Source organism: Lagenorhynchus albirostris, chromosome 2 (genome assembly GCF_949774975.1).
Source record: "Lagenorhynchus albirostris chromosome 2, mLagAlb1.1, whole genome shotgun sequence".
NCBI classification, from domain to species: Eukaryota; Metazoa; Chordata; class Mammalia; order Artiodactyla; family Delphinidae; genus Lagenorhynchus; species Lagenorhynchus albirostris.
The window spans coordinates 85,169,455-85,230,402 of record NC_083096.1 but is presented as its reverse complement, the minus strand read 5'-3'; the positions used below and the strand labels follow the sequence as shown (position 1 = coordinate 85,230,402).

Below are 60,948 nucleotides of genomic sequence, written 5' to 3'. Positions count from 1 at the left end.
GAAAAAAATCCAAATATGCCTAGCTAACTGTACAATCTTTGAAGTGATCAACTTACATCCAAAAGTCTGAAACTTGATTACCCTCTCTCAGTAGCAAAACTTAAATAATTGTAAGTCATAACATTATCCAACTCATTACAAAGTCCAGTTGATAGTGAACACACTCTTCATCAGACAGGCTCTATAGAGATACGTATTCTGCCTGAGGCACAGTGGATCGATCCTCTGTTGTCTTCCGTTCACCCAAAACTTATTTTACTTTCCTGGCTAACTTACAGTGGACCTGTCATCCTTGATTGTATTACTCTCATTGTGTCAATCTGTATTTTTTGCCTCCACAATCTTTTTAAGATAATGAATTCCATACAATTTCTGTGTAAAATAATTTTATTTTTCTAACTTTAATTCTTTCAACCTTAAAGGATATCCTAAGGGTTGAGAAGAGGGGTTTTTAGATTTCTGGGTTAGCCCCTTAACACCAGTGGTAGATTTAGCTGACCTTTAGCCTTGTCTTTCTTGACAGGCATTGGGTAGAATCATATGCAAGACTGTTTGCATTGAGCTGGTACTGAAGTTTGATTATGCACTTCCTTGATTTCTTTGCCTTTTCTTATTATGACCAGTTTGTTGGCCTTTTAAGCTATTGAATCAAAGTTTTTAGAAAAGCACATTTCTGGGAAAGCCCTTACTGAAGCCTGTTAACTCACTTCTTATAATGATAAAGGCAGGTATTTTGATTGTTTCCATTGAATGAATTATTTTGTACTTAGTTGACATACGTGTCCCTGCCACTTTTCTGTTATAGTGTTTCAGGCTTGCCATTTCACTGCCCAGTGGAGCTAAGTGGCACCTGCAAACAGGACTTTCACTATGTGAGCTCTGTCACTATGGGGTATGTGGATCATAGCCACATCTAAATACATAAAGAAAGGTTACTGAGAGTATTAACTATGTAAAAACACCTAATATAGGGCCTAGGACAAAGAAGGCATTCAATAAATACATATATTTACACACACACACACACACATACACACACATTATAGCTCTTTCTGAATGTCCCTTCTGAATGTCCTAAAGGATACATGTAATAGATTCTTTAATTTTATCTTTGATTTAGCATGACTGCTATCTTCCTGATGTCCATGCTTTTTGGCCTTGCATGTGGGCAAGCAATGGCTCTTTGTATTCCAACTGAGTATATGATGCATGTTGAAAGGAAAGAGTGTGCTTACTGCCTAACCATCAACACTACCATCTGTGCTGGATATTGTATGACACGGGTATGTAGTTCATTTCACTTCTTTTAGCTGAAAATTAGATAAACTTAGACTCAGTCCATTTCTATCCAGAGAGAAAATGAGATAAAACACAACCTCATTTCCAAAATCTAACAGTTATTGGCTCTGTAGAGGTAGAGTACACAGGTTACAGTATCTACTCAGCACAGTGGATACAGATAATTTTATAACAGTTTTACTTCCAAAATTTATTTAAAACTTATCTTGTTCTCATGATATAAGGTAAAAGAGGGGGTGTCACTTTTGTCTCTATGGGATTTAGTGTGGATATGTTGAGTTAGTACCGGGGAATGGAACTAAGGAATCCTCCTCCAGTCCTGTTTGTGACAAAGGAATATAAGTGAATTGATTTTTATCTGTTTCCATTATCTATATACTTTCTAAAGTCCTATCACAGTATGCTCCTTTTTTAATTCTTTCCTCAGGACTTCAATGGCAAGCTGTTTCTTCCCAAATATGCTCTGTCCCAGGATGTTTGTACATATAGAGACTTCATGTACAAGACTGTAGAAATACCAGGATGCCCACGCCATGTTACTCCTTATTTCTCCTACCCTGTAGCTATAAGCTGTAAGTGTGGCAAGTGTAATACTGACTATAGTGATTGTATACATGAAGCCATCAAAACAAACTACTGTACCAAACCTCAGAAGTCCTATGTGGTGGGATTTTCTATCTAACTTCAATTGTGATGTAATTTGCAATTTGGTTAAATGTGTTTACCTGGAATAAAACTAATAAAATATCGATATATTTCACAACACCATGTGTACATTTGAGTACTATTTCATCCATACCCATACCCATTCATGCATTAGCGAGCTTAAGGGCTTTAGAAGAGAAGGTGAGTGAAAGAGCATTTCCAGCTCATATGAAGGATGGTTTCCACATGAAAGGGCAGAGTGCAGGTAAAATGGTAACATGAAATACTAATGAAAGACAGCGTTAATCAGGCTGTCTTAACAGAGGGCCACGAGGTTTGTCTTGACATAGAAAATGAATATGGGAAAGCTACAGAGTAATGTGATCAACAGCTGAAGGAACAAACGGTGTCAGCGTACTGGAGACACCTACTTCCAAAGGCTGAAACGGGGCTGGAGCAGAGAGAGAGAGTAAGGAATATATGAAATTTGCAATATACTACTTTATCCTGTCATTCAAATACACAAGATAAAACTTCACCAAAACTCAGTAAACAGTATATTTTAATCTATTTAATTTAATTACTCTGGTGGGCCTACTGACTTATGAAAGTTATACTCCAAAAGCCTAGAAAAGAGGCCACGATCATTTTACATGTAGAAGTCTAAATCCTTTGTAGTCTTTAAGGTAATTTGAGACACTTTCCAGCAACTTATGCTGTTTTGGCTTTCGATGTCATGAAAAACTAGTATGATTATGAAAGATTTTAGGAATAGTGGTAGAGTGCTAAGGGATCTAACAGAGAGGAATCATCCTAAATTCTAACCTAAACCTTCAATAGTTAAACACTGTTTTCCAGTAAATGTGCTTAGAGAGTGGTTTATTTTTCTCTTCCTTCCTTAGGTACTCTTTCATTTGAGTTTGGTTTCAATAGCTGCGTGAAGTGAGACAGACCTAGTGTCCTGCAGACTTGACCTCATAAAAGATGACTTATCCTATATTTTTCCATTTCTCTCTATCCAAATTGCTGCCATTGGGTGAAAATCAATTGTCAGCAGGGCCAGTTGTCTTTGTTATATCCTAGTCATTGGTTGCATTCATCTGGGCATGTTGTAAATGCCTGCAGGCTGACAGTGTCCAAAGGGGGGATGCTAAGGTGGTGTAGATGGATTAGTACCAAACCCATGCTCTGCCAATGGGGACAGAATAGTTGTACATTTATATGCAAAGTCATGAATCCACATTATTCTTACCTTAACATGTGAAGTCAATGTTATCATGATCTCCAAATATTAATCTGGGGTTTTGGGTTCTCATATCACTTGACAATATGGACACTTAAAGCTGTAGAATTAAAACATTCCCTCTGAAAACTGTATATCAAATATAGATTTTTGATTAATCAAACCTAACTGGCACTAATCACACATGACTTGCACAGAATCTGAAAAATGTTTTCCAAGGACTTGAGCTGTGGAAAGCCTATGGGGTTCAGTGAGGCCCCTTATAAACAGTCCAGCTCAGAAGACATTCATTAAATGGGCTTCCTCAACATTCAGGGAGGAGGCTAGGCCTGGACATGGGTGTGGTGGCCTGTATCAGCATGGAGCCCTAGAGTGAGTGCATTAGAGACTACTTGTTGCTTTCCACTGAAGGCAGTCCATTTGGATTAGATGCATATATAAATTATCTTAAACTACTTTTGAAAATGGAGTTGTCCAAGGCAAAGAATCCTTAGAAAAGAGCTTAGGAATTGGCATGACCAAAAATTTACCTCAGCTAGATCCAGAAACTTGGGTATATGGAAATGCTATTTTGGAATGTATTAGTATTCTCTGGGTTTAGAAGTGGGAGAATGAATAGAGAACTTAGAGATGGGGAAGTGAAGAATTATTGCTTGTGTGAGAAGAGAAAGATGGAAATTTTGGAACATCTTCTGAACTGGTCTTTAATTCAACCTGAAGTTTAATAAGTCAGTTTTTGGCAGAGGAATTTGAGATTCAGTTCTTTAAAAAGAGTCCCTCTTGTTTCTCATTTGACTTTGAAATATAAAGAGTTCTTTCATAACTAAATGGATGCTGCTAGTAATAGAAATTCTCTTTTAGAGGGAATGTACCTCAACATAATAAAGGCCATATATGCAAGCCCACAGCTAACATCATACCGATGAAAACATTTTCTCTAAGAAGAGGAACAAGACAAGAATATCCACTCTTACCAATATATTGGAAGTCTTAGCCAGAGCAAGTAGACAAGAAAAAGATAAAAGACATCCAAATTGGAAATGAAAATATAAAATGGTCACTACTGCATGATACTATATATAGAAAACCCTAAAGACTCCATCAAAAAACTGTGAGAACTAATTGCAGGATACAAAATCATGTACAGTAATCAGTTGCATTTATATATACTAGTAAAAAACTAACAGAGACATTAACAAAACTATCCTATTTACAATTACATCAAAAATAGATAGGAGGTAAAAGACCTGTACACTGAAAACTATAAGACACTAATGAAAGAACATGAAGAAGACACAAATAAGTGGGAAGATAGTCTGTGCTCATGGATTGGAAGAATTAATATTGTTAAAATAAATGTCCATACTACCCAAAGTGATCTACAGATTCAAAGCAATCTTTATCAAAATTCCAATGCCATTTTTTACAGAACTAGAACAAACAATTCTAAAATTTGTACAGAACCACAAAAGACCTCAGATAGCCAAAGCAATCCTGAGAAAGAAGAACAAGTCTGGAGCATCCTCCGTCCTGATTTCAAACTATATTACAAAGCTATAGTAATCAAAATAGTATGGTATTGGCATTAAAAGAAGGCACTAAATCAATTGAACAGGATAGAGAGCTCAGAATAAAACCATGCATATATGGTCAATTACTATAAAACAAAAGAGCCAAGACTATACAATGGGGAAAGGACAGTCTCTTCAATAAATGGTGTTGAGAAAACTGGACGTCTACATGCAAAAGAATGAAACTGGACTGCTTTCTCACACCATATACAAAAATCACCTCAAAATGCATTAAAGACTTAAACATAAGACCTGAAACCATAAGTCTCCTAGAAGAAAATGTAGGCAGTATGCTCTTTGACACTGGTATTAGCAATATTTTTTTTCAATCTGTTTCCTCAGACAATGGAAACAAAAGCAAAAATAAATAAATGTCAAACTAAAAAGCTTCTGCACAGCAAAGGAAACTATCAACAAAATAAAAAGGCAACCTACTAAATGGTAGAAGGTATTTGAAAACAATATATCCCATAAGGGGTTACTATCCCAAATATACAAAGACTCATGTAACTTGACATCGAAAAAAAAAAATGAACAGCCTGATTTAAAAAATGGGCAGAGGACCTGAATAGACATTTTTTCCAAAGAATACATGCAGACAGCCAACAGGTACACAAAAAGATGTACAATATCACTAATCATCAGGGAAATGCAAATAAAAACCACAATGAGATATCATCTCACACCTGTTAGAATAGCTATTATCAAAAAGACAACAAATAACAAGGAGAAAAAGGAACCTTGTACACTGTTGGTGGGGTTACAAATTGATGGAGACATTATGGAAAACTGTATGGAGTTTCCTTAAAAAAAGTGGAAAATAGAGCTACCATATGACCCAGCAATTCCACATCTGGATATTTATCTGAAGAAAATGAAAATATTAACTGGAAAAGATATGTGCACCCTTACGTTCATTGCAGCACTATTTACAATAGCCAAGATTTGGAAACAACCTAGGTGTCCATTGATGGATGAATGGTTAATGATGTGGTAGATATATATAATGGACTACTGCTCAGCAGACAAAAAGGAAATCTTGCCATTTTTGGCAACATGGATGGACGCCGAGTGTATTATAAGTGGAAAAATCAGATGGAGAAAGACTGCCAATCATTGCCGTTTGATTTCACTTATATGTGGAAAGAAAACCCCCAAAAAGCCCATAGAAAAAGATAACAGGTAGGTGCTTGCCGGAGGTGAAGGGTGGGGAGGTAGGTGAAATGGATGAAGGGAGTCAAAAGGAAAAAACTTCCAGATATAAAATAAATAAGTCATGGCGAGGTACAGCATGGCGACTGTAGTTAGTAATACCGTGTTGCATAGTTGAAAGTTGCTAAGAGAGTAAATCTTAAAAGTTCTCATCAGAAGAAAAAAATTCTGTAACTATGTGTGATGACAGATGTTACCTGGACTTATTGTGGTGATTATTTTGAAATATTTACAAGTATTGAATCATTATTTTGTACACCTGAAAGTAATATAATGTATGTCAATTATACCTCAATTTTTTAAAAGTTTTTTATAAAAGAAATTACCTCTCCCCCCTTTATTGAGCAGCAAGTCTGAGTTTAAGTGCCATAAAAATTCTTATATCACGGTATCTTCCACTCTAGTTCTAATGTTCAGTGTTGGGTTCTTCCTTACCCTCTCATTTCTTTTGACCAATTCTTACTTATCTTTTAACACAACTCTGTCTCACTTTCTCTACTTCTATTACCCTCCTTTCACCTACCATTTTTGCCTGGCTAACATCCATGTCCCTTCTTTTGGTAGCTGCACCTTGATTTTCCTTTGGGGGCTCTCCCCCCATCCTTTTCCAAGTCAAATGGTTTGAGTGGAGCTGATGGAGGTAGGCATGCTACTTAAGCTCAACCAAGCCTGACGGATTAAGGGGTGGACATATGACCTAATCTCTTCCAGTAGGAGTCAGTCTCAGGGCTTTAACTGTAACTGTTGGACAAAGAGGAGTGCTTGGCCTGTTGGGGTTTCTAAGCTGCTAGAATGTGAACCTAGAGCCACTGCTAGCCATCCTTGGCATCTCCTAGAAACAGCCAGCCTGAGAATAAAGCCAACCCAGAGAAGAACAAGAGAGTGAGGAAAGGGAGACCTTCTGATATCAGTAGGTCTAATCTGAAGCCAGCTTCAACCCTTAAAGAAGTCATAACTTTCCTGTTCTGCTTAAGCTAGAGTTGGGTGTCTGATACTGTTTCAACTGAAAATTACTGATTGATTCAGCATCTTTTCCACTAGTTTCAAAAGATGCTTCTCATCCCATCCTCCATTTCCTCCAGGACCTTGCTGTTTCCTCTTCTATCTTCTCTTACTTCTGCTTTATGGACTCCTTCGCTTCAGTATAAAGCATCCTTGAATGGTTTCTCGTCCAAAAAAAAAAAGCAAACAGCTCTCTCTCGACCCTGTGCAACCTTATATTTATTTACCCCTCTCCTTGAATTCTTATTCCAGGTTCTTTGTGAAATAGCCCTGTCTTAGTCTGTTTGGGCTGCTATAGAAAAATACCACAGATTGGGTAACTTATAAATGACAAAAATCTATTTCTCACAGCTCTTCCGGCTGGGAAGTTCAAGGTCATGGTGCCAGCATGGTCATGTTCTGGTGAGAGCTCTTCCTGCTTCAGAGCTGGCTCCTTCTTACTGTGTCCTCACTTGGTGGAAGGGGCAAGGGATCTCTGTAGGGTTTCTTTTTATAAGAACACTAATCCCATTCATGAGGGCTCCACCCTCATGACCTAGGCACTTCCCAAAGGCCCCACCTCCTAATACTATCACAATGGGCATTAGGATTTCAACATATGAATTTTAGGGAGAAACAATCAGACCAGAGCAAGACCCTTACACTAAATATTTACTGCCTCACTTCTCATTCTCTTCCTAACCCATTACAATTTGACTTCCACTCCTATCTTCCCTTGAAACTGTTTTCAATAAGGTCAACAAAGACTTGTTAATAGTCCAATATTCAGGACAATTTTTTAGTCCTGGTCTTCCCTGACCTTTCTGCTTCCCTAGAGGGCCCAGTGGAGGTCACATATCTGGAGTCTCAACGTAATACATTCATGGCATTTATAACCAGTCCTAATGAGGCTGAAGTCAACATTTTCTCCTGTCATGCCTTTATACCCTTTTTCTCTAAGATGACTCAAAATCTATGCTATGGTGTTTAGCAGGCAACAGTAATATAGTTCTGGACTATACTTCCTTCTGGGAATGTAATTTTGCTTGGTGAAGTCAACATTTTCTCCTGTCATGCCTTTATACCCTTTTTCTCTAAGATGACTCAAAATCTATGCTATGGTGTTTAGCAGGCAACAGTAATATAGTTCTGGACTATACTTCCTTCTGGGAATGTAATTTTGCTTGGTGCTGTAGGGGTGAAGGTTATAAACTTTGTGAAGGAAGGGCTAGTGTTGTGATAATCTTATGTGTCCTGTTGACCTTGTGGACACTGTTCAATGTAGAGCATATGAGAAACTTCAATTTGTATTCATTCAACCTTGGTTGTCCTAAGGAATTACACTCATTGCATTAAAAGACAGTTTAGATGGCAGCTATTGAAGGAATGCAGGTAGCTAAGAGACACTCCAGTCTGAGATTAAGAAATGCATGGGGAGTAAAGAATTGTTTGGGGCTTTTATCTTCCTAGAGTAGGAGATTATAATTTTTTAAACTTTATCACTGAGATCTTAAATATGAGAGGTGGCTCATATTGTTCAAATCTGGGCATTACTACTTTTATGTTGCAGATTCCTCAACTACAGTTCTAGTCTAGACTTCTTTCCCGAGCTTCAGAGTCATGTATCCAGTGCCTGTTTATATATCCTCTTGGAGGTCCTGTAGTCATCTCCAACTAGCATCATCAGTACAATCTGCTTTTCCTCCTGTACACCACTATCTTCCAGCTGCCAAGAAACCTAGGCATGGCTCTAGGCTCCTCATTCCCTCAATTTCTCTTGCATCTGTCTACTACTTCTTGGTAGAATTTGCATTTCATTAGTTAGAAATCCTCATGACTCTGGCCTTTGCCCTCCAATCACTGTTTATACTAAAGCTAAGTAATCTTTAAAAGAATGAAATTTGATTTTGTAAAAATTAATTTGATTAAAATCAATTAATCAAATTAATTTGATTTTGTTTAAAAATTTCCCAACGACCTCTGTACAAACCTAAGACTTCTTAGCACAGTTTAACAGGGCCCTTTATCAACTCAGTTCTTGACCTTCCCTCTTTGAATCTTTCCATGCTTTCTCTGTTTCAGGGCCTTCTTCATACTGTTCCTCAGTAATCCCTTTTTCTTTTCTACCTCTATTTCTTTTTACTTGACTCATTTGTATGGGTTCTTCAGGACTCAGTTTGGTGACCTCAAAATTCAGGAAACCTCTTTCCTCTGACCATCCTTCCCAAGGCTGAATGGATCCACTCCAGGTTAATGATTATCATAGCACTTACCTCATGGTAATTATACTTGCCTTTTTTCCACTCTAACCTCCTTGGGGACAGAGACTTGTCTTGTTCATCTTAGCATATCAGCATTCTTATAAAGAGTTTTTTTCAAGTGTACAAAATAGTATTTCCAAAACAAAGTAAGAAAACAATTCTAATATTAGAATGGGTTGCATCTTACAAGGCAGAGCAGGCCCAGGGAAAACTATAGGAACTGTAGCTATGGCTCTTGATATGTAGTCTTTAAATTAAAATAGAATTGGGAAATATATAAAAAAACTATTCATTAATTCAGCAAATGAATGTGTTCAAATAGGTATTTGGTATCATGCAGAAGTATCTTTAGTTATACACAATTACACATTTGATTTATAATTAACAAAAACTCATAAACATAATAATTGTAACAATAGGTAATAATATTCATCAGTGCCAGGCATGCTAGGCACTTTGTTGGTTATTTCTTTTAATTTAATTTAAATTTCTTTTATTTAATATAAGTAAAACCATCATAAATTATACAGGACAAAAACAAAAACAACACCAAAATTTTGGAGCGTTTCTGGTATATTAGCTAAAAACTTTGTGAAATCATCATAGATTTTGCTTTGCAACATTCAGGACATATTACTTCTATTCTTCATGTATTCCATATCTCCAGGAGATAGCCATCTGAATAGTGGATTCCTGAAATGTATTTAGTGGTTGTTTTTAAAATGAGAAAACCAACAAAATGATTAATAACAACATTTTGCATTGTAGTCTTTTTACCTTTCAAAAGACACCTACATACAGTATCTTACGTTTTATAGAAAAAAAAAAAAGTCATGTTGAAAGAAAATAGAAACCATTTGTCTGTCTTAAAGTATACCTTAACACAAATTTGATTTTGATGAGGCCAAACTAAGATGATGTAGTTAAGTGACTAGCTTCAAGGGTTCATTAGTGCTCCCTCCTAGGGGTGGGGAAAATGGGGCTGCTGAAATCATAGGGGCTGGTAGTTACATGGGAGCGGTGAACCGGGAAAGCTGGAGTGCACCTCCTAAATACTCAAGGGCTGCCCTTGGGGCCATGGAAACCACATTTTACCCATGACACAGAGGGGGTCTCTTCTTTTTAATCTCTGATAAACTTACTGCAGAAGGGAAAACATGCTATCTCCTTCATTGCCATCTTTCCAGGAGCCTCATTCTCACCACACCAAACCTACTGGCACTGCTCACAGGGGAAAGGAGACCACCTGTCATTGGTGACTGCACGGGCGGTTACACTGGCCTCTGTATCAGTGTGTAATTTTACAGGTTGTACTATGGATGACAAAGGAGCTACTCTGGGGAAAAGAGGTGTAATTCGGGTGAAACAATATTAATTGAAACATAACTATATGCAATAACTTTGTTAGCGTGTTGTTTTTAAGCCCAGCTCCTATTAGTAACACTATAGAAAGGTTACTACTCTTTCCTTTTTCACCATATTATTTGGGTTGATTGACAGGCATTTAGATAAGTTGAATGAGTGTGTATAAAGATATAACAGGATTTTAAGATAAATCAAACAAGAAATTCTGGTACATAGAAAATTTAATTTGAAATAACTTAAAATATTTCATCAAGAAGTTTTAATTCTGTGCCTTGGCACCATACATTTAAGAAAATCTTTGGGCCTGATCTCAAATTAGTTCAGGTAAACAGATATAATCAAAACTTTATACGTGTGTGTATATATTTGTACACATATATGTATACATGTATGTGTGCATATATACATATATACACACACACACGTATACATATGTTCAAGTTATACATGTATATATATTCAAGATGCATATGTAGATTCAAGATATATATGTATATAATTCTTCCCTCACTCAGAGATGAAATTCTCTAATTTTACTCATGGCACATATTTTAGAAAAATTACTCCCAAAAGTCACACTTTAATCACATATGGAACAAATCTCTACTCTTCCACTTTTAGCTACACTTCTTTAAGGTTAATTCAGATATAGAATGAAACTCACTTTTGTTGAATCCCAGAAGATTCTGAGCTGGAAGAAACCTAAGTATGCCCTTAAGCCTGTTTCCTGTCTTCAGGCAGACAGGTGAAATAAGCCACCAGGAGAGATGGTGGCTTTTTGTTCTTTACTTAAAAAGCTCTACTTCTCAACTACCAGGGTAGAAACATCTATTGAGTTTCTTAAAATAATCTTTCTGTTAGCTACAGACACAGCAAAGTAGCCATGCACAATTAAATTTTTGGCTTGCTTCCAGTCTGACTTTTTTTCTAGAAATCTTCCTCCACAGTTAGTAGCAATAGCAAGTATGGCAGGAGAAATGTGGTTCCCTATGGGAGTGAGATTATTTCAAATGGTTACGTGTTCTCAGCAAAATGTTTTGTAGAACTTTCTCGGAGTGCACACTCTCCTTTAGTGTAGACCCAAAGACTTGTGTTCTCACATGAGTACAAACTTACTTGGGGGTTTCCAAAAGTCCCCCATACTTTCATTTTTGTGTGGCCTTTTAAAATGTAATTTTAAAAAATCCATGATTTACTAAGTGTACCAAGTTGCTATTTAAAAATGGACGTATATGTCAATTTAGATTGTAAATTTGGGATTACAATGAAGCGTCAAGACCATAAAGAACACATTTTATTTTTATAGGAGACCTGCACAGAAGGAACATATTTCTGTTGTGCGTGTATTTTTGTTTCCTTAGCTTGTCTCTCTTGTGTGCACAAAACTAGGAGAGGATGTTTTTCTTTATTTTGGTTTGGCTAAGGATGCTCATGATATAGTATATTTTAAGTGGCAAAAACTGTAGTTTTTAATCTATAAAGAAGAATTCTCTAGGTGAATAAATAAGAAAAATACCAAAAAATTAGGAAAATATGTAAACTCAAGTTATGAGGTATTTCAAAGATACAGTGCCAGTAAAAATTCTCTTTCCCACAATTTGCAACTGCCAGATCTCTTGCTTTAGTCTTTCTATGCTTACATCTGAAGAAATACAGAAAAGTTGGAGATAAAAGCCCTTTTGTGTATGTGGGGGGTTACAGTAGTTCAGGGAAGAGTCAGAAAAGGAAAGTCATAAAGCAATATTTAAATGTCTTTATATAAGAACAAAAATATTTCCTTAAAAAGTTGTTAAAAGATTTTCTTTCTAGTCCTAAAAACACTCAGTTTTATAGGGCATGTGATTGTCTGTGTGACACCTCTTTCCAGAGCAACGTTTTCTTTGTTTTGTTTTGTTTTTTAAATACTAGGAAAGTATGACTTAGTCAAATTAGATTTTCCAAGCTATATTTAGTTTTACAGATGTGTTTAGTCCTGAATTCTGGGGAGAGTATGTATATAAGAAAAATCCCAGGAAACCCTTACACCTAACCCAAACACAGTTACTTTTAACACTGCACCATGATCTCTCAATTCCTGTAGCTTATTGCTTCCACGAACTAGAAATCCCTGAATTCTCTGTATCTAACTTCCTATGGCTAGAGTCTGAGAAACTGACCCACTATCATATTTTTTTTCCTAATAACCAAGTTTTTAAAGTTTATCAACGCTTTTTGATCTTTTTCTGAGAGTTAAATATGTGTTTCTCTCACATAACAAGAATCAGGAATTCCCAGCAAACAGATTTCATTATGCATATACCAGAAACATGCAGATCACACATGAATATGCTTCAGTCAACATACATAGGCATTCACTCAAGGGGTAAACCAGTAATGAGCCAAACATACATACATGTGCAAATGTACAATTAACAGCAAATTATTTTAGATCCTAATGTCCTTTGAATATTAAAAATGAGCCAGGAGACAGCTCCTGTGACATTTGTATACTCTAGATTACAACTTTCATGTAGAAGTAGCTTCATATGACATCTCGTGAATTTCGTATCGCACAGCAAAGGACCATGCTGAATATCATGCCGAAGATCTGAAACAGAAGGAGCCACTTATTAATGACTTTCAAATGATGAAAATTGATTTTAAAAAAAGGCCAGCAAACTGCTTGCATGTTTAACTCATGTTGACAAATAATTATAAGCAATAATTACTGAATATAAGTGGCACTTTTATATGTGCTACTTAATTATGGCTACTGGTTAAAGACTTCCGTTAACTGCTTAAAATACATTCCTATTTTATTATTGTTAAAAAATAGCAAGACTCTGGTTTAAGAAAATGACTCTATTTCTAGCTTATAGGGCAGTTCTTAATAATTATAAAAGACTAATACACTACTGGTTTTAGAATTTTATATTTCAGGTTAATCCCAGATCTAATTTATATATATATATTTTTGAAATTCTGAATTTTATTTTTTTTTATACAGCAGGTTCTTATTAGTCATCCACTTTATACACATCAGTGTATACATGTCAAACCCAATCTCCCAATTCATCACACCACCACCCCGCCACTTTCCCCCCTTGGTGTGCATACATTTGTTCTCTACATCTGTGTCTCAATTTCTGCCCTGCAAACCGGTTCATCTGTACCATTTTTCTAGGTTCCACATATATGCGTTAGTATACGGTATTTGTTTTTCTCTTTCTGACTCACTTCACTCTGTATGACAGTCTCTAGATCTATCCATGTCTCTACAAATGACCCAATTTCATTCCTTTTTATGGCTGAGTAATATTCTATTGTATATATGTACCACATCTTTATCCATTCGTCTGTTGATGGGCATTTAGGTTGCTTCCATGTTCTGGCTATTGTAAATAGTGCTGCAATGAACATTGGGGTGCACATGTCTTTTTGAATTAAGTTTTCTCTGGGTATATGCCCAGTAGTGGGATCACTGGGTCATATGCTAATTTTATTTTTAGATTTTTAAGGAAACTCCATACTGTTCTCCATAGTGGCTGCATCAATTTACATTCCCACCAACAGTGCAAGAGGGTTCCCTTCTCTCTGCACCCTCTCCAGCATTTGTTGTTTGTAGATTTTCTGATGATGCCCATTCTAACTGGTGTGAGGTGATACCTCACTGTAGTTTTGATTTGCATTTCTCTAATAATTAGTGATGTTGAGTAGCTTTTCATGTGCTTCTTGGCCATCTGTATGTTTTCTTTGGAGAAATGTCTATTTAGGTCTTCTGCCCATTTTTGGATTGGATTGTTTGTTTTTTCAATATTGAGCTGCATGAGCTGTTTATATATTTTGGAGATTAATCCTTTGTCCATTGATTCGTTTGCAAATATTTTCTCCCATTCTGAGGGTTGTCTTTTAATCTTGTTTGTAGTTTCCTTTGCTGTGCAAAAGCTTTGAAGTTTCATTAGGTCCCATTTGTTTATTTTTGTTTTTATTTCCATTACTCTCAGAGGTGGATCAAAAAAGATCTTGCTGTGATTTATGTCAGTGTTCTTCCTATGTTGTCCTCTAAGAGTTTGATAGTGTCCAGTCTTACATTTAGGACTCTAATCCATTTTGAGTTTATTTTTGTGTATGGTGTTAGGGAGTGTTCTAATTTCATTCTTTTACATGTAGCTGTCCAGTTTCCCCAGCACCACTTATTGAAGAGACTGTCTTTTCTCCATTGTATATCCTTGCCTCCTTTGTCATAGATTAGTTGTCCATAGGTGCGTGGGTTTATCTCTGGGCTTTCTATCCTGTTCCATTGATCTATATTTCTGTTTGATAGAGATTGAACTGAATCTGTAGATTGCTTTGGGGAGTATAGTCATTTTCACAATATTGATTTTTCCAATCAAAGAACATGGTATATCTCTCCATCTGTTGGTATCATCTTTAATTTCTTTCATCAGTGTCTTATAGTCTTCTGCATACAGGACTTTTGTCTCCCTAGGTAGGTTTATTCCTAGGTATTTTATTCTTTTTGTTGCAATGGTAAATGGGAGTGTTTCCTTAATTTCTTTCTGATTTTTCATCATTAGTGTATAGAAATGCAAGAGATATCTGTGCATTAATTTTGTATCCTGTAACTTTACCAAATTCATTGATGAGCTCTAGTAATTTTCTGGTGGCACCTTCAAGATTCTCTGTGTATAGTATCGTGTCATCTGCAAACAGTGACAGTTTTACTTCTTCTTTTCCAATTTGAATTCCTTTTATTTCTTTTTCTTCTCTGATTGCCATGGCTAGGACTTCCAAAACTATGTTGAATAATAGTGGTGAGAGTGGATATCCTTGTTTTTTTCCTGATCTTAGAGGACATGCTTTCAGTTTTTAACCATTGAGAATGATGTTTTCTATAGGTTTGTTGTATATGGCCTTTATTATGTTGAGGTACGTCCCTCTATGCCCACTTTCTGGAGAGTTTTTATCATAAATCGGTGTTGAATTTTGTCAAAAGCTTTTTCTGCATCTATTGAGATGATCATATTGTTTTTATTCTTCAGTTTGTTAATAGATGGTGTATCACATTGATTGATTTGCATATATTGAGGAATCCTTGCATCCCTGGGATAAATCCCACTTGATCATGGTATATGATCCTTTTAATGTGTTGTTGGATTCTGTTTGCTAGTATTTTATTGAGGATTTTTGCATCTATATTCATCAGTGGTATGGGTCTGGAATTTTCTTTTTTTGTAGTATCTTTGTCTGGTTTTGGTATCAAGGTGATGGTGGCCTCATAGAATGAGTTTGGGAGTGTTCCTTCCTCTGCAATTTTTTGGAAGGATTTGAGAAGCATGGGTATTAGCTCTTCTCAAAATATTTGATAGAATTCACCTGTGAAGCCATCTTGTCCTGGACTTTTGTTGGAAGATTTTTAATCACAGTTTCAATTTCATTACTTGTGATTGGTCTGTTCATATTTTCTATTTCTTCCTGGTTCAGTCTTGGAAGGTTACACATTTCTAAGAATTTGTCCATTTCTTCCAGGTTGTCCATTTTATTGGCATAGAGTTGCTTGTAGTAGTCTCTTAGGATGCTTTGTACTTTGGCGGTGTCTGTTGTAACTTCTCCTTTTTCATTTCTAATTTTATTGATTTGAGCCTCTCCCTCTTTTTCTTGATGAGTCTGGCTAATGGTTTATCAATTTTGTTTATCTTCTCAAAGAACCAGCTTTTAGTTTTACTGATCTTTGCTATTTTTTTCTTCATTTCTTTTTCATTTATTTCTGCTCTGATCTTTATGATTTCTTTCCTTCTACTAACTTTGGGTTTTGTTTGTTCTTCTTTCTCTAGTTCCTTTAGGTGTAAGGTTAGATTGTTTATTTGAGATTTTTCTTGTGTCTTGAGGTAGGCTTGTAATGCTATAAACTTCCCTCTTAGAACTGCTTTTGCTGCATCCCATAGGTTTTGAATGGTCGTGTTTTCCTTGTCATTTGTCTCTACATATTTTTTTATTTCCTCGTTGATTTCTTCAGTCATCTCTTGGTTATTTAGTAATGTAATGTTCAGCCTCCATGTGTTTGTGTTTTTTACATTTTTTTCCCTGTAATTGATTTCTAATCTCATAGTGCTGTGGTCAGAAAATATGCTTGACATGATTTCAATTTTCTTAAATTTACCAAGGCTTGATTTGTGACCCAAGATGTGATCAGTCCTGGAGAATGTTCCACGTGCTGCTGTTTTTGGATGGAATGTCCTATAAATATCAATGAAATCTATCTGGTCTATTGTGTCATTTAAAGCTTCTGTTTCCTTATTAATTTTCTGTTTGGATGATCTGTCCACTGGTGTAAGTGAGGTGTTAAAGTCCCCCACTATTATCATGTTACTGTTGATTTCCTCCTTTATAGCTGTCAGCAGTTGCCTTATGTATTGAGGTGCTCCTATGTTGGGTGCATATATATTTATAACTGCTATATCTTCTTCTCAGATTGATCTCTTGATCATTATGTAGTGTCCTTCCTTGTCTCTTGTAACATTCTTTATTTTAAAGTCTATTTCATCTGATATGAGTATTGTTATTCCAGCGTTCTTTTGGTTTCCATTTGCATGGAATATCTTTTTCCATCTCCTCACTTTCAGTCTGTATGTATCCCTAGGTCTGAAGTGGGTCTCTTGTAGACAGCATATATATGGGTCTTGTTTTTGTATCCATTCAGTGAGCCTGTGTCTTTTTGTTGGAGCATTTAATCCATTCACATTTAAGGTAATTATCTATATGTATGTTCCTATTACCATTTTCTTAATTGTTATGGGTTTGTTTTTTTAGGTCCTTTTCTTCTCTTGTGTTTCCCACTTAGAGAAGTTCCTTTAGCATTTGTTGTAGAGCTGGTTTGGTGGTGCTGAATTCTCTTAGCTTTTGCTTGTCTGTAAAGCTTTTGATATCTCCATGGAATCTGAATGAGATTCTTGCCAGGTAGAGTAATCTTGGTTGTAGGTTCTTCCTCTTCATTACTTTAAATATGTCATGCCACTCCCTTCTGGCTTGTAGAGTTTCTGCTGGGAAATCAGCTGTTAACCTTATGGGAGTTCCCTTGTATGTTATTTGTCATTTTTCCCTTGTTGCTTTCAATACTTTTTCTTTGTCTTTAATTTTTGTCAATTTGATTACTATGTGTCTTGGCATGTTTCTCCTCGGGTTTATCCTGCCTGGGACTCTCTGCACTTCCTGGACTTGGGTGGCTATTTCCTTTCCCATGTTAGGGAATTTTTCGACTATAATCTCTTCAAATATTTTCTCGGGTCCTTTCTCTCTCTCTTCTCCTCCTGGGACCCCTATAATGCGAATGTTGTTGCGTTTAATGTTGTCCCAGAGGTCTCTTAGGCTGTCTTCATTTCTTTTCATTCTTTTTTCTTTATTCTGTTCTGCAGCAGTGAGTTCCACCATTCTGTCTTCCAGGTCATTTATCTGTTCTTCTGCCTCAGTTATTCTACTATTGATTCCTTCAAGTGCAGTTTTCATTTCAGTTATTGTATTGTTCATCTGTTTGTTTGTTCTTTAATCCTTCTAGGTGTTTGTTCTTTAATTCTTCTAGGTCTTTGTTAAACATTTCTTGCATCTTCTCAATCTTTGCCTCCATTCCTTTTCTGAGGTCCTGCATCATCTTCACTATCATTATTCTGAATTCTTTTTCTGGAATGTTGCCTATCTCCACTTCATTTAGTTGTTTCTCTGGGGTTTTATCTTGTTCCTTCATCTGGTACATAGCCCTCTGCCTTTTCATCTTGTGTATCTTTTGTGAATGTGGTTTTTGTTCCACAGGCTGCAGGATTGTAGTTCTTCTTGCTTCTGCTGTCTGCCCTCTGGTGGATGAGGCTATCTAAGAGGCTTGTGCAAGTTTCCTGATTGGAGGGACTGGTGGTAGGTAGAGCTTGGTGTTGCTCTGGTGGGCAGAGCTCAGTAAAACTTTAATCTGCTTGTCTGCTGATGGGTGGGGCTGGGTTCCCTCCCTGTTGGTTGTTTGGCCTGAGGCGATCCAATACTGGAGCCTACCTGGCTCTTTGGTGGGGCTAATGGCAGACTCTGGGAGGCCTCATGCCAAGGAGTACTTCCCAGAACTTCTGCTGCCAGTGTCCTTGTCCTCACAGTGAGCCACAGCCACCCCCTGCCTCTGCAGGAGACCCTCCAACACTAGCAGGTAGGTCTGGTTCAGTCTCCTATGGGGTCACTGCTCCTTCCCCTGGGTCCTGATGTGCACACTACTTTGTGTGTGCCCTCCAAGAGTGGAGTCTCTGTTTACCCCAGTCCTATCAAAGTCCTGCAATGAAATCCTGCTAGGATTCAAAGTCTGATTCTCTAGGAATTCCTTCTCTTGTTGCCAGACCACCAGGTTGGGAAGCCTGACGTGGGGCTCAGAACCTTCACTCCAGTGGGTGGACTTCTGTGGTATAAGTATTCTCCAGTTTGTGAGTCACCCACCCAGCAGTTATGGGATTTGATTTTACTGTGATTGCGCCCCTCCTACCATCTCACTGTGGCTTCTCCTTTGTCTTTGGATGTGGGGTATCTTTTTTGGTGAGTTCCAGTGTCTTCCTGTTGATGACTGTTCAGCAGTTAGTTGTGATTCCAGTTTTCTTGCAAGAGGGAGTGAGTGCACGTCCTTCTACTCCACCATCTTGAACCAATCTCTCTCATTTATATTTTTATTTTGGAAAATGTGTTTGTAACCACTTGTTGTTTAAATACACTTGCAGTCTAAATAGTTTTCTATTGCTGGCAAAGCTTTGAATTTTTGCAACAGTGACCACATATTAAAAAGTGGAGCATCTCTTCATTCCCAGTTCATTTTTAAGTGTACATGATGCTTTATTATTTAACTCAATAGTTTTACCAAAGCATAAATTGTGGTGTTTGTACTATGGTACTACTGACATCTTCTACCACTTGGATGCTTCTTTGAAAAGACAAATATTTAGCAAAATTAATAGCTACTTAAATGGTTTGAATTGAAGGACGCCAAAAAATCCTTCTTGTCCTCAATCACTTCTCCTATTAATTTTGCAGAGCCTATGATATGCTATCTGTAGGTGCGTTGTTCATAGACTACTCTCAATGTTTGTTCAAAGAAATCAGTACCATATCTCTCTGATTCTCTCCTCAATCCCATCCTACATCAGACTAGGATCTGTAAATGCTGAATTTAAAAAGGCATGTGTTATCAGTTATTGGAGGGGAAGGGGCAGACTTAAGGGAATAGCTGGGATCAGGGCTCCAAGCTTCTGGCTGACAGAACTCAGTACCAGTGTGTGGCAGGGGAGACACCTAATGGACATTTTGTTAACTGATTACATTGTGAAACTCTTACCTTATTAAGAAAAGAATTAAAGAAGAAACTCTGGGCGTTTCTTCTGAGGCCAGATGGCCAACACAGGGCCTTCCCCTTTTCCGTGGTTGTAAGGTTGGATGCAACCCCTGCTTAGACCTCGTTGTACCTAAAAGGATCCCCTCAGAAAGAAACTCATCCTGCCACTGTCATGAGTCAGGGGTGACCACTTCTAGAATGCTCATTCCTTGAGACTGTAGAATTGTTGGGAGCGTCTATTTGATACCTCCGTTAATGCAGAACATTTTCAAATCATCTGCCTCAGAATTGTCCTTGGGAAGCCGCAGACTGGCCATCAGGCTAGCCCCAGGGCGGGTGGGGAGGCCCTGAGAGAAGACCCTGGATTGGGAGGTCCTCAGCATAGTATTTTCACCCACTGACCCAGCCCTCTGTGCTCTAAATACAGAAAGGAGGGAAGATGATTGTGTGTCCCCGAGAACTGCCAATTCATTGATTTCCTCACAATTCCATTGCCCCTGCCTCAGCTTAGGCCATGAATTAATCTACATAGGAGGGCTAGAGGGTAAGTATTATCTTAGCATTAGCTATTATCACTCAGCCCTTGGACAATGGGAATCACCTCTTTATGGGCTTACCTGACTCCAATCTTACTTCCCTCCAACTTTACCTCTACACTGCACTACAGGTCCTTCCAAACCTGGGTGGCTCCCCTCTACCTTAAGGCTAAAGCCCAACCTATCAAAAAGTCACACAAAGAACACAATTACGTGGACCCTCATAACCCTCTCCAGTGTCATCTCTTGCTATACTTACCATAGGCTTCTGCCCCTATGAACTCTTGCACACTCTTCTTTTGTACTTTAGAAGTGCTGAGCTACCTACAGGTGCAAGGATGCACTATGCTTCACACTTCCATATATAGTTCGCCTGGATTCAGGGTTTGGGAACACTCAGATTCTATGTAGAGCTAGCATTTATTAAGTGCTATGTTCCAGACCCTTTATATGAATTAATTCCTAATAATACTTTATATGTATTATTCCACTTAATTGTCACAACAATTTTCTGAGGTTGATATATTAAAATCCCCATTTTGCAGATGAGGGAATTGAGACATAGAGAAATTAAGAAACTTTCCAGTGACCCCAGGGTTTGTAAGTAGTGGAGCTAGCAGTTGTATCCAGACAGTGTGATGCCAGAGTTTGCGCTGTTAATCACTACACTGTGCTACCTCTGCAAATCATAGGTGAGAGAGTTTAATCTATGTTGTCTTAAATATCTAACAAAGGAAGAGATCCAGAATTAAAAATCACTCATCTAGTTTAAGCTTGGTGACCTTAAAATGGGAAGTTATTGCAATGATAAACTCAAAGTCATAATTAGCTTAACATTGAAATTTGTATCATATTTGAGAGAACTAAGTATTGATGTATCTAATTAGCTTTGTTCTTAGATATTCTGTCAAAAACATCTTTGTCTTTTATGAAAAATCTCTCCTAAGATACTGCCATGTCACACTTGAAGAGAAACAAGATACAAAGGTTCAAGGCTTCTTAGGTGTCAAAGAAGGTATGTTCTGGAACTTTCTTACCGTGAGGGCTGCGATTCCAATACCAACAATTCCGATGAGCTGGAGCTTAACACTGATGATGCGCTCAATTTCATCAATGCAATTCTGTTTTGGAAAAGAAGAAGTCAGGAATAACAGCTGGTGGTATGTGTGAATCATCACCCTGATCCAATCCTTTCCTTCTCTACAGAGCATCCTGTGAGAGTTAACCCATGTCAGCTTCTGTTCCTATTTAAACCATTCCTCCCAGATATCACTCTGATAAATTTAAAGCAAAAGTGTTTTTTGGGGAAAAATGACAATACTCTCCTTTTGGTGGAATTTTCCTATTTAGGCCAATGGCTGCTTCAAAGCCCTGAAACCTGGCTGGATGAAGCTATTCTGGGACCTGAGGCAATAAAACTTTGGGGCCTCTTCTTACTTTCAGCAAATAAAAAAAAGTAAAATATCCCCAAAATAATAGCCCCTTGCTTTTGGATTGTCATTTATAGTTTAAAAGACTTTCTACATACTTAGTCCAATTTACTATACAAGGTAGGCATCACCTAGTAAGAAGCTATAAAGTCTGTATAGATTCAAATTTAACAAAGGAAAGCCAAGTGTTGGGGGTTGGAGGACTGTTCTCTTCTATGGCGGCCGGGCTGGGTGGCCCTATTCTTTCATCTGTGTCCCATAGAGACCTGTGCAGTGTAGGTCCAAAGAACCTTCACAGATGGAGGAATATTGGACAGGGGGCAGAACAGATCACTTGTAATTGCAATTAGTTTCTCCAAATTCTATTTGGTCCTCTTAAATACAGAGGTATTCTCTCAACCCAATTTTGTCCTTAGGCTGCCCAGGTCCTTTTACTTGTCAATGGTCAGCTCTCTCTGATACCCACCTAAGCTATATGAAACTCTTACTGCTATCCTCACATCTCCTGTCATACTTCATTCATTCATCGTTCATTCATTCAACAAATATTTCTTGAACATCTGCCTTGCATTAGTCACCAGAATGGCATGGTGGATATGGAGAAAATAAGACATGGTTACTTTTGCCCTCAGGGAGCTCACAGTTTAGAGAAGGACACAGACTCACAAAAATAATTACAATACATTCTGGTAAAAGTTGAGAACCACTGCTCTAGATAGTGGCTCCCTTACTTATTGGAGTCAAGCTGTAGAAATTCTTCCAACCTTCCTCACCTGCACCTATAAACTTACACACTCCATTCATCCGGTGGCAGGTGCTGCTGTAGGCAGTGAGCATGCAGATGAGAAAGGCACACTGCTTCTTACTTCCTTCTCATTAAAGCCAAAGAAGTGCCCTGCTCTGCTGAAAGTCAACCCCTTTACTGGCTCTGGATCTTATTCTCTCATCTCCTCAGGAAGCCTGTGCTGTCACTTATCTCCTTTCCTTCCTACACACTCAGCCTCTCCTTCTCTGTAGCCAAGCAGGCATCTGAAGTCTTAGCTTCCTCCCTTTCACTCCCCACTCACACCCAGTCAGTCACCTGTGCCTGTTGACTCTACCCCTGGACGTCTCTGTATCTGTCGCCTCCTCTCCCTCCCCACGGTACGTGACTTGCTCTAGTTCCTCATCCTCTCTCACCAGGAAAAACATAAGTGCCACCTAAGCGGCCTCCCTCCATTGGTCTCCAGCCTTCTGTTCTACCAGTTATACCCAGCAGCCTGAGTGCTCTTTCAACAATGCAAAACGGATTATGTTAATCCTCTGCTAAAAGCAACGGCTTCTCCAAACTTCCAGGTATAAAACCATGCCATTGCTTACCTTTTCAAAAATGTCCCTCACCATTCCCTCTGGACTCCCTATTCTCCTCCAGTCCTGGAATTTCATGCTTCTGTTCTTGCTGCTTTCTGGGCCTGGAATGACCTTCCTTTGTCAAAACTTGGCTCAAGGATCCATCCTCTGCAAGCTTTCCTGACTCCACTGTATTCTGTACAGATACTGTGCTCTGTCAAGCATCAGCTCCCTTGACTAGTCTGTGAGGCCACTGAGGCAGGGACCATGTGTTTTTCACCTTAGAGTTTCCAGAACCTGGCATCATGCCTGCCACGCAGCACTTAATAAAGGAAGCATTTATCAGTGTGATGACACCCCTGGAAGGGTATGGGGCAACGTCCTTAGGGTGCATACCTCTGGCCCTGGTGAGCTTAATTAATGCCACTGCATTTGCATCATTACTGGCAAGTCAGCACACCATTATTCCCCAGGGTACCAGGAGCCTGGGACTCATCATTGCTTCACTTATTCTGCCTAGAATAAAGCTGAGGCTAGAAGCCACTGGCAGAGGGCCTCCCAGAATCACCCCTCCACCCCAAGGGCAAGAACCATCTTAACACCACAGGCAGGATAGGAACCTGGTAGAGGAGCTTACCTTGTGTCCTAGGAGCTCCTTTGGGCAGGTCGGTTGGACCTGTTCAGAGCTTTCTTTTCCACAGCACTGAAACTAGAGAGTCCGAAAAGAGCTTTTAGCACAAGGAGGGAGAAGCTGAAGCTACAAGTCCGGGTATCACTGCTAAGGACTGGGCGTGCTGAGGCCGCAAAACAGCTCTGAGGCCTGACACTACAACCTAGTGGCCGTTCTGGAGACAGTATGAAGAGTCACAGAGTCGTGCTAGCAAAGCAAGAAAGGACTTCACCAAATCTGTCCAAGTTTTATGACAGGAGGTGATTGAAAGCAATGCAAACAAGGCAAGAAGCTAGCTGACAGTGCCTGTGTAAACTGTTGTTTTTAGACAGGAGTTAGGTCTTTAGATTCTTCCTTTCAGCCTTGCTGAATAGCTAAAGTTTTATGAGCTTCAGGAAAGGTTCATTAACTGAGGAGAGCCTGGGACGGACAGGAGAAGTGGCCACAGTAAACCCCAGGGGCTAAAAGACTGGGGCTTGAATACTGGCCAGCCAACAGGTGTCCTGCCTTATGGCTGCCCTTCAAAGACAAAGGAACCTGTGTGCTGTCTGATGTCCCTGGGGCAGCTGCAGCTGAACAGGATAAATGGTTGGCACCTTCCAGGACAGACCTGTGACAGACAAGAACTGGGCTACCTTAAAACACCTGGCCAGGAGTTCATAGCTACTTCTCCATATGACAGGGGTTGAGAAATCAGGACGACACTGGCCTGGCCCATCTCCCCCGGGGAGCCTTCCTTGATGAACTGCCTGTAGCTGAGAACACTGCACTGACAGCACGTTCTCACAGGATGTCCCGGGAGAAAAGCAGCGTGCCTGTCTCATGTGCCCCTTCATTTTACAACTGAGGGCGCTGAGTGAGGATCAGGAAGGCAAGGAACTTGCTTCAGGTCACAAAGCTGTTCATTGGCACAGCTGCAGCTAGAGATAAGCTTTTCTGTCTTGAAGGTCACAGCTGTTTCTGTTACATCACAAGGCCACTCTTGTTTTTGTTTTTTTTTGTTGTTGTTTCTTGCAGTACGCGGGCCTCTCACTGTTGTGGCCTCTCCCGTTGCGGAGCACAGGCTCCGGACGCGCAGGCTCAGCGGCCATGGCTCACGGGCCCAGCCGCTCTGCGGCATGTGGGATCTTCCCGGACCAGGGCACGAACCCGTGTCCCCTGCATCGGCAGGGGGACTCTCAACCACTGCGCCACCAGGGAAGCCCCACAAGGCCACTCTTGAGAGAACCTGATATTTACTTGGGCGGCTTTCTCGATGTTCTTATTTGTGTGTGCGCTTCTGTCCCTTTGGGTGCATGTCCTGACTTCCTTCTGTCGACTCTGTGTTAGGCCTCTTTCTCTTCTAGGTTCTACACATAATGCAAACCGTGGCTCCCACGAAGGCAGACATATAGTGCAGTTGCCTGGCTTCACTCAATTTATTTTTAATCTGGGTGATTAGAGAGAACCTGGCTCATGTATAATCTTTAGAAGATTCCATTTTAAGGAAGAAGTAAAGTCACTTACTGTTGAGTGGAAGGTGATGAGAGTCCCATTTCCCTTTTCCCTGTCTCTAAGGTAATCGTTATAAGCTTCTTCATACATGGTCTGAACATGTCGTATAGCCTGAAAAATTACCAGGAAAACAAGAGGACGTGAGTGAGAAGTTTCAAACGTTCCCCTTTCATCAAGAATAAAACCCCTCTTCCCTACCCTTCAAAAATATGGCGTTTCCATATGTTTATCTGGATTTAAGGGTAATTCTGCCTATATGGAACAGATTATAGATTCTGGAGTTTCTAATATGCTTCTGAAGATGGAAGGATAGATTAACCAAGAATAATTTTCATAGACTAGAAAGATTTCTTAGAGTGGAGGTTCTCAACCTTGAATGGACATCAGCAACAGCTGAACCCCAGATTCCTGGGTCCCAGCCAGGTGATTCTGGTGCACAGCCAGGGTAGAAACCTATGCATTCTTGGGACTCCATTGGTTACAAGTACTCAAGTCTTTTCACGACATGGTTTAAAAGGTGTTCACGACCAAGGAAAACTGTTCCAGCATTCAAATATCATAGAAAACGTAGATAATGCTTTTTCTAGTATAATTGCATGTGATCCCCAAATCCATAGGTTCTCAAGAAGTCGTAAGATCCGATTCCTCTAACCTACAAATATAACCAGCTACTTTAGACAAATTCCAGAGGAGGTGACATTACTTATTCTACATGTTTACTGTTTTTAAAATCTAAAATAAGTTCATAAACACAATATTGATAGCACATGAATTTATGTAAAATCCAGTAAACTTAAGATTCCATCCTTCCTCCTTTTCCATTTCACTCCTCTCTTCCCCACTGCATGTTTACACTTAAAAAGACCCCTTCCTCTGTGGATTCTCCTGACAACCTATTCTGCTCACCTATAGTTTGAGCAAAAATTTTAAACTGGCTTCACTGGCACGCAGGAGGCTGCCTATAGTCTTTAAGGATGACCTGGCCTCTGCCCAGGCCAAACCCTAAGGACAAAGGGCAGGCTAACAAGGGATGAGAATGCGTGTTCTTCCCCATCCTTCTTTCTCATATCTGCAATCTAACTCCTCCCACATTCCAAACAGGATCATCTTAAATTAGAGATCCTTTTGTTACCAAAAAAACATAGGCCCCTCTATATATCTAATGAAAGCTAGGAACTATCTCCCCAGAAATACGTGTGCACCTATATGCACGCACACACATACACACATATGCTAAAGTCCACACCACACTCCTAGGTTAAAAAGTTCTGCATAAACGATTATTGTGGGGGTTATTTGGCTTTGGAATATCACTGTGGGTACCAATATTCTCATGACCTTTGCCGTAAAGAGAACACTTTAACCATCGTTAAAAAAAATTATAAGGAATATTTACTTACTACATCCTTGCCTATAAAAGCAAATACTCCAGTGGTTATTTCAGCAGCAAATATCACCAATAGGCAGGTAAAAAACTGTAGAGGAGAGAAAATACTAACTTCATTAATTCAATACCTTTTCAGTTTACTTAACCTCTTTGACTCTAGTTCCTTTTGAAAAGCACTAGGCAAGGTTATTAGTTTGAAGAGATCTAGCAGGAAGCATCTGGCCCCTTAGTTCATCCGTAGTTTGTTCACACATTCATTCACTCATTAATTCATTCAGCAATTGGTTATTGAGCATTTGCTCTGTGCCAGGTACTGTCCTTGATACTGGGTATACAGTGGTGAATAAGATAAGATCTCAGTGCCTCTGCTCTCAGGGACCTTATAGTAGAGAGAGGAGGATATGATAAATGAGTAAGCAATAAAAGAGTAAGTTCATTTCAGAGAGTGATATAGAAATCCCACAACCTAGAACAGCACCCGGCACCCATATGTTCAGTGACTACTTGATGAACAAAAGAGATTCTATAAAGATATAAAATAAGACCAGAAGATAGAGAGTGGCTGGTGGGACTGGGTTTGGGGAGGGGGTGACTTGAGACTGCGTGGTCTGGATGGCTTCCCTGAGGAGGTGGAAGTGGAGGTGAAGGGTGTCCTTCTGGACAGATTTCTGTTCCAATCTCGGGGTCTGCTCTGATTAAACTAAGTTCAGTGATAAGACCTGAGATGCTCAGCAACAGGGGAAAGAGAAAGAATAGAGAACTGAGGGAATGAGTTAGAAATCTTACATGGCAAGAGATCAGGAGAAGGGCTTCCCTGGTGGCGCAGTGGTTGAGAATCTGCCTGCCAATGCAGGGGACACGGGTTCGAGCCCTGGTCTGGGAAGATCCCACATGCTGCTGAGCAACTGCGCCTGTGCACCACAACTACTGAGCCTGCGCATCTGGAGCCTGTGCTCCGCAACAAGAGAGGCCGCGATAGTGAGAGGTCCGCGCACCGTGATGAAGCGTGGTCCCCGCTCGCCGCAACTAGAGAAAGCCCGTGTGCAGAAACAAAGACCCAACACACCCCCAAGTCAATCAATCAATCAATAAATTTATTTAAAAAAAAGAGATCAGGAGAAGCAGCCAGAGTTCAAACACCAAAGGTTGCAATGAGTAAGGAGAGGCCGCCTAATAAAACTGCCATTTCTCCTCATGGAGAAACACAAAAACTTTCTTCCTGCTCCTCTTCTTTCTTAGGTCACACTGGCACTGGATGTATAGCAGTTAACGGAAATTATTTCTATTTTTTTTTTAAAAACCAGAGGCTACTAAACTAAATAGCCTTAAAATAAACCACAAGAGGTATGTTTGTTTAAATTACCGATCTCAAACAGCAGTACTTTTCTTATCGATGACAGTGCTTCCCTGACTATGGGAATCTTGTAGCTGCCTCACTCACTGTGAAATATTATGAGGCACTTTTTCTCCCAAAACATCTTCACACTAATGACCTATTTCTTGTTTTTTTTCACATTTTCCACAGAGGTAGGGACAAAGAGAACGTCCAGCTCCCTTCAGGCCAAGCCCCTCCCCGCCTCGCCCCACTTACAGATCCGAGAACGCACTGGGACTCCCGCGTGGCTCCACAGCAGCCGAGGAAGCCCACGGCCATCATCAGGGCCCCCGCTCCAGCCAGCACATACAGCCCTGGGGGAAGAGGCCAGAGAAGAGGCTGACGACTCCAGATCGGCCCTCTCCCCGGCACCAGTGCTGCCAGCCCAGCCTCTGCCACCACTGCCCCAGGCATCTGGCCCCGCAGGGCCTTCAGTTGTTCATAGGATAAAGGGAACCCTTGTGGAAGGCTTCTTGCTGAGAGCTTCATGAGGGGTAGGGGCTGCTGTAATCCCCAGGGAACAAAGAAAGCCCATGCTTACAGAGGTGAAGGGAGCCGCCCAGGCTCACACAACCAGCGAGGATCGGAAATCGCCTTTGTCCCACAGCTTACGCTTAGTCATCTGCGAGCGCCTCCTACGTGCCACGCACTTCACCTGTCAGATCTCCGCCACCCCTGTAAAGTGGGCGTTAATACCATGCACAGAGATTGGCGACAGTGGGTCCAGGGGCGGTGAGGAGCCAGTGCCAGAGCTGGGACGTGAACCCCTACCGTCCTAGGAGCCCGTGGCCCTCGTGGCACTCTGGAATTCGTGGCTGTCCCCATCCCATGAGAGGCCCTGAGGACAAAGTGTCTGGGACGGGAGGGGGGCCGTTGATCTGCCCAGGCTCAGATGGAGAAGCAGGGAGTGGGTGGAACGGAAGAGGGGAGCTTTTAGTCAGGGAGGGGGGCGGAGGGCACAGCGATGAGACAATATGGTTTTGTGTGAATGATAAACTCTAGAAGGCAGTACCATATACACTGGAGGCACGCAAGGTGGTAAGTGTTACAAGAAAATAGCCAGTGAGGGGACGTGATAAGGTAATATGCACCAAATAATGTTATTATTAATATAATATTAGCTACATTTATTTTAAGGGCTTATTTTCTCCAGGCACTATTCTAAGCGCCTAGCACAGATTTATTAATTTAATCTTCATGAAGCAGGTACCATTATTATCTCCATTTTTTTAGACAGAGGAACTGGGCCCCCAAAGGTTAAGTGACTTGCCCAAGATCACAGAGCTGGGATAAAAACACCCATCTGCCCCTAAAGCTAGCTTTATCCCATCCTGCCTCTCCAACAATAACAGCGGCCTTAACTTGGGTGGTCGTTTCACTTAGTTCTGAAGTCAAGCCACAGGAACAGCTGTTCCACAGAGAAAGAGAAGGGCAGAAATGTCTTGTTCTGAGAGAAATAAAAGCAAGCCAGTTTTTTACTTCCTTTTCTGATCCTGAGATAAGTTAGAACAAAATATGGGGCCTGGCACTCGACTTGCTTAGAATAATGCCAATCACCTCAACTTTATTTTCTGCATTTCATTCATATGAGTCAGCTGGGAACCACTCCCATCCACGAGAGGGCGGGGAGCTGGCGTCCCACCTCTGTGGGGAAACCCTGAGGTTGGCCTGCAGGGTGTCTCCAGGGGCCCCTCTGGGTGCTGACAGTTGTTTGTGGGCAGCCCTCTCTGTTCCCCGACAGACTAGGCGGCAGGCTGGGCTGCTCTGCTCCCTGCACCACCCAGGCTGTTCTCAGGGCCCTTTTCGGGGTCCAGGAAGCCCTGCTCTTCCGAGGTCCTGAGATGGGTATTTATTTATTTCCCAATAGGCAGGCTCAGCCACTTCCTCCCTTTTCCTTTTCTCTAAAAAAATAATTTCATGGGGAATGGATGTGGTAATGAGAGAAATGATACTGTATTAAAAATAATACTATTGTTGGTCCCACTGCCGAAATACCTTATTGTTTTAAATTTTTTCTTTATTTTTCAAAGCTCTTTTATTTCCATCATCTCTTTGGCTCCTCAAAACAGCGCCACTAAGTAAGGCAAGTATTATACACATTTCCATTTTACTAATGGGGGTAAGAGTGGCAAGAGGGCTCCAGGCTGGACACGCAAAGCCTCGAGCCCCGATTCCCACCCCACTGGAGCAGTTCCCTCACAGAATGTTTCCTGGGTGGGCCACCTTACTGTACTGATTTCCTACTTACAATGTTCATTGCCTCTTCGCTGCTACATGATACAGTCTACAGATTCTGCTTCGAGTCACTAGAGACTGGACCCACTGGGAACATTATCCATCCTACACTCCAGCCACACAGGAATTCACTATGATGTGACCCAGCCTACTCTTTGCCATGTTGTACCCCTGTGGGTTCTCATCTATGTCTCTCTCTATAGATGTTAGGTCCTGAAACAAACCTTATTCACCCTACATAGAATATGCTAGGAACAAGACAGAATTCTCGGTTAGTGTTTGTTGGATGAGAGGATAGAGAGAGAGCACACTAAATCTGAAGTTCTGGACTGGCTGTCTACTGTTGCCCATCTTTGCTTAGAGATACATGCTGGGGATACATTCCAACAAGCATCCAGGAAGCCACCAGAGGGCTGGGCTCTCCCAAGTCAGGTAGATGAGGGCACGGCTGTACACCGCGGGGAAAGCCTTCTGAGAGTGTGGACTCTAGGAGAGAGGGGTGCTCCTGCGGAGGCTGGGGTACAGTGGACAGCGGCACCGGGCTCTGAGGAGGACAGACCTGCTCCCCACTGCAAACAAGCTAACTCAGCCCCTTTTCCTTCTGAAATAAGAGCTCCCCAAGAAAATTCACTTATTTGTACAATATTTCATTCTTAGGCTATCAGAATTCCAGAGCTCACATCAAACACCCTGAAACTGCCCCAGGGGCTCCGATTCCTGAGGCCTCTCCCCAGCAAAGCTCCGTGTGCATGTGTGGCCACAGGACTCAGTTCAATGCCAAATGGACACTGCTGCTTGGAGCTGGTGGGAAAATCAGAAGAAATTCTACACGTGGCGAATTTCTTGGGCCTGCTGATTTCAGTTCCAAATCTGGTTGTAATACTCTGCACACCACAAGGCCACTTGTAGCTTCCAAGCATACCTTATCGTTTTTTTTTTTTTTGATCTGGCCCTCAAAACATAGTTGTTGAATGAATACATTAATTGGCAGTCACATTTTACTTCCAAGATGGTTTCTGTAGAGCCCTCTCGCTCCCGCGGCAGCTTTGTGACAAGTGTATGACCTATTTCTCAATCCCCTATGCCTTCTGAGTCCTATTTCCCTTGAGTTGAAAAAGGGAAAACACTTTGATATTGCATTTTTAGCATTAGTAGCTGGGCCTTGCAACGCCAGTGATCTCCAGGTGACATGCTACCACCAATTTCCTGACAATTCCATCACTTGTCTCTGGTTTCCGATCCTTCTTTTGAAGCTAGAAGCATCATTTCAGTTAACGCAGAAAGGAGATGGTGGCATCCTAAAAGGCTTGTCTGCATCAACTCATTTTTAAATGGCCCCCCTTTTAAGGACTGGGGAGTGACACGCTCATCAATTTCGGTGGCTTTTAGCTGCAGATGATTTCACATACCCGCCTAATGACCATTTTTCATCTGAAAATATTTTTCTCTGCCTCTGTGCAACTTTCCCTCTCTCCCAGCTTGCCCTGGACACACATAATTATATATGTATTTAGAATACTGGATGGGACTTAGTTTATGGGGAAGGTAAGGACTAGGTACTGTGCAGCTGTTAGTTATTGAGTGCTGTTCTAGGAGCTGAACATACATTAGTCATGGAGTCATTCAACACTGAGTAACCACCACCATTCCCAGTGCCTCAGCTGCTCTATGCAGCAACTGTCCTTTGCCCTAGGCAGGCATTATCTCAGGAACCTGCCACCTGGAAGCCTCAGTGCTACCAGTTGGTGTCTCGCCCTGACTACATGGCATCTAAACTACTCTTTTATCTTCCCCTCTCTTACTCTCCCACATCATTGTGCCTCCCGCAGGCTGACTCCTTCCTCAGCCTGCCCGCACTGCTGTAATGACAGCTGACGTTTATTGAGGGCTCATGACACAACAGGTACTGCGCTCAAGCCACGTTCATAGGTTAAATTATCTCATACATCAACCCTATGAGGTATGTAGAAATGGTATTCATATTTCACAGATTAGGAATCTGAGACACGGAGAACTAATTTATGGAAGATTGCATGACTAGTGAGGGGGGAAACTGGAACTGAACCCGGGGTTCTATTCCAAAGTGCACACCCTCACTCCTATGCTGCACTTTCAGAGGGAGCTCAGAAGAAGCGTGATTTTCTTAGCTAGAAATCTGTGAATTTTGCAATTTACAAATGGCAGGAGGGTTCTTTTCCTTCTTCCTTGAGAAAAGTGCCCGAGGGATCTATCATTGATGATTTCTGGGTTTTCCCTTCAAAGCACATTGGTGGGAGCTAGAAATCCAGGTCTGCCAGCTGCGCCTCAGTTTTGTTATGTGTAATATGGCAATAATTATCTATTAAGTTCTTGTAAAAATGCTTTGGAGAAATTGTCTCAACAATGTAAGCTATGGCACGTGTCTGTTCTGCAATTACTAGGAATCTCAGGTACAACTAAAAATTGAGAAGTAAAAAAATATTAGCAGAGTGAGTCAGAGTTGTTAAAGAGTCAAGCCAGCCCCTCAGCACTCAGCGCTGGAATGCTTTCCTTACACAGAACATCCAGCCGCCATCAAAGCCAGGCTCTGCGGCTCTGGATTCACAGGGAGGGACAGCCACAGAGAGCCTGCGATCCCGGAGAGCGAGTGGCTGCTGTCTGTGTGGGCAGCCCCTTCCCCTTCATGGAGAAACCCGATGACGCCCTCGGCCCTCTGCTCACAGACATGACTTCATGTGCTCCAGCTTTCTGAGGGCCGAGGGGATCGCTCCTTACTCTGCCTCCTGGAAAGAAGACCCCTGTGCTGCCTGTACCCCTAAGGGGCAGCCCCAGGGACAAGTTGTAACAGGAAAGCAGAGGGGCACATTGGTGGAACTTGGAAGACACTGGGGCCTTCTCCCAAGAGTTCACTGAAGGAGACTAATGTGGAAAGCGTCTGGGAAACACCAAGTCACCCAGCCTTTCTTGCTGCCAGCTCCACTTTTGCCAGGCTCTCCTTTCTCCACGATAGCAACCAGTGGACACGACAGCCCAGGTCAGCCTCCAGGTCTCGACCTGAGCTCAGAGGTCCTTGAGAAGAGGCAGCAGGTGCAGTCAGTCTGACTACCCCGGCTCCCTGGCCTCATTTCCAGCTCCCCTCACAGCTGGATCCTCTCCACACTGGCCTCTGGCTGTGAAGTCACCTCCAGATCTTTATTATAAGAAGGGACCTTCTCTCCATCACCAAGGAGAAAGACCCAAGGGTCCCAGAGAGGAAAGCATCCCCCTAGAGGCGGCAGTCATGTGCCCAGAAGCAGGGAGCTAGACCACGTGCCTTTCTGAGGTCCCTCTCAGGGAGAGGTGGTATTTCTTTAAGAGTGCTTCAATGGGCCAAGCCTATCTCCAGGGCTCTTTAACAATGGGGTGATAAGAGTGTAATGGGCTGATTGCTCTGAAACCTATTCTGAGAAGGAAAATACACAGAGCAGTGCACAGTACCCTGTGACATGAAGTGAGAGTTTCCAAAAACTGGGCCTGCTTCTTCTTTAAAGTCCTGTTACCTCACACTGTTTGCTATGCAAGTCCATAAAATGCAATCCTGGTGTACTTTTCTTCTCGTTTTATTGCTAGGGAACTGGTGTCTTTCCTATTTGGAAAATTATTTATTGAGGAAAGAAACATCCATTTCTGTAAACATGTATATTGCTCTTTCTATTTATATGATAAGAAGTATTTAAAGTGGAGAAAAGGTCCCTGACCTCACAAGGACTTTTTCTTGTTGGCACGCTCCAGAGAGACAGCACAGGCCTGGGCGTTGGCAGACCTGGGGTGCGGGCTGAGCCCCACCCTGAAGGGCTGGAAAACCACGGCTGACTGTCAGCACCCCTCCTCCTCTGCTTCAACCCCTGGTCCTCAGTTTCCTTATTCCGTCTAGCGCTAAGACTCTATGAGAATCCACTTCTCTGGACTTCAAGCACTGACCGTGAGCATTCTCACCACCAGCTACTCAAGGGTGACTTAGAGAGGGGAGGGAGAGCCAAGGGTGGGCAGACCCACGCCGCGCCCCAGGTGCCAAGAACAAGCAGGAAGGATTCAGGCCCCGCTGTGAGGGCTGTTGTTTTCCCCACCCAGAGTTCACTTCCTTTTCTTTTCTATTAGACAAAGAACCTCCTCCACTCTCAGTCCTTGTGGTCTGAGAGGGCTGACTCGCCTCAGCGCCAAGGCAGGTGTGAAGCCCAGGCTTCAGCCAACGAGCCCGTCCCGAGCAGCTGGCCGCGATGACTGGTGTGGGAACGGGCGCTGGACCCAACATTGCCAGCGACAGTGCGACCCAGGACTTCGGTTGGATCAGTTGGAATGAAAGAACGTGTACTGTTGCTGAGGTTACCTGGGAGATGGCGCCTGGAGCTGTGGGTGGACGTTTTATCACGTCTAGGGGGAACCTGCCCCAAACTGGGGCCACAGGAAAGCGGAGCTAAGAGGTGGCTTACAGACTGCATTCCAATCACATCACTTGTGTCCCTGTGATGAGAACTAATCCTGACTTTTCAGTTACGTGAGTCAAGAAATTTCTGCTTTGCTCTAGACAGGTTGAGTCGTTTCTGTGATTTGCAATTAAAAGCGTCCTGACCGATATGTCCATAAATATATGACATTTCTTGCATCTTGGGCCGTTCATGTTGCTTTAGTTTACATTAGGACATAGGATCAGGAACGTCTGTATAGAACTAGTTTGTTCTCCTATTTAATGCAGGAATCTCCTGTATTGATAAAGGCTCCATTCTGATTTTGGGGTAAATACCAAGGTATCAGAGGGATCACTTAGACCTGTAGAAGTCTGCTCAGCTTCTTTGATCTATCAAGTCATTAGAAAGCTTTTCTTATGTTGGCCCCAAATCTACACCTGTGAAATTGCTATCAGTGCTTTGTCTCTGGAGCAACACAGACAGAGGCTGCCCCCCAGACTGGCTTCCATCTTTCCTTCCACATACCCGCCCCTCTCTCTAACCGAGCAGGGTCCCTTACCTCAGGTTTCCATCTGAAAACCATGAGTTGTGACTTCTAGGCTTGACTCTGTCTATCACTGATATCTTTTTTGTTTTGATTCCTTCTGTCCCTGAGTTTAACGATGTTTAATAATAATATTTAATAATGCTTAATAAAGTTTCTTGTCTTTCTGTCCCTTTCTTCACAATTCCTACTGCAACCACCATGGGTTATGCCCTTACTTCTTCAGGCCTGACTATATCAATAATCTAGCACTGTCTTTTTCTGTCCTCCCCTCTCATTCCACAATAATCTCTTTAAAAGGCAGTGTAGGTCGTACCCTCCCCCAAACCCTAAATTATCCTTCTATTGTTTATTAAATTAACTAGCCCTGACATTCAAGGCCCTCTATACTTGTCCTCTGTCCCTCCCCAACTTTTCTAATCTTAATTCCTACCATGCCCATATCCTTTACATTCTGGTAAGAGTCCTCTGCCCAGCCTCACCTTGCTAATCACTATCCTATAGACACACTGTGTGCCCCAAACCTCTGCAGTCCCTATTCTTCCTTTTCTCTATCGATTATGGTTGGTCTTTCAAACCTAACTCAAATCCTTCTTGCCTCACCAGTTTAGAATGACCCCTGATGCACCAACTGCAAATACCACCAAGTCAGCACTTGGTTACACACTAGTTTCTCATCCCCTACTTATCACATGGTCTCAGAATTGGAGGCTACGTCAGCCTCCAACTCCTCACCCCTTTCCCACAGTTGGAGGGAGACGGCTACTACCCCTCCCACACTGAGGCCTCTCTCCGTGGCAGCCCTCCCTCCACCCCTCCCTCCTCTCTCCACCCCCCTCCTCTCCCCCTTCTCTCTCCCCTCTGCAGTCCCTAGTCATGGAGGGACTGAGATTGACCCCTCCACATCTTGAGATGTCTCTCTTCATTTTGAATTATGTGTCTCTCCTAGACAATTTAAAATACAAGATCACAAATACACAGAACCAGACCCTGACTGGGCAGGGGTCCCCCGTCACCCCAGATGGATGAGTGAATAACTGACTTTGTGGTGTGCCCACTTCACTCAGGGGGCCAAAGGGGCTTTTCCAATTCTTTGGAAATGAATTGTGGTTACACGCTGGGCTTCTTTTCTTGAAGTGGCTGAAAGAAACACAACAGTTCAGTCCCACCTGGTCTTCTTTGGTTTTAGAAGCAGAGGGATGAACCACGTGTGGGGTGGGCAGGGTAGGGGTGGTAGGGCCCTCTCCTCTCCGCTTGGACCACACATCCCTACCCCAGGGCCAGGTGGGCATCTGGGGCTCAGGTGTGCCTCCTTTCTCTCCCTCCATCCCCCGTCCCAGAAGTCCAGGTGCAGGCTCCACTCGAAGCCGGGGCAGCCCCAGCTAAGGCGGAGGAGAGCTGAAGTCACTCACCCATGTAGAAGTACTCTGGGGAACTGTCCTCCGACGAGAAATCCTTCATGGTGCCTCCAAACCGAAACCACAGTCCAAAAGCAATGACTGCCGACCCTGCCAGCTGAAAGGTAAACAGCCTGCATTTACAAGGGAGGGGAAAGTGTGTGCAGGACCTGGGAGGCCTGAGGCCCAGAATCTGAGGGTTGGAGGGGGGCCCCTAAGAAACCAGCCCGTCTCCTCTTTCTTATAATAGGAGTGGAATGATGTGCTCAAAGCCCCCAGCCCACCCCAGGTCCCTGATATGATATTAAAACTGGGGTTTCCTGATTGCAAGCCCGGAGTTTCTCCCATTCTGCCAGGCTGCCCCGCGGTTATGGGGCATACACAGCACAGCCCAGGAGGCGTCTCAGAAAGGGTATTCCCACAACAGTCCCCCGGGAAGGTATTTGGTTCCTGCCCTATTGTCCCCTGCTGGGCACATGGGATTTCCTCACCAACACCACAGTGAGAGGTCACGGAGAGCAAGATGAACTCCAAGACTGGGGGAAACCCACTTTTTTAAATGGGAAGAAAACACGCCAACCTCAGAACCTGCCCACACCTCCTGAGTGTGCAGTGCCCAGTTAGAAAGCCGTTTTAGAGGCGCCTAGAAGCCGTCCTAACCCCCAGGCTGCCACTGTCACTGTGCCGCACTGCCTGGGGATGGTTTTGCAGGCAGTGAGGGAAACTGGCTGGGGTTGTTTTGTTTCTTTTTTTTTTTTTTGGTTGCTATTTTGGGTTTCCATGGAAAGCAAGAAAGGAAAAAGTAATTTTCTGAAAAAGCCTGGTCTGTGTGCTGTGTGGCTCAGGGAGAGGCTGAGTGGCCGGCGCAGGCAGCGGCTGGGCAGGCTGGCGGCTGGTAGAGTCATGGCCCGCTTCCTCTCCGCCACTTGGAGGGCTTTTGTGAGGCTCCGCACCTGAGCTGGAAGCCTTTCCTTCCCAGGACTGTCACAAAGGCCCGCCAGCAGGCTCCTCTCTCTCCACAAACACCCATCTCGAATTTCATTGTGTCAATCAACAGATGGCCACTGGCACCTTCTGGACTCAAGGCACCACAAGTGAGCAGAGATGTAGAAAGAGCCCCGTGGTTCTGCCAACCCATCCAGTTAGTGTTGGGCTCCCCTAACCCATCCCCAGACCAACAGTTTAGAGGCTGCCCCCGCCCCAGCAGGGAAGAGTAGACACAGATGCTGGCAAAAGGGAGACAAGCACACAAGTCAGAGAAGTAGAGGTTTAATAAGGAAAAATGATGTCAAAGTCAGGGCAGACCAGAGCCCTGTTTATACAAGATCCTTCTGTCTGTGGGCTATTTGTAAAGGGCCGGGGCTATCTGTCTGAATATATATGAGGACTTTATCTTTCTTCACCCTCCATCTTCCCAAGGCCCATTCCCTCCATGGCCAGCTTCTTAAGCAGAGCAGCATGACTGCTGCAGGAGGAATTGGAGGGGCAGAGGTCTACCAGCTGGACTCTCTAATGTGGAACAACTAAAAGTTTCCAGTACTTAGAGGAAAGCACTAATTAGATAATGTGAAGAACAGCTAAAGGAACTGGGTGCAACCAGCTTTCAAAGGTTTTTGCATTTTTTAAAAGGGTAGCAAGGCGTGGAAAAATATTCCGAGAAGTCATGTTAAAACATTAACGATACTTTTCTTTGACAGGTAAAATTACAGGTGACTTTTCTCTTTTCACGATACTTTCTAAGGTTTGTGCGTGAAGCAGGTATTACTCTTGTAAGTTTAAAAGTGTGATATGGTAGTTTAACTGATCAGTCCAGAAAAAAATGGGGAGAGTTTTCTTGGGCTGTGCTTTAGTTTGGGAGGAAATCGGCTTTGAGGTCATTGCTGTTTCTGGTGCAGGGAAGAGGTCATTGTGAGGTCACTGCTGTTTTCTGATGCCCTTGGGAAAGCCCCATCCTCGGAGTGCTAGGGGCTCCCTGGGACAGATGTGCCCAGCAAACCCTCACAGGCAGCCCTGCCTACGCCGCCTCTGCAGCAACTCGGTGGAAAGAGTTTCCAAGTACGAAGCGAAAATCTGTTGATGGAGGCGTCAGGCCAAGGCCTGTAATCACCGAGCAGACTGTGGAGGAGGTGACTGGTCCCAGGGACACCCTATCACGAGGCCACATTTTTGGCACCTCTGACCACAAGCTCTAATTTATAGCTGTCTGGGATCATCCTCCCAGACGGAATACATTTGTCCATTTTTGGCACCGATGTGTTTGATGCATAATGGAAAATTAAAAGAGAGGCTGCAATTTAAAGCCAAGGGGCAAAATGAGAAAAACTCGGCGCCTGCTCGTCCACACCCCCCCCCCCCCAACCCCAAACGCAGGCTTTCCTCCTGGGTCAAGGAAACTGTGGTGTGGCTGAATGTCGTCACTGCGGAGGGAATCCTCCCAGCATGCCGCAGGATCAAGAAAACTGTGGGCGGGGCCAGGTCAAGCCCGAGGCTGCGCCTGATGACAGCCATCCCCGATTTGGAAAGTGGCATCAACAGAGACAATGAAGCCCTTTGGTCCTTTGTAACTCACTGTTCTTTCAAGACTCGAAATACTCTGTGTTCACTGCACCTTGGTTGCTCTATCGCACACCTGAAATTGCTTGAAAAAAATTCACACCGGGCTTCCCTGGTGGTGCAGTGGTTGAGAGTCCGCCCGCCGATGCAGGGGACACGGGTTCGTACCCCGGTCCGGGAAGATCCCACGTGCCGCGGAGCGGCTGGGCCCGTGAGCCATGGCCGCTGAGCCTGCGCGTCCGGAGCCTGTGCTCCGGGGCAGGAGAGGCCACAACAGTGAGAGGCCCGCGTACCGCAAAAAAAAAAAAAAAAAAAATTCACACCAAGTCCAGTCCAGTCAGGGGCAAAGTGAGCAAGTCTGGTGTCAGTAAGGCCCATTGCTCTGTGCGTCCCATACCCGGGAAGAGAAGTCTCACTGAGCAGCCTCTGGTGCTAAATTTTAACCCTACTAGACCAACCCCCCAACCCCACCCCATGCCCCCATTCTCAGCCCCTCCTTTGCATTCAGATACAACACTGTACCTCTGGTTGCACCTCAACACTGCAGCCAACATGAGAACAAATAAGGATGGAGAGGCTGCCCCTTCAAGTTGCTTTCCTTCTCGTGCCCCTGCCCGTCCTCATCTGCTCTCCTTCCTCCCTGTCTTTCATGGAGGAGGTAACTATGGTCCTGACTGGGTACTGTGTTAAGCATTAGGGAAGCAACGATGAAAAAGACATGAAAAGTCTGACATGGAAGATAATCCCGTAAACTAATAAATGCCACAGGACGCAGGAAGTGTGCTCCACGGACCTGCTTCACTGCCCGGGGATTAGAGCAAAGCGTGATGACCAGCGTGCAGCAGAAGGTGTTCCATTTTGTCTTACAGCTTGAAGAATGAGTTAGAAGTGTCGGAGCAGGGAGGGACTGGAGGGAGGAGTGAATGCCAGGCAGAGGGAACAGTGTGGGTAAGGGCTGCGCTGCCTTTCATGGAACACCGTGCTGGGGAGAGAGAGGAATCTGGGGAAGGTCAGAGTATGGGGCTTGAAACAGGAGTTAGGGCACACGGCTCACAGCTCGTACTAAGCTTGCTACCATTGTGGAAAGTCCATGGCAGGGCCTTGAGGAGAGGGGAGGCGGGAGCCCTCATTCTGATGGGGGCAATGAGCAGCACGAGTGCTGCCTGATGCCAGACACGATGAGAAGCCAAAGGTAACGACCTGAGTGGTTGAAGGCCAGAGGGGGGATGTTAGGGGCTGGACGCGGTGATCGGCGAGGACCATGATGGATCCACTCTACCAACCGAAGAACTTTGTCGAGGGCTACTCCGCATCCGCGACTAGTACCAATCCCCATGCCTTTGGAACAATTACCATTAGAAATACTGTTTTTCCAGGGATGGACTTTTTCATACAACAGCATGAGTAGGGCTTTGATCCTAATCATTTAATAAACATTTGCTGAGCATCTGTCGTAAGCCAGGAGGCAAGGATTCATAGATAAGGAAGATCCAGTTCCTTCTCCAAAGGATCTCAGGGGCTAGTGGAGAAACTGATCCCACCTCTGTGGCCCAAGAGGGACTCTAACAATGCAGGTCAGAGAACCAGCCCCTGAGAAGGCTCCAGATGTCATCATTCTTTGCATCACCGTTTCTCTCCTGTGCACCAATTGTGCATTAAGCACTCAGAGAATGTGATGCAACAGGATTTTGAGGGCAAAAGTGTGTACACTATTTAAAAAGAAGAGAGAAGTAAAATAGAAAAAGAAGATAGAAATGAAAGGAATAGACGATGACATTAGATCGGGGATTACCTGGTACAATTACATTATGCATTTTCATGGACAAGTCATTTCAGTAGCTAACCATATTCCAGAGAGTCTGCAGGACAAAGTTGCAAATTGTAAGCATATGTCCATGGAGAAGACTGTATGTGTTCTAAAACTAAAGCAGCAGAAAAGAGGACTACAGACCCAACTGGAAAACTTTTAAAGCAAAGTAGATGAACAAAAAGTTTCCTTTAATTAATGTTTATCTGCCAGAAAACAAGTCATTTAACATGAAGCAAAGCTTGTTATTGGATTTCAATTATATTGTGCTGTATTTATTTCCACTCTCCTGGGATTGCTGATGAAATGTTCTATCTTGAGGACATATTCTTTTACTTAAAAAAATTTTTTTTTCATGAATCACAAACATGGTTCTTAGGAAGGCACCAAATTGGAGGGAGGGCAGTGCTGAGATACAAAAATGCGAAGATCACTCCCCAGGCCTGGGTCCTTCATTCTTCTCAGCTCCCCCTACCTCCACCCCTTGCCTCCAGCAGAAGGTAGCCCACCCTGATCACAAAGAGCGAATACATGCTACTCTGCTGTCTGATGACTAAACCCACCAGAAAGCTCCCTTTCTGGGTAAAAAGCATCACTTAGGGATGTTCTCAGGCAGCTCATGTGCTTTTCCCTAGATAGGAGACCCAGTTAATTATCCTCAGAAGCTCTAGCCACACAGTTTCAGCTCCTTTTCCCACTTGGGGACCCTGCTCTTGATATTTCCTTAGCTTACAAAGTTCTCCTCTGCTCCCCTCCACCTGGCTCACACCCACTCACAGCTGTCAGCTCTCACGTCACTTCCTCTGCGAAGCCTAGCCTAGCCCAGGTGTGTGTCTTCCTCCATGTCTCATATAACCACTTCTGTTTAAATATTTCTGTAATTAAAAAAGAAAAATTAAGTCCTGAGCTATGTGAGGGAAGGGACAGGGTTTATATTGCTGTGTCCCAAGCACCTACCCCTCTGCCTTGCACAGCCACCTCCCAACAGACATCTGTTAAATGAATGCATGGAGGGCCTTCACAAAGGTACAGTTTAGGCTGTGCTGTTGACTGAATTGTGCTCCCTGCCACAATTCATGCGTTGAAGCCCTAACCCTCAATGTGATGGCACTTCAAGGTGGGGCCTTTGGGAGGTGATTAGGATTAGATGAGGTCATGAGGGTGGGGCTCCCAAGATGGGATTCCCTCATAAGAGACACCAGAGAGTGCTTTCTGCCACGTAGGACACGGGGAGAAGGCAGCTGTCTGCAAGCCAGGAAGAAAGCTTTCACCAGGAACTGAATTAGCTGATACCTTGATCTTGACTTTCCAGGCTCCAGGACTGTGAGAAATAAATTCCTATTGTTTAAGCCACCCAATCCATAGTTGTTTTTTTTTTTTTTTTATGGCGACTTGACCTAAGACAGGCTGATAGAAGCAATTGTGAACAAACTCCTTCACAGCCCTCCAAGGGAATACTTCCCAAAGTACTGATTTCAAATTCATCTGCACCTGGGAAACACTGCGCAGACACCTCAGATGGCACTGTGTGAATACACTGTTGAATATACTCAGCAAAACATTTTCCCACAGAAAAACAAAACAAAACTAGAGAAGGTAGTATCAGTTCTGTGTTTTCCAAGCCTGCAGGGATGTGTGCCATGCATCAGGCATGGACACAAGGAATAAATCTATACATGCCTTTTATAGGCAAGACATATGAATACTTAATGTAATCATGGCAACACACACACACACACACACACACACACACACACACACACAATGCACTTGAATGAAAAAATAAACAAAATGAATTCTGTATTCCTGCCCCTCCAGGGTGAATACCATGTACATACATACCCAACTCTTTTGCAATTCTATTCTTTGGGATGACGTCACTCAGAGGGAAATGACACTTCAATCCTAGAAATGTCATTAAAAGCTTTTAAGCTAATACTTGCTCTTGGTGGCAATTCTCACCCCAGATGGAATCAGGTAATGAACATTCACAATTCTTGATCTGATTGCAAATCACATTATGATACCATAAGGGTAGTGGGAGTTTCATCCTTTTAGCAGGAAAAAGTCGGAAGCACATTTGCTCTAGATGATGATACTAATTTTCTCAAAGAGGTAAGCCAGCTCCCAAGATTTTCATCCAATTAGGCAGTGAAAGCATGGTAAGGATTGAGATGGCACTTCCTCAAAATCAAGGATTTTGTCAGAAGAAATCCAAGAGCCAAATGCCATATGACATCCAGGTGAAACCACCTCTGAGGAAGCTTGCTGTCCTTGCCTCAACATCAGGACCCGGTGAGGTGGAATTGGGAGGCAGGACTACGGCAGCATATGATGAGACGGCTGCTAGGTTGGAAATGCGCGGCTGTCAGTCTGGAAACGCACTGGTTAGTTGCCAGTGTTTCTGATTTCCCCTATTATTTTCCTCACAACAATTTCATAAGAACAAGCTTATGCTAAGAAATTCCTGAAAGACTTCCTTCAGGTAAGGATATATTTTAAAAATCAATGCTTAATTCTCTGCACTAATGGATGGGTTCTGCAATTCAAACCACAATAGAGCAGGAGTGTTCTATGCATCTCCAGAAAGATAATTGGGCTACATATTTGTCCTAATTATACCTTCTGCTGTTTGTTTAGGTTGTTAGAGTTAACTCGTGTGGATCAATTGACATTGCTGGGTGGTGGGGGTGGGGGATAGTACAAATGTGCTGGGGGGATACTAAGCTCAGGGGAAGGGAACTGAGCCAGGATGAAAAGCTTGCTCTGAATGATAAAGCAGATAAATATAGATGTGGAAAGTGTATGTATTTATTCAGTGGTTGTACACAATGCCTTTTTCTAAAGAGATACAGGGAAAAGGAGAGGAGAGATCAGTAAGAATTAGGAGAAAGATGATGGCTGTATAGTTTTCTTCATACAGTAAAAACAAATGCCACAGGCTCCTGGCTAATGATTCCACTGAGCAGACGGCTTTATCAAATGAAGATCAAATACAACTAAAGTAAAATCCAATCCACCAAGTTATCAAAGTGATTTAAAGCCAGTGTCTGTCTACCTGACCGGGGGGACGAGCTCCAGGAGGACAATAATGGTCTTTTCTGTGATCTCTGAACTTTCTCCTGGCAGCATCCAGCTGGCTCTTATCCCAGGCTTGCCCTCTGAGTAAACAGGACTTTGAGGGCTACCCTGACGTCTATGACATCTCAACTATATTGCACTTTTACATAAGCAAAGATGGAACATTAAACAATATTTATTTTACAGCCTAATATTTTTCAAGGTAGTTTGAGAGAACTACTCTTGAGCAGATAAACAGGATTTTTGAATATCAATCAATAATAATGATCTTCACCCGGTTTTAGTTGTTACAGACACAATGCGAGAAAAAAACGCTTCAGGTAAAACTCAGGTTAGATTGGAACAAGCCAAAACACTTTGTTTATTCAAAAGTTAGCTTGAATGGAATCCTGAAAGTCTTGTATTCTAGAGTGAATTTTTCTTAACAGCAATTTGACCAGAAATCATTTGGGGTCAGAGAGGCAGGCAGCACTGGGCCACTTACAGGGGACTAGACGGGTACAGGGAGCACAGGGAGACCACGTGGGCTTCCTGGATGAGTGACAGCAGCTTCCAGGCCCCATCCCTGCCCCACTGGGGGGCTCTGTTGTCCCTGCCTAATTCCTTTGCCCCAGTTTATAAGCTGACTCTTTCCCAGTCACCATTACAATGGGGAGGACAGGGCTTGGCACACACCTTGGAACATTCCCCAACTGCTCTTGTAGAACATTTTACCTCTTCTGAGTATTCAGACTGAATAATGATGCTCTTGGACAGGATAGTAACAAAAACAATCCACATGTATACGCTGTGTTGTCGAGGAGTTGCAGCAGATAAAAACGGGGTTCTAGGCAGCCCGGGTTTGAATCAGGCTCTGCCACTTAGTAGTCCTGTGATCTCAGGCAAGTCCCTTAACCTCACTAACCTTCAGCTTCCTCAGCTGCAACATGGGGGTAATAATAGTGCCTCCTTAAGAGTTTAAATGAGTTCACCTTACACACTTAGAACCACTCGGAACTGTGATTGCCCAGCACTTATTGTTATTATGGTGGTAGACTCACTAATGTTATATTCAAACTGAAAACTTAATCCTACTCAAGATAGGAAACACCATGGCCACGATTCTAATGATTTAGTCCTCGGCTGCCTTCCTCTACTAATTTTTATTTTAGCACTACACTCTTTCCATGACAGCTGGGATTCCCTTGAGTTTCTAAACCTCTATACTAGGTATGTCGGTCCTGCTTTCCAGAAAGTATGTTCCCCCTCTCTCTTTAGTTTTAGTTTTTATAAGACCCAATAAGAGAAAAACAGGAAAAGATGACTTATGAGAGAAAGAATAACTATATTTAGGCTAGAGCTATCCAAAAGAACTTTCTCCAGTGATGTAAATATAAATGTTCTCTGTCTGTGCTGTCCAATACTGCAGCCACTAGCCACCCATGGTCACTGAGCACTTGAGACGTGGCTAGTGCAACTTAGAAGGTGAATATTAAATTCCTTTTAATATAGATTAAGTGTGAAAAGCCACATGTGGTTAGTAGCGCAGCCGCCATATTGGAGAGTGCAGGTCTGGAATTCACATGCTCATCACAGCTTCAATCTTCTCTTCTTGTCAGTCTGTAGACTTGGAGTAGTTAAGAGGACAGTTTCTGGGGCCACGCACAGGAACCCAGCTCTGCCACTGGCCAGCTGAGGCCTCGGACAAGGCTCTTAAACTCTCTGTACCTCTGTTTCCTTATATATAAACTAGGGGTGACAAGAGCTGCTATTTCAGAAGGTCATTGTGAGGATTAAGGAAGCTAATATACAAAATGTGCATGGGGAAGCAGCCAGCACGTACCTTCCATTTAGATAATGCTTAATATTCTTCTTCAAGTTTTTGCTACTGAAATTAATTTTAAACACTGTCTCTTGATACATACCCTTTCTCAATTCCCATCTTGCTTTTCCTCTGCCTTAAACCAATCAGGGGTGTTCTCAGCCTTTCTCTTCTTTCTCCCACATGCCAGAGCGTTATGCACCTCTTTGCACCTGCATTTCTGGAATGCATCAAGACAATCCAACACTGGATATAATCTCCCCGGCCATAAACTTCACGTTTTCTAAGCCAGTAGCATTTATTATACCTTATATTCCATGTGCCCTCATAAATGTGTAGAGTGAAAAGAACACAGGGTTTAAAATCAGAAGACCAGGGTGTGAATCTTGGCTTTGCTCCTCCCTAACTCTTGGACCCCAGACATACTGTGCTTGCCTTTCGGCTTTCACATCTGTAAAACGGGGGTTACATTACTTCATGGGATTGTTGTGATTCATGATCAAATGGGATAATGTATGTAAGAGCATTTTAAACCAAAGCATCATATGAATGCTATTTTTGTCCCTAATTAAACCCAAAGAGGATGAAAAAAGCAAGCCAAGGTCACCCCTATTCGTCTGTATCATGTGCTCTCAGCCCATCTGGTCGCCCCATCTTATGGGCTTCTTTCTCAATTCCTTCTCCTTAATTCCTTTCCAAGCATGACATGATGGTTAGTAGAGTGTCACTTGCTTTAGGAGAACAGCCCTGTTGTGATATTAACTGTCAGTGTTAAGGTGGGGAATGGAAGTTATGTTCTCTTTTGTCACACATGATTGGAGACCCAAAGATACTACATATTCTGGAATAACACAGTGAAACATAATGGGCAATGGACAGGTGGCCTCCTGGTAATTGTAGAAACCAACAAGTCTCAGCGTAAAAGAAAATTCTTAGAAGAATAACGGTAAAGTGGTAAATGGAATTAAGAGAACTGCCACAAGGAAGCCAGGTGAGCAGGCCTAAAGGAAGGGCGCTCCCTGCCCCATTCAGAAATGAGAGCCACCAGTGGATCTTTGACCTCTTAAGGCCACATCTAAACCGGTGCTTCTCAAAGTGTGTTCCCTGGACCAGCAGCATGAACAGCATCTGGGGGCTTCTTAGAAATGCAGACCTACCAAATCAGAATATATATTTGAACAAGATTCCCAGGTGATTTGTATTCATGTTCAAGTTTGAGAGGCACTGATCACCAAAGGTTTTCCTATTTCTACCCCCTGGCCTTCCCTTGGTAGCACAGAAGCAGGGCGGGGAACAAACAAACAGCTCCAGCGCTAGGGTCTGTTAGCCAGAGCTGTGCCAGTGACCGCCGAAGCTATTCTAGGTGCTGAGAGATGGAAGAAGAAGGATACCAGCACAGCACACTCCCCGCCCCGAGGAGCAAAGACATTAAAGAGTCAGTAAACTATACTCAAAGGCACAAAGGAGCACCAAATAAAGGTCTTTTGAGTGCCTCAAGATCAAGGACTGCGTCTCAACCATTTCTGAATGCCCAGCATTTGGTAGGGTGCTGGGCACATAGCTGGTGGTGAGCACGTACTTGCTGAGTGACTAATTGCAGAGGAAAGAACCTCTCCTTTTGACTTCAGGCCTTCGATAAGCCACAAGACTCTTGCCACTTTGCTTGGTTGGCTGGACTTAGGACACCTGTTTCCTACTTCTCCTTACCTTTATGAATCTCTTGGATTCTAGATTCCACTTTCCCACTTGTTTTCTAGTGTTTAAATATGACTACCAGTAATACATATCTATGTTACTGAATATTTACTCTCTCATGTACCATACTTAATACTTTACATATATTTACTCTTTTATCTGCACCAAAGTCATACACTGATGTTGATACTTGATTATGTCCATTATATAGACGAGAAAATGGAGGCTCAAAGAGGTTAAACAGCTTACTAACGAAGCACCCCTGTTTAGTAAATACTATGGCCAGGAATAAACCCAGGAAGTGAGATGTCAGTATCCACCTTCCAGGCTTTGAATTCGTGGATATGAATTGCCATGCTGCCTAGACCTGGCCAAGGTCTACCAGACTCCTGGAACCATAGCTCTGGCTTCTGCAGGCTGGCTCCTATCATAGAGTCCTGCCCCTCCCAGCACCACTGGGCCCCTCTTGTCCAAAATAGGGGAGGCTGCCGCTCTCTCCCCACCTTGACAGAAATCAGAAATGGAGACTATCCAACGACAGGGCCAAGGAAATTCCTATCTGCCTTCTGGGGTGGTCTAGCTTTTGGGTGGACCCATAGAATACTTTCTTCAGGTATTTTTTTAAACAAGTCTTTCTGACAGGTGGTAGCTCTGGAGCTACAGTTTGAAATGAATTTGGGAAAGAGGAGTAGACAAGTCAGACATCTCGTAAGCCCACGAGACACGGTCTTTCCTAAAAGCACCTGTTAGGCATCACCAAGTGAAACTCCAGAGCTGCATTAATAACAGTGAGAAGGAAAGGACAGCAGCTTCAAACAAGCCATATATGGCGTCTGACTTTCAACAATGAACGGTCCTGCTTCCTGTTGGTCGGCGACCCTGAGCAGCTCACACAGCACAGCGGTGGGAAAACGCCGAGTACACAACAACAAACCGAGGAATAAACAGAGCCCAGGTTTTTTTTTTTTTTCTTTAAACCAACACACGTGGCTTGGTAGATTGTGGTGTTTTATTTATATCACTATGCAACGGAGGGGAAAAAAAAAAAAGGTGATCGCAGTGAAAGGCATGGGACCATGCCATGCTGTCTGATTGTAATGTCCGAATTTAGACATGACAGATATTGGGAGGGGTTTCATGTTAGACATCAGCCATGAAAAGAGAAATTAATTTAGTGGGGCTTGGGGCCAGGCTTTACTTTTGTTTTGTTAAAATTCAATGGTGAGCACAGTCAGCAGCCCTGGGCCGGGGAGTGCTCTGCTGGCTCTGGCAGGCTCTAGCTGAATGTTTATAAAACCAGGAGCACAGCCTAGGGAAACTTCACCCAGCTGCCAGAAGGAGGTTGCGAATCGATTTGCAGATCACAAAACATACCCCACCCAGCCTCTGCGTCTGCCTTCTGGTGAGTTCCTGACAGGAAAGGAAGTGCTGTCACCCAGGGGGACCCCAGACCTCAGAAGGACAGGCACGCAAGCATCTAAGAGTGTGTAAATAGAACGCCTGAAGTCATGGCGAACGCCTGTCCTTCCAGGAAAACTGTCCCCTGCCCTCTCCCCCTTCCCCAAACTTCCCACAAACCCTCTAACCAGGAAAAAAAACAACTTCAAAAACTAGGGTGGGGCTTTCCTGGAATCAGGTTCCCTCAGTTACAGTGAAGGTACACATCTAGACAATTTATCCCAAACAATCGCTTTCCTCTAAATAATTAGGAGCCTGTTTCAGGTTGCCCCTTTCCCTTTGGTTGTACAGTTATAGACATGGGAGAGCTGTCTGTGACTGCTGCTGGTCCCTGGTCCCCATTTCCCATGGAACTGAGAGTGAGGAAGGCCCCATATTCTCCTCCTGGGCCCAATCTGTACAAAGAACAAACCGACAGGGAATGAGCAGGAAGAGACAGGCTCAGTCCTCCAGATAAAGTTGACAATTGATTACCTTTGCAAATCAGGAAGGCCATTTGTATCCAGTTCCCTAACCTGTAGATTCATCAATTCTTTCTACAGATGTTTATGGAATGCCTTCTATAAGCTGGGTACTATTAGGCGCTGGAGATACATCCATGAACAAGACAGAAAAAGATTCCTGCTCTCAGAGTATTCTAAGTCCTAGTGGGGAAAATCCATAAGTACAAACTGAGAAGCCAGTGTGTAGTTATCCTAAAGCAAAGACAAGCTGTAAGTTACTTGGCAAAGATATACACTATTCCCCGATACTAAGGGACTCTGGGGAAAGAGCACTAACTTTTATTAAATGCTTTCTATGTGCCAGGCACTTAATAATAAAAGTAATAATTTAAAAAATTTGAGCACTTACTACATACTGGGCTCACAGGAAGGTGAAGTCAGATACTTTACATATTTCCTTTGAATCCTCTCAGCAACTCTTTTACCTCAATTGTTCAGCTGAGAAAACAGGGCTAGAAGTAAAGATAATTTGCTCAAGCACACTCTGCTTGCAGTCTCTGCACTTGAGCCTGATCCTTTTGTCAGCTGGTGGTCACACTCACCCTTGCTCTGTTCCTCTGCCCGTGGGTGGTGTGTCACCCCCCTCACCCTTGTCCACCTCCATCCTACCAGTCCTTCAATCTTCAGCTTAAACGTCCCCTTCTTCGGGACAACTGTCCCAACTCCTCACTATTGCTGGGAACTCCTTAATTAGGTCGGATATATAAAAGGTCATGCCTAACCCCAGCGGCTAATACATGATAGGCACTCTAACATTGCTTTGTTCCTACTTCCCTTCCTTCCTGTGTTTAGAGTCAGAGGTGTGAAATTTGTCACTTGATTATATGCTGTTGTTGTTTGTTTGTTGTTGTTCTATATTCATTGGTCATTTCCTCAACTAGATTAGCAGCTTAGGGAACAGTATTTTTAATTTATAAATTATATATATATATACTTTTGTCAATATAAATTATGTATATTTATTTATATTTACATATATAAGTTATTTTTACAGTTCTTGTGCATTGATTCTTTAACAGAGTGGTTCTCAAACTTGAGCAAGCATAAGCATTTCCTGGACTTGTTTAAATAGATTGCTGGGTCCCTCCTCCAGAATTTCTGATTCAGCAGGCCTGTGATGGGGCTGAGAATGTGCGTCTCTGGCAAGTTCCCAGGAGGTGCTGATGCTACTGGCCCAGGACTCACACTTTGAGAACCACTGGTTAACTACATGTACCACAGTGCTTAGGAGCATGAAGGCTGAGTCTGAGTCCCACCTCTGCCACTCATTAGCTGTGTGACCTTGGGCAAGTGGACCTATTTGAGCCTCAGTTTTTCCTTATTTGTAAGAATGGGGATAATAACAGTATGCACCTCAGGATTGTTGTGAGGATTAAGTTAATGATGAATGCAGTGTGCATAGCACTGTCCCTGACACACTGAAAATGCTCAATAAATGTTGCCTATTATCTTGGAAAGGCTGGCACAGCATCAGGCACTAAATAAGCACTGTACCCAGCCTAAGAATTCCTTCTCAGACTTCGATAAAACCTCTTTTGAATTTGTAAGCAGTGAGAGTGAAGAGTGTCACTAAAGCATGACATTTATAATTAACAGCTTTTGAAATTAAGCCAGACTATTCAAAAGCACAACATAAAGGGCCTTTAGAAATGCCCTTCCCGATAGTATGCTGGATGTAAATGCCCAAGCGTACAAAAGCCATGTGTATTTTTAAAATTCAGGGCTGTCTATGGGGTACCTCCTTCACACCTTACCCTGCTGCAGGATGCTGAGGATGGCAACTTGACCTCTGAGAGCTTGGAATTGCTGGAGTCACCCAGGCATCTGGACTAATGGGTTGGCAGACACAAGCAGAGACCATCCTTCAATAATTAATTAGTTGGAGTCACGGGAAAACAAACTCCCCAGAGCAGATAAGACAAACAGCAACCTCCTCTATCCTAGTTATTTTCAAGCACCCAGCCCCCTTGCTGCTCCCTCCCAGCTCTAAGAACTTCTTCACCCAATGCAAGATCTGTATTTTCCTTCAGGGTCTGTCTGAGCAGTTATAGTGACTGACATTCCCTTGAGGAAGCCCAAGAGGAAATGTGCAGACAAGACAATTTTCAGACCTTGTCTCCCAGTCCTTCAGGGCCTGAGGCAGAATATCCAGGAATCTAGGGATGGTCTAGCCCTAATCTTGTCCCAGTAATACAGGAGACAAGGGTCATGGCCCTATCAGCCGGTGAACCACTAATCCTGGGAATGTTGTTCATTCAACGCAAAGTTGAATGAGATCATCTCTGGGAGCAGTAGGATTTAGCAAAGGCTTTGAGCTGGGGTTTGTGGGGAGGTGCTGCTGCCCCTTGGAAGCCCCTCCCTTCCGCCCATTCCCTCACAGAAGAGCACCACCGCCTCCTTCCATCCAGCGGTACCCTCCCCTAATGCCCAGAAAAAGGCTGAACCCCCACCAATACCACTTCCACTGCTACCCCCAATTTCCTACACAAGCCCGCCACAGCCAGGTGATGTCTCCGCACACTCCGGATGGGGCACCACCTCTGGCAGTCCCGGCGCCCTGGCGGGCCCCTGCTCCAGCGGAAAGACAGAGCGAGAAGGGGGTGTGTGCGCAGAGAAGCTGGTGGCCCCGCACCTGGTGTTACCAGACTCCAGATGAAAACCGAGGCAGAGAGGTTCCTCAAAGGGAAGAGCCGCACGGGGTCTCCCCCCTTTTCACCATTTCTCATTGCTCAATCTCTCTCTCTGTCGGTTCTCTCCCCCTCCATCTTTCCCTCCCTCCCCCCCTCCCCACCCCGCCCGCTTTGTCTGCCTTTTTCTTCCCTCCGTCTTTTTGAACACCCTGCCTTCGGGAGCCCGGCTCGGAAGCCGCAGCGGTCAGCTCCCCGGAGACCCCTGCCCTGCGTCCCCGCCCAGCCCCCTCCCCTGCCCGGCCCTTTCCGCTCCGGGTCTCACCCAGAAGAGCAGGTTGAAGCCGAGCAGCAGGTACTTGATGCACCGCAGGGCCCCGCCGAAGCGCCCCATGCTGCGGCCCCGGCGGCGGGATCCCGAGTCCCCAGGCCCGGGCTCGGAGCTCCGGCAGCGCCGGGAGCCGGCGGGGAGGGGGCGGAGCGCGAGGGGCCTTGGGCGGGGCCTGCGGGGGGGGGCGGGGGGGCGGGGCTGGAGCCGGCACAGGGTGAGAGAGGGCCGGGGAGGACCCCGAGCCAAGAGGCTGGCGTTGGGTGGGAGCGCTGCTGGGTGGGGGGTCGAGCGGCCAGAAGGAGCAGGTACCCCGCTCACCTCCGGAACGAGAGGCCGCCTCCTTCCCTCCCCAGGCCGGGCGACGCGCCCCGCAGGCACCCCTCTCGCGGTGGTTATCGGAGCATCTGCGAGGAAGGAGCGTCCACTGGGGACCCGAGACCCATTTAATCAGAGCTCTGTGCAGAGACTCATTTGAGGCCTGCGGTGATGGTTGAGAATAAGGGCACGGCCCTGGTGGCTATGGAAACTAGGAAGATGGCCTCGGGTAGAAGAGATAAGTAGGACCCAAAGCTGCCCGGAAGCTGGCAGTACCCGTCGCGGGACACCCGGCCCAGGGCACCCGGTCCCAGGTTGTGATTCCCCAGCGCCTTGCGAGCGCACAGGCCGCGGAAGCAGCTTCTAGGGGACCCTCCCTCGGCCCCTTCCGCGCGACTCCAACTCTTACCTTAATAGGCAAGAACTGGGAGAAGAAGGCGTGGGATGCGGCTTCCCTGCGCCCAGAAGACTGCGACCCATCCTGCTCGGCCTGGCCATTGGAGGGGAGTCAGACACTCCGGGTCCCGCTGTATTCGACTGATGGGAGAGCTTGGAAAGGAATCCAAATCCTCGGGGATTATTGTGATGTGGAAATGGGAGCAAAGGGGGGAAGGTTTTGTTTCGCTTTATTTTATTAAGTTAGGGGTCTGGTGGGGAAACCAGGCTCCCACTCCGAATGACTAAGTGTCTGCAACATGTGGTGCCAGGCAGTACGGGGGCGACAAGAAAGTGTAAAATCCAGGGAGCCTATGCATTAATTCAGTAAAACTTTAAGTGCCCGTTATAGGCCAGGGATAGTAGCAAGCCCCAGGGACTCGACAACAAGGAGACAGCCAGGCCTGCTGCAACTGGCTCTGGTGGTAGAGACAGATCTATGAGCAAATTATAGCAAGGTGAGGATGTGGGGCAAGGTTCTGGTAAGCACCGCCTGCCCTCTTGGCACTGGGCAGGGAAGGCTTTGCTGAGGACAGTGGGCCTGAGCAAGTCCTGAACGAGTCTGAGCAGAAGGGAAGAGCAGACGGGGCCGCAGGTGCCAAAGCACAGGGCTGGAGAAGCCAGGGGCTCCTGGGGGGCCTGTGAGAAGGGGAGCAGCCCAAGTGGAGCAGAGGGAGGTGAGTGGAGAAGGTGCTAGGGCACAGCTTTCAGTCAGCTCACAAAAGTGCCAAGCTGTCCTGGGGCCTCAGTTTCCTCATCTGCAACATGGAGATACTAGTACATACCTCGTGGAGTTGTGCAGGTTAATGAGTTAATATTTGTAAAGTACCTAGAACAGTGTCTGGCACAGAGTAAGTAAGTACAATATAAGGGTTAGCTATCACTGTGTTGTACTCTACCAGTCAGTTTCCACCATGTTGCCGTCTTTACCATCTGTGTCTTTGGACACTTGTTTGAATATCTCATGAATTTTAACTTACGAAAATGAAGAGAAGACAGAAAAATGAATGTGTGGATTCTGGTAATAAGTATAAGCCCCAAATAGTGAAATAGAGGCAGAGATGGAAGTCATTAGGAATGCAGAAAGAGGCACATCTTTAGTTTCAGTCAAACACTTATTGTCCTCTCTGATCTATCCAGAAAGAAAAGAACTAAAGAATAGTGTCTAGTACATGGTAGGCGTTCAGTAAATCTCTGAACTAAATGAACAACAATGCTATGATACTTTAAATATATTGTTGAATTTTATGTCTCAAAATACATTCTCGACCCTCTGGGAACAGAACCCCTATTATAAATCTATTATTCTTTCACACTACAATTTTAGCACACATGCATTAGAGACAGAGGGTTGCCTGCCTAACGTAACAGATATAGATTTTGAGTGTAGACTTCCCCAGCCACCCACCCTTCAACAAAGCTGTGTCTTAGGGGAGCTGACCCTTGACAGGACTAGGACATCCTAACTGATAACACGTGTTCAAGAGTACATCATTATATGAAAGTAGAAGACTACATTAAATTAAATAAGGAAGTTAGCCTTTAAACTAGATATTATGCAAAGCCAGAGACAGGAGCTAAAGCAGGGCATAAGATGGTTAGATTTCTATTTTTAGTCAAATTGGGGCTGCATGGAGGATGCTTTGAAGTTAAGGCTTGAGACTAATTAAGAGACTATTATTGCAGTTCAGGTAAGAAATGAGAACCTGAACCAAGACAGTGGCAATGGGTTTAGGAAGGAGGCTCAGATTTCAGAGGTATTCAAAAACTTGATGAAAGATCAAGACAGATTGGATATAGGGATAGGAGGGGAAAGAGAGGAAATGATGACTCCTGGGTTTCTTACTTGGGTGAGTAACCAGGCAGATCATGGAACCATTAACACAGATAGAGCTTATAGACGATGGAGCAGGTTTTGGGGAGAATGTTACAGATACTGTAGGTAGGCTCACCTGTCACCAATCCTATGTCCAATTTAGAGGCTAGGAAGGTTAAGTACTTGCTTCCTGGTATCCTTTGCAGGTAGGGGTGGTAGTAGGACACAGTTCTGATTAATGGGATTTATGTGGAAGTCTGTTGGGAGGTTTCTGGAAAACCTGAAATTGTCTTGGTAAATGGTTCAGTTGTGGGACTTCCCTGGTGGTGCAGTGGTTAAGAATCTGCCTGCCAATGCAGGGGACACAGGTTTGAGCGCTCGTCCAGGAAGATCCCACATGCTGCAGAGCAACTAAGCCTGTGTGCCACAACTACCGAGCCTGCGCTCTAGAACCCGCGAGCTACAACTACTGAGCCCACGCGCCACAGCCACTAAAGTCCGTGAGCCTAGAGCCCGTGCTCCACAACAAGAAGAACCACCGCAATGAGAAGCCCATGCACTGCAATGAAGGGTGGACCCTGCTCGCCGCGACTAGAGAAAGCCTGTGTGCAGCAATGAAGACCCAACGCAGCCAAAAATAATAAATAAATAAATAAATTTATTTATTTAAAAAAAAAAAGATTCAATTGTCACTGGCATTGCTTCCTTCCCTTTTTTCCTGTCTTGAACTCAGGCATGATGCCTAGAGCTGTAGAACATTTTGTGACTATGAGGAAAGGCCAAGAGAATTGCAGACCTGCCAGCCAGGATATCATTGAACTGCTGAACCAACACCAGCAGGCACCTATCTCCAGGTTTCTTGTTATGTAGGAAAAATAACCCTCATTTTGTTTGACACTTATATTCTGTTACTTTTAGCTGATGATATTTTAACTGACATGTGAAGACAATAAATTCACGTTTAGATCTGTTGAGTTTTAAATGTGATGGGAAATCCAGATAATGTGTCCAGGAGACAAATGGAAATATGACTGAGATTCTGGGGAGAGGTTTGGACTGTAAGTTTAAGTTAAAGATTCATCAGCAAATGTTGATAATAGAAACCAGTGGTCTCCAAACTTTTGCTCACATGTTCCCTAAAAGAATTATGAAAAAATATGTTCTCCCTTGCACATTTCCCCCAATATTTTATTATGAATATTTTCAGGCATACAAAAAAGTTGAAAGAATTGAGCAGTGAACACCGTATACTCGCCACCTAGATTCTACTATAGCTGATTCACTTTGTTATAAAGCAGAAACTAACACACCATTGTAAAGCAATCATACTCCAATAAAGATGTTATAAAAAATATTCCAATCAGAAATTTTATCATGATTCACAAGAATCAATATCTAGTGATGTATAACATTTTTGTATATTTCTATTTTTGTGACATACTGTCGGTAAGGCATATGTCAGTCAAGCACACCCATACGTAACTTATTTCCAGTTTATTAAAAGTCATATAATTCCATCTGCATCCTCAAATTACCCTTAAGGCATTTTAGTAGCATAGTACACCCAAAAATGTAATATACCAGCATTTTTACTCATAACAAATCAGATTTAATATTATACTTTATCAGATTCAATCTTCAGTTTGTATTATTGCAGATATTATTCTAATTTAAGAAATAAGCTGCATTTAAAATTTTAAAATTCACACCAACTGTCATCTCCGTTTAGCAAATGTCTGTTTACGTCAAAGAATATAGAAAGCCTTCTTCAAGTAGCCCTTATGGTGAAAATCATAGTTTTTTGGAACTACAACAAATAGTTTGAATAAAAACGTTTGAACTTAAAAAAATTGTTTTTTACTTTAGTTACATTACTTACCTCTTCATCTGTCCATTTGTCAGCCTATCTTATTTTTTATGCATTTCCAGATGAATTTTAGACAATACATTTTACCCCTAAACTCTTCAGAATGAATAACAGTAACTAGAGTTCAAATATGTGCTTATAGTCTTTCTTTTTTTAGATAAAATTTATCTGAATGAAATGTTCACATTTTAAGCATACCTTTGATGATTTTTGACAAATACTTTTGCCTTTCTAACTCCAAACCCTATTAAGGCATAGGACATTACTATCACCACTGAAAAGTTCCCTTGTACCTTTTCCCAGTCAATCCATGACCCCACCTCTCCTAAAGAAAACTACTGTTTTGATTTTTTTTTTTACTATAGATTAGTTTTTCCTGTTACAAAATATCATATAAATGGAATTGTACAGTATTTACCCTCACACATGGTTGACATATAAAATTATTTATTATAAGTTTGAGTATATGCAAAAGATGTCATTTCTGATGTATTTCAAATTTTGACATTTTAAAAGAAAATGGTCACATCCCTCATTTTAATGCATTCAGTAGAAACTAAATACCAGTGTGATCGTCTACCAACCATCATCCATTTTTTTAATCAGATTTGATATTTGAAATGACAACATGAAATTTTTGATCAAGACTTGTAGATGATGGTATCTTCAATTTTTAAACATTCCTCATTGATGAGAAACTTAATTCAAAATAATTTTTTTTTTTTTTTTTTTTTTGCGGTATGCGGGCCTCTCACTGCTGTGGCCTCTCCCGTTGCGGAGCACAGGCTCCGGACATGCATGCTCAGCAGCCATGGCTCGCGGGCCCAGCCGCTCCACGGCATGTGGGATCCTCCCGGACCAGGGCACGAACCCGTGTCCCCTGCATCGTCAGGTGGACTCTCAACCACTGCGCCACCAGGGAAGCCCCAAAATAATTTTTTAAATTGAGGTATAATTGACATGCAACATTATATTAATTTGGGGTGTACAACATAATGATTTAACATTTGTATATACGCATCACCTATTTTAAAAAGTACATGAAAAAGCTCCTCTTTAATATGGTGAAAGCTTTATGTCTTTCTTTCTTCTCCTTAAACTTGTATTTTATTTCACTTTTTCTGTGAAGTGTAATCCCAAAGCAATGCATTTTTATGTGTGAAAGATTTTTCTTGAATGTTCTTTTATACTTGTTCAAACAAATATTATTATATGTTTAATAAAAGAAATTAATGTTTCCTTCTGAGACCATAAGGCTCTGAGTGTTAATTAATTTCTTCTAGGCTGAGTTATCATTAAAATTATTCTTAGTATACAATTAATTAAAATAACAAATACAATATAAATAATCAATCATTAAACATAAAATATTACTGGAAATGCATCTGTTCGTGAGATTGGTGGGGTTGGGATTTTTTTCTACTAGTTCATGTATCCATGAATGAATATTCCTTATTGCTAGAACAACACAGGGCTCAGCATAAATTCCCTTAATATTTTTTATTGCTTTGATATTAATGCTAAGAAACTTTGTTTAGACAAATAAGTAGATGAGGATGGAAGGAGTTGTTATAGCAATGCCAATCAATTCTTTAAACCCCTTCTGAATTGTATGCCCCAATTCACATATTGATCTATCATCAGAAACTATTTCTAGGGGCTTCCCTGGTGGCGCAGTGGTTGAGAATCTGCCTGCCAATGCAGGGGACACGGGTTCGAGCCCTGGTCTGGGAAGATCCCATATTCTGCAGAGCAACTGGGCCCGTGAGCCACAATTACTGAGCCTGCGCATCTGGAGCCTGTGCTCCACAACAAGAGAGGCCGCGATAGCGAGAGGCCCGTGCACCGCGATGAAGAGTGACCCTCGCTTGCCACAATTAGAGAAAGCCCTCGCACAGAAACAAAGACCCAACACAGCCAAAAAATAAATAAATAAATAAATTTAAATCAAAAACTATTTCTAATGATCAATCAGCTGACAACTTTAGTGTTTCTTCAATTTTATTTAAAGCATAGTTGGAACCCTTCTAACTTACAAGAGCATTTGCTACCCATGTTATAGTCATTCACTATATTAATGTCATTGTTAGTGGTCTCAGTACCTAAGGAATTTTTCAAGTTGCTGGCCAAAAGATTTTTATATAAGCTCAGGAGAAATGTACTGTAATAGGATTTCAGATGAGTGAGAGGTAGCTTGTGAGGGAAGACACCTTGATCACAGGCATATTCTCAGGCAGATTGATTCTAGGAAGGAATACACGTGGAAATTGAGGATCTGGAAAATTGATTCTTTTAGAACTATTCACGTGGGAGTACCCTCTGGAAAGATTTCTTACATTGCCATTATATGCATGCCCCAGAGATAGAAGGCTGTTTTAGGCCACGAGGATGGATGATACGGCCAGGGAGAATGTGAAAAGTGTTGAGAACAGAAACTTAAGAACAACAGCAATTTAGGAAGTGGGCAGAGATGTAGACTCAAAGTAGACTGGGAAGAAATGACCAGAGAGGTAAGAGAAAACTCAGAGGAAAGTGATGTCACAGAGGCCGAGGGAGAAAAGAGCTTCTGAGGAGGCAATGGCCACCGTACAAATACCTCAGCAATAATAGGTGGATTATAGTTCACTGGAATTGGTATTATGGTAATTTAGGGCCTTGACAACTGGTGTAAGAGCTATTTCAGAATAGCGGAGGCGGCTGTGCTGGAGCCAGACTGCAGTTTAGGAGTGAAAGCAGAGTGGGGAGCTCACTATGATTGCTCTTTCAGGAAGCTTAGCTAAAGGGATGGAGCAAGATGAAGGGGAAGCAAGTTTTCCTTTTTTCTTTCCTTCCTTCCTTGATGGGAAAGATCTGGACATGTTCTTAGTCCTTGAGGAAGGTGTCTACGGAGAAAGAAAGGTTGAACAAGAAGTAAAGCAAGGGCAGAGTCTCGGAAGAAATAGAAGGTGGCTGAGAGCCAGAGCGCTGGTGGGTATTTACATCTGGAGACAGGAGAAAATAGGTAAGCGTGGAGTTGTAGAAAGATTTTGTCTTCTGTATCTCCTAATCCCAATATTTGAACTGTCATCTGATTTTGCTGGCTGTGGAATATGCTGCTTGGAATTTTGTGTCTCGCCTCCTTGTGTATTGTGTGATTTCTTTCTTCTTTCTTTTCTTACTGTAAGCTGCTCATTTTCCTTGGAAAATTGTCGAGATTCTTTGAGTCCTCAGTTGAGGTTTTGTTCCCCCAGAGAGGGTATACTTTGACTTCTGCAAATCATCTTAAGGCACTACCACAGAGTATTAATTCAGATAACAAATGTATTTACATGCTGGCTTTACAAGTTCCCTGGGGAGATTTCCCCCTACTCACCATGATCAAAATAAATACATAGCCTTTTGCATGATGGGGTTTTTTCCTACCTACTCGTACCTTGAAGGTGTAGCCCTTGGGAGGGGGCATGAGGTTTGGGTGGGGTCTCCTAATAGACTCCTTACCTTAGTGGGATCTCAGGCTTTACTTCATGAACCCCAAGCCTTTGTAACTGTTGAAACAGAAACTCGGGGCCAAAGCTGGTCTTGGTAGCTGCTTACTTCCTCGGGTTCTTGCTTTCACTTCATTTTGGCCGTTGTAGATTCCCTTCCTTTTGTGCTAGCTAAGCAATGTGTTTTTTAAAAGATGCTTAAATATTTTCTCCAGTGCTTAGTTTCAATGGAGAAGGTAGTTCAGGATATCAACTCTGCCCTAGTGCTGGAAAAAGAAGCCCAATGTGCCCACTGTTGATTTTGGTTTTGATAAGCAGGACATGAGCACTGTTTTGACTGCTGGGTTTGCAGCATATTAATCCTGTTGCTATGCAGTTGTTACTGGAAAATAGTCTGTGGGCTCAGGGTTTCTAAACCAACCATGTCTGGATACCTAGAGAAGGAAGGAAGGTGAGGGCCTTGGTTTGCTAATTA

At 43.0% G+C, this 60,948-nt stretch overlaps 2 protein-coding genes across 3 annotated transcripts; one reads left to right on the top strand and one right to left on the bottom strand.

Moving 5' to 3' along the window:
* Nucleotides 1-1,121: 1,121 nt before the first annotated feature.
* Nucleotides 1,122-1,981, top strand: TSHB (thyroid stimulating hormone subunit beta). Its single transcript, XM_060142393.1, has 2 exons — nt 1,122-1,283; nt 1,727-1,981. Exons 1-2 carry the CDS (start codon nt 1,122-1,124, stop codon nt 1,979-1,981), a joined length of 417 nt encoding a protein of 138 aa, XP_059998376.1.
* Nucleotides 1,982-9,554: 7,573 nt separating this feature from the next.
* On the bottom strand, nt 9,555-52,702 carry TSPAN2 (tetraspanin 2). Of its 2 annotated transcripts, XM_060139256.1 has the most exons (8): nt 52,571-52,702; nt 36,736-36,838; nt 28,337-28,434; nt 26,759-26,833; nt 25,371-25,469; nt 23,832-23,903; nt 21,473-21,556; nt 9,555-13,164 (listed from the first exon to the last, which is right to left on the bottom strand). In XM_060139256.1, the coding sequence occupies exons 1-8, from the start codon at nt 52,637-52,639 to the stop codon at nt 13,099-13,101; spliced, it is 666 nt and encodes a 221-aa protein (XP_059995239.1). In that variant the 5' UTR covers nt 52,640-52,702; the 3' UTR covers nt 9,555-13,098. The 2 variants fall into 2 exon arrangements, with proteins under 2 accessions (XP_059995239.1, XP_059995238.1); XM_060139255.1 differs by lacking the exons at nt 36,736-36,838; nt 52,571-52,702 and having other exon boundaries at nt 28,337-30,614.
* Between the last annotated feature and the right edge of the window lie 8,246 nt (nt 52,703-60,948).

Excerpts from the sequence above, each read along its gene's own strand:
- TSHB (XM_060142393.1), top strand. The coding sequence starts at position 1,122 with ATGACTGCTATCTTCCTGATGTCCATGCTTTTTGGCCTTGCATGTGGG. Across the intron at positions 1,284-1,726 it reads CTGGATATTGTATGACACGG|GACTTCAATGGCAAGCTGTT; the intron begins GTATGTAGTTCA and ends TTCTTTCCTCAG.
- TSPAN2 (XM_060139255.1), bottom strand. The coding sequence starts at position 28,609 with ATGAAGCTCTCAGCAAGAAGCCTTCCACAAGGGTTCCCTTTATCCTAT. Across the intron at positions 26,834-28,336 it reads CCCAGTGCGTTCTCGGATCT|TTTTTTACCTGCCTATTGGT; the intron begins GTAAGTGGGGCG and ends TCTCCTCTACAG. Across the intron at positions 13,165-21,472 it reads TTGGAATCGCAGCCCTCACG|ATCTTCGGCATGATATTCAG; the intron begins GTAAGAAAGTTC and ends CTTCTGTTTCAG.